We start from the raw sequence: 70,055 nt of genomic DNA on the forward strand, positions 1-70,055 counted from the left end.
TCTGGGACAGAAGGGTTTCGATTTCGACCTTGGTCTTGGGGAAGACCCCTGGAAAGGACCTCCAGACAGGAGAGGTAGGAAGCGGTCCTTGGACCAGGAAGGATTCAGAGACGATCGGGATAGAGGACCTCCTAAGGGCATGCGACCGGAGGACGAATGGAGAAGGGGCCCAGGTGAGAGACCATCTGTTTCACAAGCACGCGGCTCTTTCTTATATTAATTTTTTTGTTCTTTTGGTGTGCTGTTAGGGCGTAGGATTCTGTTGGTTCTGAGTAGTCACATGTGTAGGTTGATTCTTCCAAGTTACGTTCAGATGGTTCAGGGATGTTCATGACTCAAACGTCATATTGACGTACCCCTAAAATGTTTCAGATGAGTCTATTTGGTTTATCAATTAAACCAGACTCGTGATGGCAGTGATATACTGTGATTGCGTACAGTTATGTGTTCAGTAACTGGCTTTCAGAGCGAGTTTCATCTCAATGTCGAAAGTAAACCGGTATTGCGTTTTTGTGGGCGTAAACTCCCTTAAGGTGGTCTCAAACTGATTATTTTTCATGAGGGTCTTCGCATTCTTGGGAGGATTATGCCAACATTACCTTATTTTTTTCGAAGTGGACGGGTATTTAAAAACCGAACCATTCTAAAATAATAATTGGACAACTGAAAAAGAAAGGACAGCAGAGAGGCGAAGGATCATTTTTTTCTCGACTACCGCGTCGCTCGTGATGCACCGTGTATAATTAGCGATTTACGTTTATACTTGCAGGGAGTCATTTTCGGCAAAGTTTATTCTATACTCAAGGGTATAAACCACGATCAGTGCTTTCAAGTTACCCCATATTTTTTTTCTGACACACCTAAACTTGATTGGGTAGACGTTCTATTCAGTTCGTTTGTAATGTTAATGTCGTGAATAAGTGGTTTGTATCGTGCCGGTATTAGTGAACACCTGCTGAGACGAGTCTGTTCTAAGTTAGTAAACCAGCTTTCCAGAGTCAGTGCTTGAAAGTATTCTTAGGTTGCGCATTGCGCAGAGTCCCAGTCAACAGTGTGGTTCGTAAGTCGATGATGTTCAGCGATGTGATTGTTGACATCACCTTTCCTCGTCGCTCACTGGTGTTCAGTCAGTCTTGTTGTGAGGTTTCTGCCAGTCTCTCCGATGTAGCAGGCTTGGCAATCGGACCAATTATCTTTTAAACCGCTCTCTCTCTGTTCCTCGGTTTGCCCTTGTCTTTAACGTTTTTTAGTTGCTGACGTAGTGTAACGATGGATTTTTGGGCGACGCGGGCATGGAAGAGTTGTAGGGTGCGTGAGATGTTCTAAGACATGCCCTTCATGTACGGTATAGTACAGTCAATGTAGACATGCCCTTCATGTACGGTATAGTACAGTCAATGTAGACATGCCCTTCATGTACGGTATAGTACAGTCAATGTAGACATGCCCTTCATGTACGGTATAGTACAGTCAATGTAGACATGCCCTTCATGTACGGTATAGTACAGTCAATGTAGACATGCCCTTCATGTACGGTATAGTACAGTCCATGTAGACATGCCCTTTATGTACGGTATAGTACAGTCAATGTAGACATGCCCTTTATGTACGGTATAGTACAGTCAATGTAGTAAGAGTTGCAGTGTCATTTGTTTTGGTAGTTGCAATAGGCCGGTGAGTGTTTCGTTGGATGAAGTCGTCGTTATCGTTGTTTTTGAGGTATTTGTTCTCGTCGGATGAGTTGTCTGTCGTATTGCATGCTAGTTGCGCTCGTCGTGTTAGAATCCTGATAATCATGGCTTTGTGTTGGGTTGTAAGATGATTCGTGTAGTAATCTTTAATTTTTTGTCTCATTTTCTTAGCCACGCTTACGTGATGCTTGTTACCGACAATGTACCTCGTACTGCGACAGTGCTTTTCTTTCCCAGAGAAAAAGGTAATAAACATTTTCATCTTCTTCTGTAGATCAAGGTCCACCGGATGGTTGGAGAGGACCAGATGAACGCATGGACGATGGACCCTGGGTTGATTTTGGGTCTGAAGGAGACGGTTCCATGAGGGGGAGAGGAAAGCCTCGAGGGGGGAGGAGAGGACGGGGAGGACGAAGATAGCACCTGCTACCAACCATCCCCCTTGAGTACATGAAGTATGCGCACCCAGTTTTGTCAGGAGGTCTTGTCCAAGACGTACTACATGTGGTGTTGTGTCGAAGCTTTTGGAAGCCTACATTATAATACCAAGGCTCGATTACCAGCCGCTGCTCGGGACAGGAGCCCGCGCTCCTCCCCGGGGAGAAACAAAAAAGACCGGACTCGAGAGAGCGGCGGAAATCGAGCCTATATAATCCCCAGCACCGTTTATTTATACTCCGAATATCATGGAGGCAAGCCAACTGACAAAAAGTTGATTCTGCAACTCTTCGACTCTGTGATGAGGCAGACTAAAAAATTTTACGCTGTTCGCCACACGAGAGAGTTCAGTAGTTCTGGTATTGTTTTAACTGAACCGTTGTTTTATGGAGCTAGATTACTCGTTCATCTATTGTTTGCTTGTAATTTGCTGTTTCTTGGACAGTTTTTGATTTAGGAACTGCTTGTTTACATGTTGATTACGCGATTTAACATTTTATACAACTGAAAACGCCCACCGCCAAGAAAAAGGAATAGTCATATGAAGAGGCATATGACAATATCATTGGATACACAGTTCCGCTGATAACATTAATATAACTTCTCACAACTAACTCATGAAGAAATATAAGAAAAATAGACGGGAGAATTACTGTTGTAATCTAGATTACTTAAACGTCTGTTTTATTAATTTCTGTAAAGCTAGGAAATAAACATCCCTGAAAGTATCCGTGTGTTTTGTTTAACCTTTAGCCGTATTCTGAAATATGTCGGAGGAAACATAAAAGATACTGCAAAAGAGAATGAGAAAGTTTAACCTTTAAACCGCTGACCCCCGTTGTTCGTAAAGTGGTTAACGCTATCCACTCGATGAATCGTTATCCGTTATCCGCCGTAATTTTTGTTAACAATCATCAGCTGAATAGTAATTTGTCCGTTGGATAACGTTATCCGCCCTTTGAACAACTAGGCCCAAGGGTCGAATTGAACATAGCGGGCGGGGGACTTGAATAAGCGCTGTTCAGAAATAACAGATTGCCTTGATCAAAGATGCAGAAGCAAAGGGCACCTCGGCATCTCAAGTCTTAGAAGCATATTTACCTTGGTTTGATGATGTATAGACGAAAGGTGGATGGAAGAGGGCTGCGAAACAAAGAAATGAAGGGGACCGCATTTCTCAGAGGTATGTAAGAAAAAGTGGATGGGAACAGTAAGGGGGATTCTTAATGAGATCTTGGGAGTGGAGAAGTTAAGCGTTCAAAGCAGATCCGTTATTCAATAGTCCAATATACAGTTGTGTGCTTGGTTGCAAAGCCTTTGAACGGGAGTGAGGCTACGGGTGACCTTGTTATGATACAAACCTTGCTGCCTTTCAAACGTAAATCACTTACAGGTCTCTATCACAACAAGGTCACCTTCAGCCTCACTCCAAATCAAAGGCTTGGCAACTAAGTACACAACTGTAAAATGGCCTATTCCCCAAAAAAATTGAATTACTGACCATGTTCAACGTCGCTCAGCTTCTTTTTCCTTCCTGGAATTTTCCATTTTAAGATTTTCTCATTCTATGCTTGACGTTGTTGTTTGAATCTATTTCCAATAATAGGATGCCCTTCTTTAGTAAGTACTGGTACTTCAGATTACTGTGAATGATAAAGATCGATGTCTAGATCGGAAGAAGTCAAACAAGAGATCATAAAAGTTACCATTCTATTAAAGCGACTTAACATTAGTTCCGAAATCCTCTAGAAGCGATTCGAGATGAGAGTCAATCTACGCATACGAGAGTATAACTCGCACAGCTATTGGAGTATATTCCGGTATCTGTCACATGAAGATTCTAGAAGTCTCGCCTCTTCTTCCTAAGGGGCTCCATTAAGCATTTTGACGGATTTGTTCTTTTACAGTTCACTGGTACCTATTAAGGTTATATATATTGCTGGGTAGTGAAAGGCGTCATGGGGTTACATTTTCTCGCCAAGTACATAACAGCCAGGGTTTAAACGGCTCCGATCCGATCTCGAACACAAGTGAGATAAAACAGGAATTTAAAGTCTCTTAAGTCCTCTGGTTTTCTTAAAAGACTGCGCGTCGAAACGTTTTCACGATCACCTGTTTGGCTCTGCGGCGGTGGTTAGGTGTCAGGGAAGCAACTTGCACGTTGATAGGAAATGTTATTTTGGCATACTGTGAGCATAAGTGATTGCATGTAAAATAAAAACTAGTATTGAAATAAAAAACGAAAAATTACTACAAATCTATCAATAACCTCAAAGTAAAAATTTAAAAAAAATATTCAAACCACGTGCTGCAAGAAGAACTGCCATGGCGGCTGCAGTTGTGGAGTACTCTCATTCTGTACCGTATATGGTATGCTTTTTGTATCCTACTCTATATTTTGAACTAATTTTAAGGGCAACGGCGAGACACTACTTCTACAAAATATCTATATACAATAAGGTTATGTACCGCCGCCTGGTTAGCTCAATTGGGAGAGCGCCGGACTGCTGTGCGGGAGGTCGAGAGTTCAATACCGGCCGGACCAACACTCAGGGTCTTAAAATTAACTGAGAAGAATATGCTTCCTTTCTTTAACATCAAGAAATGGTTAGATATTCTAGTCTTCTCGGTTAGGGACGAATAAATGGAGGTCCCGTCTCATGCAGTGTTAGGGGCAGGAGACGTTAAATTCCCACGCACGAGATTACTGTGTGATGGATGTCCTCCCCTGGGGTGGGTTGGGTGGGTAACAGGACCCCCGTTGATACCAGTGTTTACTACACTGAAGGGGCTATCCTGTATAAATATAGATGTCTGTCTGTCTGTCTGTACCTCAGGAAACTTCGAGACAGAAGGACATTCATCAATATTCGACGTCGAATTTGAGCCACCCTAAAATAAATAAATAAATAAATAAATAGTCTTTATTTCACTGATAAAATACATATCAAGTGTTACATATAAAGTGTAATGTGCTAAAATATGTATTAATTACTTACAGCTAAGTTATGCTTAAAACTAAGTCTATTAATAAAAGAATTTTTCAAACGCTCAGTATTGCAAAGTGGATATATTGGTGGCTTAACTTGCCTAAGCCTACGGGTGGCAGAGTTAATCCTGGGAAGGTAGTGGTGTAATGGATGATGTTCCCACGCACTTAATTTTTTGAAGATACCTATATCAGACTTATCTAAGCAATTGATAAAAGAAACCGGAGAAGACGTGTATTTACGTTTGTAACAACGATCCAGGAAGCATTGTATGGTAGTAAGTTCTTGTGGAGATGAACCATATACTGATATTCCGTACGTAAGTTTAGGCAGAACCAGGGCGCTGAATAATTTATCCAACTCTGCCTGACAATAACCCTCCCTCCTAAGGGTTCTAAGAATAGAGAGGCATTTATTAGCTGCGGCCAACTTATTCTTGATGTGGATAGAGAACCTACAATTTTCTTGAAATGCAACCCCCAAAATACATAGATGTGAATGTTGGGGGATAATCTGTACTGTGTCTAATACATTTTTGTAGCCCTTCTTTCGGAAAACCATTTCTTTACATTTAGAGATATTGCACTTCATGGAATTATCGATAGACCATTCTGTAAAGTTATTAACTACATGAGCAGCAGTATTACTATCACTATCATCCTTCCAAACTGGAATGATTAGAGTGGAGTCATCTGCATACTTGAACAACAAGGAGTCACAGTCCGGATCTGTTTGCAGATCATTCATGAATATATTAAATAAAGAGGGGCCAATGACGCTTCCTTGTGTAGTGCATTTGTTCACGCACATCCAATCACAAGTAATGCTATTGCAGACAACCTGTTGTCTCCTATCAGTAAGAAAGCTTAAATACCAATTCAAAATATACGGATTAAGCGGTAAGAGTTTCAGTTTACAAAATAAAAGATCATGTTTGACGGTATCGAAGGCCTCACTAAAATCCATTGCAAACACCCTAACTGCATCGTATCCCTTTTGATCCAAAGTCCTAAGAATATGATATATATATCTTATTAACCAAGCACCAGGGCCGTACTGGGAGAATATCGGCCCGAGGTCTTGAAAGTACGGACCGAGCGCAGCGAGGTCTGTACAAAAAAGACCGAGGGCCGATATTCTTCCAGTACGGTCCCGAGCAAGTTTGGTTAATAAGAGGTTTATTATACAACTGAAGTTCAAAGGGACACATGTGCGGTATCATTCGGGACTATTAGGGACCATTCGGGACAGTGCCCGGTCCAATACTGAGAGAATATTGACCGGCAATAGAGCATTTTGATTGGTTGATTTTAATTATTGGCCCTCTGACTGCCCGAGTCGTGTAATAATGCATTGTTAACAGAGCACCAGTACAGCTGCCACCTTCTCTATAAGCAAACTGTGTAGGGCTTAAACTACTCTCGACAACGTTCTTGACGTAAGACTTATAAACAACCTTTTCGAATGCTCTGGCAATAACCAGGGTTATGTTTATTCCTCTAAAGTCACCATTTTCCTTGGGTATTTCGACCTTGGGAATGGGGGTTATATTAGCACTCTTCCACGAACCCGGCCAAACGTGGGTTTCAAGTGACAGGTTCCATATTTTGGTTACCACAAGAGTAAGAATTTCTGCATGGTGCCTCCATATCCAGAAAGGGATCTGATCTGGGCCAGTGGCGGTCTTCTTTAAACCCAAGAGTGAGGCTCCATACCTGCATTTCGCTTACGCGTGGTATTTCAGCGTCAGATGGAATGGGTATGAACTCTGGTTTATGATAGTCGTTGTCAGTGCACGAAAGACTGAAAGAGCAATTGAGATCCTCAGTCTGTTTCGCTTAGTGTGCAACGATAAGGAGTTTTGTAGCTACAGATGGTATTTGTTTTTTCCACCACTCAGAACTTCCGATAGTACCGCATGAAGAATTCAAACGGACTCTATTATCCATGATAGCTTTAGAAATTCACCCATTAATAAGTTTCCATCGGTCTTTTTGAGTACTTGTTACTTTGGCCTTGATCTTCAACAAATATTTGATAAGTGCGCTCATCGCGTAAAGACATTTTTACTGTTCTTAAAGGCATATAAGCGTTCATAAGATCCAGAATTTTGTCTCGAGACTTGTCACCGCGCTCTCGATATTGTTGTCCTCCAGTGCAAACCCCCAATCCACTTGGTCAAGTTTAGAATAAAGATTGGCCTTGCGATGTTCCCTGCAGTCTCTATGCCCGGTGGTAATATCACCCCCTTATGATCGGTCTTCGTCAGAATTTGCATAGGATAGCAAAAATTGAACAGGTAATAATAATAATAATAATCATAATAATAACTTCTATTTATATAGCGCTCATATCCTGAGCTCATGGCGCTTTACAACACTGTGCGGGGGACTTTACAAGACTGCTAAGCAGTTTACAATCGATTAAAGGTAAATCTAACAATGCCCCCTCCCCCCAATTTCCAGTAAACAGGCCAGACCACATCACAGTAATCTCATGAGTGGGTTCTTTAACGTCCTCTGCCCAACCAAATTAACTAATTAATAGATGCAGGAGACGGTCTGGATTATTGGTGAAACAGTTATCCAGGCACGATTCTCCTCTTGTAGGAAAACCGACCAAAGGACGCCAGCCCGAGAGCGATTCAAAACGGGTTATGTCCATCTGATTAAGATCTCCTCTACAGACGAACAAACCGTCCGGAAAACTCTCCAAGAAAGAGTCCGCCAAGTCAATTATACAGCTCATCAGATTCAGTTCGTGATAATTATGCAGCGGTGGGTGATAAACCCCACAAATTAGCATATGTTGTCCCTTGGGCAGGGAAGTAGTAATCGCAATTAGTTCAAACTCCTCCGATCTATATACATCGAGAACGGTGATATTATTTCTGATAAAGATGGCAATTCCTCCATTTTTACGCATATCCCTTCCACTCCAGTTCCTGTCCCGACGGTATAGAGCATAATTAGACATGGCAATAACTGCATCAGGAACATCGAGTCTTAAATGAGTTTCAGAAACCACGCATATGTCAATATCATTTGTATGCATATCCATTTCAAGAGCCATCGAGGATCTGATGCAGATATTAATAAACAGAAATTTAGGAACAGCGTTCCTTTTATCCGATTGTTGACCCTGACTAGCATGTCTTGTAACCAGAATCAACACGCGAACCTGACTATTAGGCTTTCTATTTCCTCTTTGTACATTAACGCGACTGGTAATAACAACAGGAATGTTTTGTTTAGAGGTTCTACGCCCAGCCCTACTTCGAACGAAGGAAGAAACACACACCGGACTTGGCAGAACGTACCACACTTAAGCCAAAGTTATACCGTGGAAGTGATGCGTTTTGCAGCCCCAGAAAAGCTGCAAAAGACGATGAAATTTCTGGAACTTCTTTCGCCCTTTCCACGTGCAAGAGTGTAATATGAATGGTAACGTTTAAAAATTGTTTGCAATTCAAATGAGTTTACGGACTTTGAAAGCGTACCGAAAGTATCGAATAGCTCATCGGTAACCGTCGTTCAATTATATAACAAAAGGTGATGGCCAGATAATGAACTTGGTAAATTCCGAAGAGTGTAAACATCGTCGTACAACTACTTCGTAAAATTCAGATGAAATATAAGCTTGAAAACGAATACAAATGAATAAATGAAAATTGAAATTCCTTCATTGTTCAAGGAACTGATTTAACTGGTATTGAAGGATTAAGGTACAGATTTTTGTTGAATCACGCTAAAAAGAGTTTTACATATGAGCTGATGAAAAACTTAAAACAAAAATGTACGCTACTGAAGCGTTGACTCGAGCTTCCTTGGGTCTTGTAGGTGTAATAAATAGTGTGCGTAGCTGTCGGTTTTGTTGGGGTGCGCCTGAGCAAGTTGCGAAGCCGCGAGGTCACTGAAAAACAAACCAAAATTACGTCTGCTACGCAGGTTACACAAAAGCCACACTTGTATGCGGGGTGCGTGTTTCGCCTGCCAGTATTACGGTAGTTCTTCGCCATTTTCGACTCGTAAGCCAGACTGCCCGAGCCAAAGGTTTAGCCCTTCTTTTGTAAGTTCAGGGGTTGACCCTTTTATCTACGTATCCCACAGCTCAAATTATCGGTGCGCTTTCAAAACATTATTTAAATGTAAGTAGATGTTTATCAACAAAACCTCAAACTAGATTAGTTATTGCCAAGAAAGAAATTTTATTTGGCTCCTTTGGAGAGTACCCTGATCTTGAGAAATGTAAGTGGAGGTAATGCTTTGAATATAGCCATAGAAAATTGATAGTGAATAGAAAATTAAAAATTTCTCATTGGTACATGTATTTAGTTGGTGTTATTAGTGCCACGCTCTGAACAAGTGAAAATAAAAAGTTTGGAGATGCCAAGGAAAAGAATTCGGTGAAATGAATAGCCAGAGCAAAGAAGCATCGCCATTGCATCAGGTGGCAGAAGGCACCTGCATCTTATGACCATGAAAACAGAAAAACAGTTATAGTCATAATAACAGTAATAATAATGACATAATGGAGTATCACTAAAAACCCAGTAGAATCTTTTTTTTTTTTTTTTTTTTACAGGAAAACACTTATTTTCCTCTAGAATACTTGTGCTACTTGTTGCCCGAGAAATTTACCGGTTACCACCAGAAATTCGAAATCCTGTTGTTTTCCCTGTTTCTGACGGGTTGGTAACTTTTAAAGATTCATAGTGTTTAACATGGAAAGGGGAATTAGCTCAAGTGGTAGAGCGCCCGCTTAGCATGCGGGAGGTACCGGGATCGATACCCGGATTCTCCAGAGGGTCAGTCAGCACATCTTTTTTGTTTTACCTAACTAAAGAACAAGTTATGGAACTTGTTTTGAAAGCTTTGCGGGTTTCCCTCTGCACACCGTTTTGTGCTAAGAAGCTTTGTCTCTAACCCACCAACGGTGTACTCCAATGTCACTGGCCTGTACATACACAACTTTTATTACACGACTCGGGCAGTCAGAGGGCCAATAACTAAAATCAACCAATCAAAATGCTCTATTGCCGGTCAATATTCTCTCAGTATTGGACCGGGCACTGTCCTGAATGATACCGCACTTGTGTCCCTTTGAACTTCAGTCGTACAATAAATCTCTTATTAACCAAGCTTGCTCGGGACCGTACTGGAAGAATATCGGCCCTCGGTATTTTTATTTTTTTCTCGCTGCGCTCGGTCCGTACTGTCAAGACCTCGGGCCGATATTCTCCCAGTGCGGCCCTTGCGCTTGGTTAATAAGATATATATATAGAACCCTAATGATCAAACAAAATAAAATCTCTAGTTTTTAAGGTAGCTTTCTGCTCTCTTTCCGATTTTTTTCTGAATACATTCAGTAGTATTTTACAACTCCAGGTCCTTTGGTTCTAATGATCTTAATTTTTCTTGTTTGTGCCAGTTTTTACTATTTATTTTTCATACGCATTGCGCATCCCTGCTACATTTGGTAATATTCCTATACATTTCTTTATATTAGCCGAGACCAGAGGAAACAATTTTTTTAAGATCCTATGGTAGCCTGCCGAACAAAGCTTTTTCCTCCACGTAATAAGGGGCGGGCAAAGGTGTAGTGGGAGAAATACAACTCAAAAGAGAGATGACAGGAAAAACGAAAAAGAAAATTCTTCTTTCGCAATTGCCTTAAGGTGGCTCGTACCGGTTTTCATCTTTTTGATGGTTTGTAACTTTGAAAGAATACTGCAGAAAAGCTGACCAAGGCCAGTTGAACACTTTCACGGGGTTGAATTATATAATCATTGGTTATCCAAAAATAGGTGTCATTTCGTAACTAGCGGTTTCCATGGCAACTCTTCCATAGGCTTATTCAGACGCATTTTTTAGCTTGTGGCTTAAATAATTCGAAAACTAACCCGGTGACCCCCTGATTTCTCTCAGTGATTGCTTTTAGCACTTGAAAAGGAAAATGCACAAAGATTTTTAAAAAATTCTACGGAGCGGAATTTCAGAAAATCTACAAAAAGGGCAATTTTCAAACATCGCAAATTTCCTGTCGTAGAACTTTCTAGTTTTTTTTCTGATGATTCCTTTCGACGTTATTATCATGTTGGAACAATAAAAAGAAGGGGTCACAGGACTTGTTTTCATGCAATAGCTTTCGTGAGTTTAGCAATTTCCACGCGCGTTCTCACCACCACCTTAAGGTGGCTCGTACCAGTTTTCTCGCGCGGGGAAGAGATCACTCTAGGGTCACACGCGAGAGAAACGTGCGAAAGAAGCGCGAGATTGAAAGTCGAAAATTTAAAGCCAAGATGGCGGCGCGAGGATTTTTTTCTACTTATGTGAGTTTACCTAAGAGCTTGTATTTGATGTGTTGAGCGGCCACGGTGAATGCAGGAGATAGAAACTAAGATAACGAAGACGATTTTCGGAGAAGTAAAGGTTGCTTCACTTCACATTTAAAAGAAATGTTCAACCGATATGAAATCTTGCGACGGCGAAAAAAGAACTCAAGTGAACGATAATCTACCTGAAGTGGAAGAAGACTTTGAAACTTCAAGGAAAATAATATGATATAGCCAGAAGACATGTGCAGGATTTTTAAGATGAGTTCGGGAGGCTGTCTTTGACGGCTGTTTAATGATTTTCTTAGCAGTAAACGTCTGTAAACATCAGATCGTAGGTGCTCCCGCGAGCACACGCAATTGCCAGCGGTAGCTAAAACAGATCATGAGCAAGCGTCGATCTTAAAGAATCCAGATTTTTAAATGCGCGAGAACGCGCGTGGAAATTGCTAAACTCACGAAAGCTATTGCATGAAAACAAGTCCGGTGACCCCTTCTTTTTATCGTTCCAGCATGATAATAACGTCGAAAGGAATCATCAGAAAAAAAAAAACTAGAAAATTATACGGAAGGAAATTCGCGATGTGTGAAAATTGCCCTTTATGTAGATTTTCTGAAATTCTGCCCCGTAGAATTTTTTAAAAATCTTTGTGCATTTTCCTTTTCAAGTGCCAAAGGCAATGACTGAAAAAAATCAGGGGGTCACCGGGTTAGTTTTCGAATTATTTAAGCCACAAGCTAAAAAATGCGTCTGAATAAGCCTATGAAAGCGTTGCCATGGAAACTGCTAGTGACGAAATCACACTTATTTTTGGATAACCAATAATTATATAATTCAACCCCGTAAAAGTGTTCAACTGGCCTTGGTCAGTCTTCTGTTGTATTCTTTCAAAGTTACAAACCATCAAAAAGATGAAAACCGGTACGAGCCACCTTAATTAACTCGAGTTCAAAACGTAAGAGTTCGCGTGTTCCGCAGCCCTTCTCTTGTTGACTTTCGCTGGTGAGCTGATTGTTCAAACATGCCCCGATTTTGGCTCCATTATTGACCATCGTTTGTATGAGGGGGATGGATCGCCCGTTTGGCCTCTGAAAGGAATCGTGACTCCATTGCATTTTGAAATTTCGCATCTTTTGCATACGAGGTTATACACCAAGAATGCAAACGGTTTATAAACAGGACGTAAAACGGAACCTATGAGAGAACAAAAGGGGGAGCGGACAAACTGTACGTAAAAGGAAAGGAACTAGAAAAGAAAACGCAAAGGAAACACCATGATTACAAAAACTTCAGCCGGCGCGAGGCCAAAACATTTCGTACTACACTTCTCATAAGGGGATCAAAAGCAGAATTTATTTCCAGCAGCATCATTTATGTGACCCCTTATTGGATTAAAGCCAGCTTTCCATTTCATTTCTACAAGCCGCATGAGATTGGAAATTCAAGTACAAAGTTAAAGTCAAAACAACATTAAAAATAGTAATAAATCATATGAGGAAACGCAAGCCAGTAACTGTCTCTTGACGTTATCGATAAGAACTATTATAGTAGCGACTGAGGCGATGTTTTCTATATCAATCCAAACAAATCACGTCAGGATCTTTGTCGCTTTTGTCTCCAGCCTTCGTTGTTTGCTCCTGGTCGGATTCCTCTGCAGCCTGGGAAGCAGTTTGCTTCGGTCCGGGAGAAGCGCGTGTTTCCGTTGCCGTGGGGGAGCTGGGATTGGACGAAGATATCAGACCCATAGCAGAGGCCTCTCTACGTATAATAGAAGTAATTTGGTTTTCTACGAGTGTAGTTGCTTTCTTACTAAGCATTTTTCCGATACCAGCCCCGATGGTAGAGGTGGGAGGAGTAGAGCTGCGTTGCGCTTCCGTTGCTGTCTTCCCTGTGCTCAGACTGTAAACACTGTTGATCACGGGAGTCAGAGGAGGAGTTGAACTCACAGCACCTGATATTGGCTGAGGCACTGTTGACACCGCTGCACTACCCGCCGGTTTGGTGATTAGTGCAGTTACATACTGCGTTGGTGTAGGAGAGTTCACGCGATGACTTATCAGGGGAGAACTGGGTTTTGGCACTGACGGCACCAATCCGGACTTCACCGTTGTTGTGGGGACAGGAAGCAGCAGGGTGGTGGGGGGAGGAGGACGAACTGTTAGGGTGGCACTGCTACCTGACATGGCGGATGGATAAAACAATGGTGGTACACCGTACCGGAAAGGAGGTCTTCCCTTAACACCTGGAGCAGGAGGTATGACAGTTCCTCCAGCGAGTACCAGCGGCTGCACCTTGGGTTGGATAGGAATTGAGGCTGCTGAGGTGGGGATGGGGGCAGGCTGCATTAAATTTCCAGATACCGTGACATTGGGTGGTGGCCCTTCACGTTTCGTAAGGCGGCTGAGGATTCCTCTCTCGGACATGTTTAGTCGAGCTGTGACGGGTGGCATTCGGACTAGAGCCGACGGTAGCCGATTGACATCCGACTTCATATCGGAGAGCAATTCTTCTAGTTGGTTAAGCACTGCAAAGAGAGTTCAAAATTTGGTCTATAAAAAAGCAGTGCATGGCTATGTTTTTTTATTTCTAAAACCCATCCCTTGAAGATCCTCGCAAATTTGTGAATGACCGACAAACGAACTTAAATACTTCTTTTGAGTTTGCTATAGCTATACGGTTATTTATTTGAAGCAGTTATGCATTGGCGTATTCCGAACTGAAAGCAATTGTTTTCACAGATAACCTTTATATCTTCCTAAACTTTTTGTCCCAATTCCCATTGGCTCCCATCCACTCCTTCTTCAAACCTCTTGGCGTTCATGGCTAGCTCCAAGTCTATTCTTTCCAGAGTTGCAGCTTTCAGAATTCCACGAAACTTTTCCTTCTTATTCGGGTAATTACGTTAATTCTATGGATAAATTGGCCAGCGCAGAAATTACCTTTAAGTTAGAGTTCTAACCTAAAAAGACGCGCCACTTACTCTTAAGTCGACCATAAATCATACAACTTCAAGAAGTATTTACTACAGTACCGTTTGCGTTGTAAAAATGTACTAAGAGTCAGCTCCAACCTACACTATACGCAAACCGTAACAGGACAAAAAGCTCTTCGTAGTAGGTTCACTGACCTTTGTGTAGTACAGCATTAGCCGGCTTGTTTCCTGCTAAAGATTCTTTGGATAAATGTTGATGACTCTCTGCCAGACATTCCAACTCCGCAAACCTGTAAAAGAATCCAAACATTAGTCATTATCTCATTCTTCCTGGAATCAATGCAACCGCATGAAGAGAGGCGATGAGGAAAAGAAAAAGCATTAACAATACCCAGTATAAAAATAGGGCAAAACTCTGCGAGGATGGGAATAACTATTCTTGTAGGATGCACAGAGGACAAACTCATAGCTACCAGAAAAAAAAAAAAAAGTTAACGATCTATTTGCTCCACTCATTCCGGTTCAATTTAAATTCGAATACAGACTTACGCCCCGAACCTCTTCTTTTTTTAATCCCTTGACACAAAAGTCAATCCTAATCTGTGAAGTGGGCGCTCGGCGGGAACGCGAGTAACACACGCGCGCGAGTCAGAATTCCTAACCTTTCCGCGTGTTGCTTCTGGCTGTAACCTGAGAAATCATAAAATCATATAGGTTCTTGCCCTGTCGCTTACCGTGCATTGAGAGCCATGGCTGGATGGTTAGCATCTTGTCTGAGCTTCATGGATTCTGCTCTCCGTAACTGTTCTTCGATCACTAGAGCCTGTTCTAACAACTAAACACCAAACAGAAGTTGATGGTTAGGCGATTCTCTCTGCATCGCGAAATCTCTAGAACAAGTCGTGGTTTTACGGCATGATAGTAGAAATGCAAGTCATGTTTCATAAATGTTCTGCCAAGGTGAAGTTCAGTTTTACACTGGATCCACGAAGCAACATAGCCATTACAATAGCTAACAAGGTACTGCGAGAGAACACGGTGTATGACTTGCGGACTAAAACGACAAAATCATGATCTTTAAAGATGATAAAGACACCAGAAATATACATTTCCACGAGTTACCTTAAAGCGGCGGGCAATAAACCGGTTCTTGTATTCCAAAGTGACTGAAACACAAACAAGGTCAAATGTTAGTCGTAAATACATTTTTCAGCAACATGAATTATAGAAGTCTGCTGGACTTAGTCGGACAATGAAGAAGAGTTTCGTGCCCTGTGTTACAAGAACAAGTAGTTGCAATGGAATCTTCTACATCGTAACAGCGCTTGTGAAACTAAAACCACAAGCATTTCTTTTAAAAAGGCTTTTCTATGTTTTTTTTTTAACTATGTAATTTGCTATGCTAGAGAAATAAGATATAAGCTTTGTAAAAAACTTACCGTTCTTAAAAGGCTCGTTTATCACTGAAAACTTGCGATCATTTGCAATGTCCTGCCATCGACCATATCCATGTCTAGATGCAGCAATTCAGTCAAGGTAAACGTTACCTGAAGCTTGAAGCAAGTAATTATCAAAGGACAAGAAACAAATTAACGGATCTAAACGTTTAAAACGTAATTGTAATTGCATACAAACTTCTTTCGATTATTTAGAAATGGTGAGGATAGTGGCAACATAGAGGCTGACCAGCCTAATCTCGATTATGATTTACAACTCATCAGACCTGGCCTCAATGGATAACATTCGTATTCCCCGACGGTACTGGAACGAGTAGGCCCTGAGCATGAATGCGAGGCTGATGCGGGGAAAAGTTGAAGAGACTTGTAGTGTTTATGTAGTGACTTCTTCGATTTCGCGTAAAAGTGCCGAAACATCATTGTTATGCCTACAACTGTACCAACAGCGAGGCTAAGAAAAGAACCCAATCAAGCATGCTAAAAACAAAAGTAGCATTTAAAGTGCGTCTTCGTTTACTATAATCAGCTCATCTCAACAAATAGAAAAAAAAGGACTCTTTCATGTAATAAATCATCAATTTGAAATTTGTCGACTTAAGAGCGTTCAAATGAGAAGAAAGCGAAATAGAAATGTTTGTTTTCTAAAGGAAAAGGTTAACACGAGAATTAAGTAGGATACGTAACAACGCCAGCCAGTAGCCAGTAATCATGGCATCTCCACCAGATGTCATCACACTTCCTCTTCTCCTCCACCTCCCACAGAGTATGCAGCTCAGTAAATCCTCCATCTGCAATATTGAACATGAAGCGACGCTGATCACCAAGCGCGCCTCCGGCCTTGCCAGACGCAGCAGATTTTTCAGTGGACTTATCCTGCTTCTGTGTCGCTGCTGCTGCTTCTGGTTTCACAGCAGTTTGTTCTGTTTTCACGGCACCATCTGACTTTTCTGAGGCATCTTCTGTTGTTTTGTGGTCTGATTCAACAACACCGTTAGTTTTCACGTCGTCTTTGACCAAGTCTGCTTCACCTGAAGGTTTATCGCCATCATCATCCGTTTCAGTTTTTTCTAATTTCTTCTCGCCCTCTTTAGCTGTCTCTGGTGGATTCTTTGTCCCGTCATCAGACTCCTTTTCTTCGGCTGACGTTTCCGTATCTTGGGTTGATTCTGACAGTTTGCAATCGCCCATTTTGTTGGATGAATCCTTCTCACCATCAGCTTTGGACTCTTCCGATTCTGTTTCAGTCTTATCGACTTGTTCCGTATTATCACCTTTCTTAAGATCAGAATCAACATTTTTATCGTCATTTTGTGCACAGTTAGAATTGTTTTCTCCCATACTTTTATCGGAGTCAACAATGTTATCGTCTTTGTCGTCAGTATCCCCGCTCTTGTCCTTTTCTTCCAAAGACATTTCGTCTTGTTGTTTTTGAATCTCCATAGACTCTGTTTCGGCTGACGTATCTTCCGTTACCTGATCTTTCCCAGCAGCCACTTTCGGGCTGGGTGCGTCCACCTCCATCTTCGATTCCTCCTTGGTGTAAGATTCACCTGTCACGTAAATTGAAAAAAGTTAGCGTACAAGAAAATGGCACACAGGCCAAGTAATCCGTGGCAATGAATTTCATCCACGTTTCACTTCTTTCGGTCGCTAGAAGCAATTAAAAGCATTGCTTATCTTCTTGAATAAGACAACGATCCGTTGCTGGTTACCGAGGAGCATTTCCCACAGAAACCTTATTATTTGTTCAAGCTTCTAAATGGAGAGAGTCATTGAGAGAGGGGGGAGTCAGTACCGGAGACCAGACCTTTCCATCTAGACTTCAGTACTCCAAGCAGTTCACCGCCACTTCTGACTTTTACAGTTTAAAATGGAAAAAAAAAAAACCCTCTTTTGTATGGCTGCAACATATGGGCGAGGATCATTCCGATAAAGATATGTCGAGGGAAATTGCATGCCAAACGGAAATGAGCAGAATGGGAAGGTGCAATTGTGTTATAATCTCAAAACTAGAACTTTCAAGATGTAAGCAAAACTAATCATAACGCTTCTTAATCTGGATAAATTCCAAGCTAACCCTCATCCACTTTGTTTTGTTTATCTCCTTCATTCTTGCTGTCGCTATCTCCGCCTTCGGTGGGGCTGGATGTATCGCCACTTTCTTGTCTCACGCCATCTTTCTTTTCGTCATCAGTTGTTTTAACTTAAAAGGTAACGGTTAAATGTTTCGAATTAAACAAAGAAAACTACTATACCTAATTTTGCAGACAGTCTTCAAGTATCACAAATCACAAATTGAAAGCTTTCTCTGTTCCGTCGGGATTAAAATAAAGCCGTAAACTAAGAGCGAGTCTTCACAATGAAAAAGGTACTGGAGTGACTTCAGAAAACGTAGTGCAAATTATGGATTTCTGATTGCAAGGAGGTAAGGAATCGTTCCTCTTAAATCGGATGCAACTATTGCTCTGCCTTCAGTAACTGTCGTATGTTATTTCACATGCACGCAAGAAATGAAAAATAACCAATGTAAATTCTTTCAAAAAAAAAAAAAATGAAACCGCAAAAAGAAGAGGAAAGTTGCATTTCAATGAAGTAGAAAAGTCTGGTAATCTGTAAGAAGAGGTGGCTTGAAGTGGCTTTTAAGTCAAAGTTTGTTTTCATACCTGGCTCATCTTTATCAACCTCCATGGCTGCAGGCTTGCTTTCTTCGGCCTCGTCTTCTTTCTTTTCCGTCTTCGCCTCTTTCGTCTCTGTTTTAACCACTTCCGGTTCAGTCTTCTTGCTGTCGACTTCCCCTACTGGTGTAGAGACCCTCGATGAAGTCTTACTTGACGACTTATCAGTTGTGTTTTCTTCCTCCGGGTAGGCTTCCCAACCGTTAATATGAGCAAACTCTTCCACCTGCGGTCACATAAGGGTAGCACGCAAATAATTACAACTCACATATTTTGGCGAAAGAGGGTTATTATAACATAACCAAAGTAAAGCGCGCGCTCTGATTGGTCAATTTAGTGTCCCCCATTTGCCCATGGGTGTACGCTGCTGACGTGAGCAAATGCAAAGACTCTTTTTCCGCGCGCGCTTGTTTGTTCTGGTCACGTAAGATGTATTAAGGTGGCTCGTACCGATTTTCGTCTTTTTGACGGTTTGTAACTTTGAAAGAATACAACAGAAAGACTGACCAAGGCCAGTTGAACACTTTTACGGGGTTGAATTATATAATCATAGGTTATCAAAAAATAGCTGCCATTTCGTCACTAGCAGTTTCCATGGCAACACTTTCATAGGCTTATTCAGACGCATTTTTAGCTTGTGGCTTAAATAATTCGAAAACTAACCTGGTGACCCCATGATTTTTTTCAGTGATTGCTTTTGGCACTTGAAAAGGAAAATGCACAAAGATTTTTAAAAAGTTCTACGGAGCGGAATTTCAGAAAATCTAGAAAAAAAGGCAATTTTCAGACATCGCAAATTTCCTTCCGTAGAATTTTCTACATTTTTTTTCTGATGATTCCTTTCGACGTTATTATCATATTGGAACAATAAAAGGAAGGGGTCACCGGACTTGTTTTTATGCAAAAGCTTTCGTGAGTTTAGCAATTTCCACGCGCGTTCTCGTGCATTTAAAAATCTGGATTCTATAAGATCGACGTTTGCTCATGATCTGTTATAGCTACCGCTGACAATTGCGTGTGCTCGCGCGCGCGCCTACGATCTGATGTTTACAGACGTTAACTGCTAATTAAGAAAATCATTAAACAGCTGTCAAAGATAGCCTCCCGGGCCCATCTTAAAAATCCTACACACGACTTCTGGCTATATCATATTATTTTCCTTTAAGTTTCAAAGTCTTCTTCCACTTCAGGTAGATTATCCTTCGCTTGAGTTCTTCTTTTTTCGCCGTCGCAAGATTTCATATCAGTTGAATATTTCTTTTAAATGTGAAGTGAAGCAACCTTTACTTCTCCAAAAATCGTCTTCTTTATCTTAGTTTCTATCTCCTGCATTCACAGTAGCCGCTCAACACATCAAATACAAGCTCTTAGGTAAACTTCTCAGAAAAGTAGAAAAAATTCCCCGCGCCGCCATCTTTGTTTTGAATTTTCATCTTTTGATCTCGCGCTTCTTTCGCACGTTTTTCTCGCGCGCGTCACGCAAGAGTGACCTGTTCCCCGCGTGAGGAAACTGGTACGAGCCACCTTAAATAAAAAGGAACTCTTTAGCTACAATGTATCAATGTTCTGTTATAAAACAAATGGTAAACACCACAAAAGAAGCGTAAGAGTCGTTCTAGGCGATAGCCGAGGGCGACTCTAGCTTCTTGAGTGCTTAGCAAACCTGCCAAGTGCATCCATAACTCAATAGTGTACGCTGTGGTGTTTACCATTTGTTAAATATCGAACTTCTAATAAAACTTCCCTTTTTTTTCCATAAAAGTGAACAATTCTCACTGACCACACTTGGTAAGACACAGAGAGACCTTTATATCTAGGTTAGGTTACTGCGTTACGAACAGTAATTATGCCCGAGCATGGCAGTTGTTGTCACTGACACTGACACTGATGTAGTAAATACCTTCTTCCTTATCAAGCTCATGATACCAATTCTGGTCAGCACTTGTGTCCTTTGTAGTCCTTCACGGGGTACTCCATCGTTAAACGTCTCTCTGTTGTCTGTGCCCGGCTCACACAAGTGGCGCAGAAACATTGAAACGTACGCCCTGCAGATCGAGAAATCATAACAAATATTAGGCATCTATTACACACACTCATGTCAAAAACTCTTTCGGAAAGATTAGTGGCCATAAACAGACATCCCATGTCGCGAGGATGACTGTTTTATTAAAGGATGGGTAATACTCACTGAAAAGCTTTATCCGATTTTCCGCGGAGATCCCTCGCAAACCTTAAAAAGAACGAGAGAGATGAACCTCAACCCCATCGCCCCTAAGAGAGATAAACAGCTAATTTCTCCCAACAGCATCAACCCTAAATCAAACATTGACGTCATGAGAATGAAGGAAATGATCGCGTACTCAAGAAGCTCTTGATTGTTTGAAATCCTTGTAAGCATCAGAGGAAATGTGTGGAGCACAGTATTGAGAACTTGCATATTAATGTTTGGGTGTTAAGGGTTATTCATTAATTGGCGTAGGTTTGAGAATCTAAAAATGACATTGATGAATCAGAGAATCAAATTCACGGATGGATCCTGTGGGTCTCCTGAACCTTCATCTATAAAGTATGAGACTCACTCTAAATAAAGTTCAGTGGCAAAAGTGTAAAGAAGGCTTAACTAACAACGACTGTCAATAATAATCGGGTTCTAGTGTTAGAGAACAAGATAAGATGTAAACAAGGTTTAATACAACAAGATTAAGTTAGTCTCACCACTGGGACCTTGGAGAACCTTTGGGAGAAGGCAAACCATATCTCATGATAGCATTCAGGAATGCCTTTCGCTGACGTAAATTGAAGCCATACACCTAAAACCAAATATGATAATGGTAATGATAATGATGATGCATTTACATAGCGCATTCTCCATAGTAATATGTTCTAATACGTTTTGCAACACTTTGCGGGGGGGGGGGGGGGGGGGGTTGCCAGACTGCACTGAGCAGTTTACAATTTTTTTAAGGAAAATTTTGCAGATGCCCAGAATTTCGGAAGCTAGCAAATCTCTGGCTATAAAACACATTTTACAAAATAAATTGGAACATCAAAAACATTTTAATTGAGTAAAAGATGTGTTTGTTCATCGTTGTACTGTTAACTCAACCGTTCAATCGTTTAACATTCATGATTCTAACGAAGAGTTGACGTTCGCTCAGCAATACATAAAAATCAATTTCAACTCCATTCTTAAAATGCATTAGGAATATTTGCTGAGAAAGCTGATTCAAATACAATTGAGCGGATAGACTGAATTCCAAACCCCAACTCATTCAAAGTCTCCTGTACCTCTAGGTTTCCTTGAACCTTGGCCAAGAGAGGTGGAGTGACATCTTTGTCTGAGGCACCGCGGGCGGCTCTTCGCTGGCGACCTAAAGTGGACAATACCGAGGAAAACTTCAGCCGGCAAAGAAAACAAACAAACAAACAAACAAACAAACAAAAACAAAAGAAAAAAGATATGTATATTTGAGAATAATCGTTACCTTCAGATTTTTGGCTGAATTCCTCATCTGATTCTTCCTCTTCGACGTCGCTGTATTCCCCATCGTCGTAGTCTGAAAGATTGTTGGTCCAAGCTAAAAAAAGAAAATTCAAATGGATAACAAGCCAGGAAAAAAGGGCAGATAAAATCTACCTCAAAATTATCACGATAACTGAGCGTTTCATGGTGCACATTTCATTTCAGCATAAAAATGAGCTCGAGCCAGAAAAGATACACCACAAGTATACCTGACTCCTCTTGATCTTCCATGCCTCCATCGACATAACTGACCTTGGAAAGAAAGAGTCCAAGAGATTACCATTTGCACCCTCACGCTTGCTAATTTTTTATTGTGTAATTTTTAACTTATTGACTTCCGCCTTTATTTTTTCATACCTCCTCGTTAGTGTTTTTTGTTAAGCTTGTTGACGTTTTTCTTCATCAGTTACACCTTTTTTGCACGTTTCTCATACTGTACGTATTTAAAGCCAGTTCCTTTTGCGCATACTCACTTTATAAAGTCAGTTTCCTGAAAGTCGCACTTGGCGCAGTTCACTGCCTAAAAGTCTTCTTCAACTTAAAAGTTATTCGCTATTGCAGTTAGATATCAGGCGTTATCAACGTAGTATTTTTCCGTTCCGCTTCGTTTGTATTAATTCTTGTTTGTAATTTGTTTATCTCAACTTAACTTTTACTTATACTTTTAGTTTCAACCTACTGCTGCTTTGTGTTAGCTGTGTACATAAAAGTTCTAAGTTGAAATGACAACGCTTTCGCTGTTACAGTGCACATTTTCCACGTTATTCTCTATATATTTCCTTCAGTACTGACAAAAATATTTTTTTTTCTTAACCGTCAAAAGCTCCGTTATATGGCCACCGTATATTTTTTATATTCATTATATTTTATATTAATTATATTAAGGTCTTGCGACCTTAATATTTGATTCGGGATTGAAACAGCATGCAAGGAGAAATTAGCCTCTGGTCGATCTTAAAATAAACTACAAGATGAGACGCACTAGGTAACAACCATGCGTGGACTACATTTTATATAACCCTACCTGTTTTCTTATCCTCTTTCCCTTCCCAAGATGCCTTGCCTCATCTTCTTGGAACTGTTCATAGTGGTGGCGCAGGAGTTTTTCCCAGTAATCAGGGTCGGCAGCCTCTGCATCTTGCTGTTAACAAACATTGTCAACATACACGATTACAAAGCTTAGTGTTTCCTTTCCAATCGTACTTTAAAGTAGCAAAACAAACAAACAAACACACAAAGACAACAACAACAACCACAACAACAACAACAAAAAAAGCGGTTCTAGATTTCACGGATATTTCTTTTAGTTTAACAGAAGGCCAATCTATCCCGCCCATTATAAGATAAATTTAACTGAAACTACATAGAAAAAACCTAAAACATTTTCCATTCGAGGTAGTCTTACTAAACAACACGACAACAACTAAATGCTGTAGCCATGTATTTGACGAATGGCATGAAAAGAACATTTTCAACAAGTTGTTCTTAAAAAAGTGTCAAGAAATAACGTCGTACCTTAAGAACTTCGACATCTTCGTCCTTTTGCTTCACGACATAACTTGCCACCTAAAGAAAAACAAATTTAGAACTTATTTCAAGGTTCACAAAGTAGGAACATTTGGGAATATTAAATAACCCTTAAGACTTAATCTACCAAAATCTTATGATGTGAGGCCATGAATAAAACTGGTTAACAGTTCTTAAATGTTAGTAATAGAATAATGATGCTCTTATTTCTCGTTGTTGAATTACTTTTGATGTATTTATATCAGAGCATTTTACAGTTGAGTGTCGAAAGTAATCCGAGATTGCTTTGGTTCTGCTATACTTTCCTCTGTGATTGATCAAAAAAAAAAAACTTGCGCCACTCTCTCAACCAATCAGAAGCAAAACTAAAACCAACCACGACTTGGTCGCCGGCGTTTTCCCGCGCTTTAGGCGGTTTGGTTGTTTTAACTATGATTTTCATTGGCTCTTAAAGGTATATTCCTTTCATCTGATTGGCCGTTGTTCTTTGGTTTTGGTTTTGCGACACTCAATCGAAAAGCCCAGCAAGAGTCAAGGTAAGAATCTTTATCATTACTGATTATTGAAAAATGAGCAGGGGGCTGCTGACTAGAAACTATGTGAACATATACTACCACACAGTCTAACAGTAAGGCTGCAGGCCATGCCGGTTCACTGCTTTTGTTTATATTTGCACGTTTCAACGAAGTATCTATTTAACTCGAAAAGACACTACAAAATAATAGAACCATGCAAATTACCTGTATAATATTTATTCTACAGTAGTGTGGAAGTGATATACTACCCTGATAGTCTAATGCTAAGGCTACAGGCCCTGGCAACTTCTTTTTTTTATGTCGCATGTCAGAGCTGTGAGTTTGTAATCATGGAGGTATGGATACAAACACTTGGAGCTAGAGAAGTCCTCACAAGAAAACACCAAGTAATTACTGTTATCTTGCTCTTTCTCAATTGACATGCGTAACAATTAACTTTTAAGTTACAGGCATGTTATTTGCGTATGATGCACGATCCTTCGCAGTAGATAGCGCTATTTATGCAATAGCGAAAATCAGACCTGAAAAAAATCAGGCCTGTACGGGATTCGAACCACTGACCTCTGCGATACTAGTGCAGCGCTCTACCAATTGAGCTAACAAGCCAACTGGGAGCAGGCCGTTAAGTTGATTCGTAACAAACCCGTGATGATAAATCAGATATAATGAATATATGAAGTTCATATATTCATATATTCACTTTTTCAGGTCTGATTTTCGCTATTGCATAAAGAGCGCTATCTACTGCGAAGGATCGTGCATCATACGTATTTAATACCGCAGTTCAAAATATATGAACTTCATATATTCATTATATCAGGCATGTTATTTATCATAAAAAAAAGATGGCCGAAAAACAAATGATGGATTAGTTAAATAGTATTGCTAGAATTGAATTAGCTGTAAGGTAGTTTGGCAAATCGAAAAAGACAGATTGCTCAGACTGATCATGGTAAGCTCAAATAAAGCTAATCAATGAATCGTGGAGCATTATTATACCCAACCTCTAGTCTTTCTATCCTTAGATTGCCAGATATAACGCTCTCTCCGGCTACATTAACCCTAATCAACTTTCTCTTCCTTCCTATACACGCATTCAAGTTCACATTAAAAAATAATGGACTGTTAAAATAAACAATCAGATAAATGAAAGTAACATATTTTCTGAACACCTCGACTCCCCCCATTACCTTAAATGAAGCAAGGTATTCATTAGCCATGTCTTTGTCTTCATCAGGCGGTGCCTCCGATCCATGACTGCTGGTTCGATCCAGCAGTGAAAGAACGGCTTTCTCGTCATAGTCTATACGTCCTGCGTCACCTGAGTCTAAACAAAAGCGTTTTAAATTTGTTTACCAAATAGCCATTAAAAGGTAACTAGCTATTTCAAAGTAAATTCATTCACTCCCAGAGTTAAAAACTGTATCTTCTCCTTATAATTTCAAAATTTGTTAAGGACATAATGTTATAAATGACAATCCTTCAAAAAACAACAACAATTTTCCCAACCAGGAGATATGAAATCTTTCTCACAGTAAATTCGCAAACTAGTAACATCTCGGGAGAGATAGGTAATTCTAGTGCTCGACATCGTTAAAAGTTTCAAGGAAGCTTACAAAATTCAGTCAAGAGAGCTGAAGGTTTCCAAATAGGACGGAAGGAAATTACTCTCAACCTTAATTTCCAACAATTTTGCTTGCAATTAATTTTACCCCACTCCCTCAAAGGTATTTTAGCTATAAATTTGGAGTGTCAAATACACAAGTCTCACCTCCATCCTTAGCATTATCATCTTTAAAGAGCTCTTGTGTACCAAACTTAAGAATGTCGTTAAGTTCGGTCTTGGACATCACTGCAGCTTTGTTTGATCCTAAGCCAGGTCTCACTACCAGATGCGTCAACATCATTTTCTTCTTGGCAACCTGGCAAGTAATTTATACATCCAAGGTTTAGTTGTTAAGGCCAAGAGAAATGGTGCACCTTTCCACACTTCAGTGGGAAAAAGGTGGACACAATGTTTCATTTTGGTTTACTTGTTATCCCATGCAGCACTTGTACTTCTCTATGAAAAGTTGAGAAATCAACTTAAGCGAAACGTTTTTATCTGTTTGACTAAGGCTTCAAAAAAATATGGAACAATCTTAGTCCAATAAACTCTCAGCTACAACTTAGTCCCGAACCCGAAATGTTTAACATATTTCTCCAGTTTATCCCCCACAAAAATGTTACCTGAGTAATACGTTCCTCGACACTGGCTCTCGTGACAAAACGATAAATCATAACCTAGGGGAAGAGGGAGAAAACAGTTGATAAAACGTAAGCAAAGAAGAAGAAAAAAATATATATTTATTTTTGAGTGTAAACTGACGTTTCGAGCGTTGGCCTTTCGACGTCGCTCTGACGAAGGGCTAACGCTCTTTACGGTGGCCAATTTAAATTATCAACCCAGTTGATAAAACCAAACTACCCTGTTATCCCCTCCGACGCAGCACTACAATTCTTTAGAAACTCACCCCATTTATATATTTCAAGTGCTTTTCTTATAAGAAAGGCAAGAGACATTTACTCAACTTATTGTTTATCAACGGTACCTAAATTTTTCGACGACCATTGAGTAGTTTCGATTCTAATCAACAAAGAAAACTAAATGAATTGTCAGACCATGAGCTTGAAAACTGTTCACAAAGTCAAAGAACGTTTGCAGTGATGCGAATTCTACACAGTGATCAAAAGTATTGCTTTGCTGAAATGTCGCAAACGAGCTCTTACCACATATTTGAAAAACACTTCACTAGGACCATTTCATTTTAAATTTTTTGCATTACTTTCAGAAGGCTTTCTCTCAAGTAACAGACCGGTAAACTTTTATACACATTATCGAGTGTAAAATGTACCTTATTGTTCTGACCAATTCTATGAGCTCTGCTGAATGCCTGATAAAAAGAGGAACCAAAAAAAACACAGTGAGGTAACCAACAGTAAAAAGAGGAACCAAAACAACACGGCGAGGTAACCAACAATAAAATGAGAAACCACATGCCTGTCTTAGCTTTTCTTCACGCAAAGAGTTTAACTAAAGAGGGCCTCGGCCATAAATCTCGTCTGAGTACAAACCTGAATATCATTATGAGGATTCCAGTCGGAGTCATAAATGAACACAGTGTCAGCTGTTGCCAGATTGATACCAAGGCCTCCAGCCCGAGTAGAGAGCAGGAAACAGAATGTCTGAGCACCAGGAGCTAAACGAAATAAAACATAAACAAAGAAATATAATATCGTGAGAAGCTTCTGGCTTCAGCACTTCTCTGGAGCCAAGCTGCACAACAGGCATCATAGTTTGTGCTTTTCTTGCGAGCAGAGGGTATTAATAGTTGTTGGCATCTGCAGAGAAGTTAGTAAAACAACTTTTCAAAGTCACTTGCAGTAGTTCTGCAATTACATGTAAGTACTGTTTTTGTATTGTAAATTGTGCACTTTTAGTTTCCAACCGCGCTCTCTCTCTTGCTCTCTCTCTCGCTCTCTCTCTCTCTCTCTCTCGCGCGCTCTCTCTCTCTCTCACGCACTCTCTCTCTCTCTCGCGCTTTCTCTCTTGCGCGCGCTCTCTCTCTCGCGCTCTCTCTCGCTCTCTCTCTCTCTGTAAAGAGAAAGATAAATCACGTTACACAAAGTAAGAAGTAGGCTGAAAGATTTTCAAGCTCACCGTTAAACCTGTCAATACACTCCTGTCTTGCTGATCCGTTCACTGTTCCATCAATTCTCTCATATTTATAGCCATGTCCCTCGAGGAAATCTTCCAAGAGATCAAGCATTCTTGTCATCTGTGTACAAAAAATTATTTCAAAATTTGTCTTGAAAATTTTTAATCAAGTAGTCAAGTCAAAGCCAAAGTAGTCACAAAAGCCAATCAGAATAGAGGCAAATCTCACAAGAAGCCAGCAAGGACTCAGGTAAATGCATGTGAACTGACTGAAATGCAGAAAACACCACTATCCAGGTCAGCCTGGAAAATCTAGATCATTCAGAGTGAAGAGATCCAATACCAATGCAATCCAGGGCAGAATACTTTAGAAACTAACTTGAAATCACTCCCTCGAGTGAAATTAAACAGTAAAAATACCTTTGCATGGTGTATATAGTTAACTCTGAGCTGCATGGGTAAAGGGGCACTACATACTACCGAATGGACATTATCTCTGATTTGAACCAGAAAATCCTAATATTTGAAAACTTGTCAAAGATGACAATCTCTTATTCCCACCTGTGAAAAGATAAGAACCCTGTGTCCTTCTTGTTGTAATTTCTTCAACATCTTTTCCAACAGCACCAGTTTGCCAGAGGCACGTGTCAGTGCTGCAGCATCAAAGTTACCACTAGCTCCACGAGGGGCTTCCTAATTAACAAGAAAATCAACAATCAGCAATTGACATCTTCACTTGCAACATTACGTGAGCTCAGCCAAAACAGTTTTTATGGGTTATGGCTCCTATTGACAGCTCTGACAAGTGTAACACCTAACAGGTAACTTAGCAGCTGTTTTCCACTTTTATTTACATCCATGAAAGTTTCAGTTGTCTCTCTACACATGGTGAAGGAACATACCAATGCAGCAGAAGAAAACAAATATGGATGGTTGCAGCATTTCTTTAGCTCCATCATCACATTCAACAGAGACACCTGGTGAGAGCCTTTAGTATTGAGAGCTTCAAAGTTTCTTGTTAAAATATACTTGTAGTATTTCCTATTAAAAAAAAAAAACAGAACATATACATGTATTTCAAATTGTTACCTGTCTAAATTACAAAGAAAAATGGAAAAAAGAAAAAAAAAGGGAATCAAAAACCTTCATTGGACGAAAAAAAAAAAAGAAAAAAAAAAAGAGGAAGAACTTGCACTTTCATACAAATAAATTCTTGATCTGAAGTTGTAAGTTAATGCTATGATCACCACAATATAAAATCATATCACACTTAACTTACTTTTGCACAGGGCTCAGTTCTACCCTGACGATGAGCTCACTCTTGGAGGGAATTCCCTTCAAGACATCTGCCTTCAGACGTCTCAACATGTGAGGGCCTAGAATATCATGGAGCTTCTTGATCTGGTCTTCTTTAGCTACATCTTCAAACTCTGTCAGGAAAGTGTTCTGGTTCCTAAAGAAGAGAGATTACAAGCAAAATACTTAAAACAACAAAAAAGATAGAAAAAAATTAAAAAGATTCAACCATTAAGATTAATTTTAGCATGTCAAGAATACAAGAAACTGTAATTCACTTCAATAATTGATTAAAATATAACACTTTCAATAGCATGAGTGGTATAACTAGGGATACAACTATTTGAGGCAGAGTTTAAAGTGGTGTATACCTGAATTCCTTTGGATCCAAGAAGTTAAGAAGGTTCCATAGTTCTTCTAAGTTGTTCTGCAGAGGTGTGCCTGTTAGAAGCAGCTTGTAATCAATAGAGTACTCACTCAGAATCTTGAAAAACTGGAAAAAAAAAATAGATAAACATCAGTCATTTATTGCAAGCTTAAGAGGTAATGGCTGGTTTTAGGAATAAAAGCTTTTGGATGGCACAAGAGTGGTGAAGGTCAAACTTACAGTCAGTGATACCTAAACAAAAGGTACATGGAAATAACAAATAGCAATGCCTTGAGTGTTTGAACAATTCTTGGTTATGGTGATGAGAGGAAAGAGCATCGGCATTGAGTGGTAGCCAGATCCATATTTAGCTAGAACAGGGCTGTGCAACTGAATGAGTAGTGCTTCGTGTTGTAAAACTGGGATTTGTAAGGAGTCTTGTCATGAACAAATCATTATGGGAGATACAGCTGTAGTACAGGTTGACAATTATATGATATAAGCCTCACCAAGATTCTTTTAGTACCTTGCTGCCCATTAAATTGCATGGTAAATTATAGTTATCTGACTAAAAACATAAGAGTTCCGCATGTTATTAGTGGTCTTACCTTAGACTGCTTATTCTTCAGTCGGTGAGCCTCATCCACCACTAACACAGCCCAGTCAATGGACTGCAGTGTAGTCATATCAATGGAAACCAGTTCATAAGACGTCAATACCACTTGAAACTTCACTGGATGATCTTTCTGTAGACAAAACATAACATATCGTCTCAGATTTTCCTATTTCAAGGAACTGAAGAGTAAACCTCAAGGGAGAAACAGTAATTCTCTTTAAATAAATCAGAGGTTTTAAGTGGAGAAGACAGTTGTGATTACTATGGGGCCCAACACAAACCTTTAATTTATGTGGTTTCAGTCCTGTCTTAACAGCATCTTCATCAAATGAAAAATCATGATTCCTGTCAAAAATTCAACACCTCAATCAACAATATTCAGGCAACTAAGGACCTTGCACAGTTTACAAATGAAAAACTACTTAAAATCCAATTTTATTTTTACACACTTGTTGCATGACATCTGTAGGGCAAGATGTTACTGGTACCACAATGGTACCCAAATTGTGGAACATCTCTCTTCAAGGGAAACAAATGTTAGTCCTAACTTCTCAAACCTTCCCATCTTTTATCTCTACCAAACAGATTCTACCATTTATGGACTTGTTTTTCTACTTCGACAATTCTTTGTAAAAAAAGATGATATTTATAATTTCATTGATAAACTTGCATCAACCTGATTGTTGCTCTGCAGACTTTATCACCAGCATAGGTTACACAATACATATCAGGAGCCCAAAATTCAAACTCTCTTTCCCAGTTGATAATGGTAGACAAGGGAGCACTGATCAAAAATGGACCTGGCGAGTGACCCTAAGAAGAGATCAAAGAGAAATGTATAGTAGTAACAGATTAATCAATTTTATTGTTTAGGAATATAAGTCTTCCAGTGAAGTGCAAGGCTGTGGCTAGTTCAGTAAAAACATGACAGGATTCCAACCTTAAATCTGTATATAATATGGGTTGGAAGATTTAATGGCTATAAGGTCAGCCTGCTGACCAAGAGGGCCAAGAGGTATAAGTTAAAGCCCGCAGACTTGAAGTTAGACCTGCCTGAAGTAGTTTGAAACAAGTAAACCACCAATTACAAGCATTAAGTACAACAAGTATGATTATTCAAAGGTAAATGAACTTACCTCTTTCCAGATCGTGTACAAGAATGCAATAGTCTGAATAGTTTTACCAAGACCCATCTCATCTGCCAGGATAGTGTTAGTGCCCTGTGCCCAGGAAAACCGTAACCAGTTCAATCCCTCCAGTTGGTAGTCATGCAGTTTGCCAGCATTTGCTGCAATGAATTCTGGCTGTTTTTCGTACTTGTCACGGGGCTGTTCAGTTAAGTAACAAAAATGGTTGTTGAAAAAGTACTTAACAATCATCATGCAGTCACTTTCAAGTGTGCTAACAATGTCTTGTACTGTTAGTTTGAAACTATTACATTTGGAATATTAAAGCATGGCAAAATTTAAGGCCATGCACTTTCTTTTCTTTAAACATCATTCAAGGCTGCAAATAACTAATGGGCAGTTGCCAGTCACGTTGTCCGCTCAAACATGCTTTTGCTCTGACACTACCTGTTTTTTGGCCTGTCAAATTTTAACAGTCGGAACTCTTGCGATAGTGAACCCAGATTGCACAGTAATCCTTTTACAACTAAAAAACAACTGAATCCAAGTCGGTCTGGAAATAAAAATTACAAGTTAATAATTTTACTACTCTTTACTGCAGAAGCAGCCTTGCATTGAGTACATGGAACGGTTACGCAAGATACAACCGCAATTGTCCATTTTACTTTACATCTGGCAAAATCACTTATAATTAGATATTACACTTTGGCAACAGGACTTGATGACATTGTGGAAATTTGCGACTACCGGGAATTTCTCGACCACTAATTTGTCTACTTTTATATTGTTTTTTTTGTTTTCTTTCGGAAACATGACTGTTGTCCCTTGTGATTATCAAACAGTTAAAAATTAAAATTTCTTTGAATGAGTTGGTAAAGGACCGGCCAAGATGTCCGGCAATCCAAGGATTTGTCCGTTCAGTATCCAATTTTGACCGGACATTGTCCATTGACTGGCCATTATTTGCAGCCCTGTCATTCAACATTTAGAGAAATTTAGACCAAAAACATGTGAACTAACTTTGTGCTTGTGTTAAGGGGCTGAAACTGGACACTAAACACAGTTTATTTAATTGATTACATTGACAAGCTGGAATTTAAGTGTCATTTGGGTTTCTTAACCTTTAAACTTTATCTACTTTTTATAACAATTGAGTTTAATCATTGCAAACTGAAGTTTTTTTTTTTTTTTTTTGCTTACAGAAGAGGGCAAGTGGTCATATAAAAGTTAATTCTTTTGTTTCTATCCAAAACCACATTTCTGAAATTTAGCATCAGTTGTCAATATTTCAGTTCCAATATTTCATATCATATTTTATGTTTATATCAGGTATAATGTTCCTTCTTAAAGGCCCATTTTCAACCGAGATGCCTTGCGCACCCAGATCATTTTTCATATATGAAAAATACGCTATTTTCCTCGAAGTTGCGGAATCGCTTTGATATCTTCTTCCATCTTACTAATTAGGGCTTTCAAAGTTCCATCTTGAATCATGTGCGAACAACAAACTATCGTGGTATCCATATCAGTAAATAGTTTTTAATTCTTACATGTATGACAGTGAAAAACGTCATTTGAAAAGTTGATGCCGCCGAAGAAGCGGTCTAGAGGAAGGCCGGCTCTGCCTGGCTCCACAAAGGTTATTCAACTTCGAGAGTCTGTGTATGATTTATGGAGGGCAAGGAAAACAACAAAGGGTTTTGGTAACACTACAGACAGTGCTTTTGCAGAAATGTTATTGCATTGTTCCTACGATGGAACTAGAGACTCCGGGGAGATTTTTTCGAGGTGAGAATAATTATTTGACTGATTTTTACTTGAGATCCTGAGATATGTATGTAAGCGATCTCATTTGTACAAGTCATTATTCTATAATTGAAATGCATAAAGTAAATCAGTTTTGGGCAATATTGGTTATTTGTTTATATTTTATTTAGTGTTGAAGCCGAACAATTTCCTTCAACATGAAGTAAGCTTTGTACAAGTTTTATACACAGACTCGATTTATGATTTTTCAGTCTCAAATATTTAGCTGCAAATTTGTTTACTGTGTTCTTCACCAAATCTTTGTTTTTCTTTTTAATAGTGTTTGTGAATGACTATCAGAGTTCGCCATTTAACAATAGTGCGATTCCAAAACAAAAACAAACGACTGCAAAGGATCTCGGATGAAAATGGGCCTTTAAAACAAATGCTTCTTACATCATTGTCAGGTTTATCAGCATTATCAACTTTGGAGGAATCTGAATCTGAATTAGGTTCCTCATCCTACACAGGTAATACAAGCCACGTTAGCAGAAAAAATCACATCACAGTTGCCCCAATGGTACATGAATGAGCAAAGTACAGACTGTGATCATTAATTTAGCTGCTAAGTAATGAACGGAACTTTGGTAGTGAAAAATGTCAGCTGGCAAATGGCTAACCAATAAGGTACTTTAAACTGAAGAAATTAAGCTTTCCTTAAAAATTGTCCAATGGAAAAACAAACAACTACAGGGTAGGATATTTATTTCATATTTGTATCAGTCAACATTAACACTATGGCTTTCTTATGATGCTTGTTTTATAATTTACTGGATATTTATAGGGTAATGTTGCAAATAATTTTTGTGCACCAGGAATTCACTCTTCATAAAAACCTCAGTTAATTAAATAATTAGGATCAATACAGATTTTTAGTTAACTTGTCATAAAATTACCTTTAATCTTTCGCACAATGAGTGCAGTAACATAGTTAATATTTCATACTTTCAAAGCCACTTAATCATTAACAATTTTATTGATTGAAGTTAATAGTTGCCGCTCTGCATGCCTGAATAAAAATACTGTTATCTGGTTATGGCATGGAGACTGATTCCTGCACAATCGTTGAACTTAAATCATCTTCCTTGTCAAAATTATCAAAAACCAAAGTCCAAAAGTGTAACAAATTTGAAGTTCAAAACAATTTATGAACTCACATCACCAACTGGAGCTGGTTTCTTTACTTTCTTTTGCTTTTGGGGCTTCTTCTTGCCAGTGCCAAACTTTTTGTCATAAATATCTCTGTAAAAAAAATCATTGAAAAATGTAAAAATGAAGGGATGTTTTTCAATGGAAAGCACTGCTCACTTGAACAATCAAGTGTTAACCCTTTACAGTCAAATGTCAGTGTTCATACTCTTCATACTGCTCTCTATACATTTTCTGAGCTGAAATGGAGAATCTGCCGATAGATTTAACATCCTAAGTTAAAGAGCTTTTATTTATCTCTTTAATACCCAAGAGTGCTATATGGCATAAGATGCCATTACATGCTCAATACACCTGCAATCACAACTGCAACTTTTTGTCTTTGTACTGTTTTGGTCCAGGTGAGATCTCACAACAGTCAATGCTCTGAGGAGCTACAATTTAAGCTATAGTTAAGCAGTATAACCTATATGTATGAGAAAGATGAACAATTTCAAGGTTTTTTTCTTTCTTTTTGGAGACTTGTAAGTCTTGTCAGGTTCCCACCCAACACCTATCTGACAGTATCTCACCTGAGTTCCTTGTACTTGGTAATGTGGTCCTTGAAATCACTTAACAACAATCAAAATCAATCAAAACATTTATAAAATGCTCAGCGATACTACACAACAAAACGTTTAATAAGTTATTTATTATCCAACACGCCAAACTGTTATTTCAGTGCGGGCGAATTTTGCAGATATTTATTTAAGGGGAGTGCGTAACAGAAGTATGTGAAGCGGAACAGAATTGGCGCATTGTTGTGTCGCTGTTTCTATTTAATTAAATGAAGAAATTTTCTGGTCGTCAAGCTCTTTTTCTTCGTTCGATTCATCTAATGAACTTGGAGCTATATTTGCCAGCCATTCCGACTCTTCGTCGTCGGAAATATGATTCAAATTGTCGGCCACTTTTTTTTTTCCGTAACTACAATCCAATTCTTCGCTTGCGTGATGCGAGAAAACCTGTTTAACCAGTACTACAATAGATGAGTACAAATACTGCATATTTGTACTCGTCTATGGCGTTATTTGTACTCGTCTAGGTGTAGTTGGATAATAAAGTACTGTATTTACACACATATAATATGCACTTTATTTCTATAAAAATAACCATCAAAATTGCTGTGCGTATTATGCACGGATTCCATTGTCTGTCACGCACGTCCTAATTTGCATACATTAAAAACATAATAAAGAAAGTAACACATTTAAAGCTTGAATTAAATAGCCTATTTTTCAATGAAAAGTTATAGTGCATATTAAGTTTTTACTCTAAAATCAAGAGGAAAGACAAAAATCGCTAAATATTTTTGCAAGTGTACAAACAGGCATGTGGATCAGATTTCAAAGCGAATATGCAAATTTTGCCATGTGTGAAGAGATCTCTCGTTACACGGAATTTTTCAATGAGAAGCAAGATGAACGTGAGCAACAAATATTTCAGGACAAAAGCTTTATTTAAAGCAGTTCTTGATTTGCCATTATAAGCAAAAAACGTGCGAATTTCTTATGTGTACAACGAGTGTGCAGTGGAATTCATCGTAGCTATATTGTTGTTTACTTGACTTTATGGCCAAAAAAATGCGTAGCATTGGGTCGAAAATTCTAAAAATATGACAATTTGATATAAAGTCTTCAATACTTTCTGGACATATTGTTGCTCACTCATAATATTTACCGGGCCATGGAATCATCAAATTAGCTAGGCCTCACTTGAAGTCCTAAAGTTTGGTTTCAATAATGTCATAAATAACTAAGTAGCAAAAGATATTAGTGTTAATGATATAGTAAATTTCTTATTCTTGTTGTTTCAATAAATAATTGTACAAAGATTTAACTTGTCATTTTTGCTGTGAAAAACTTTTCTTTGATAAATTTAGTTAAAAACAAGGGTGCATATTATATATGGGTAAATACGGTATATAATCAAATAGGGCATACTGAATAACAGATAACCAGAAAGAACATATAAACATTTTTTTAAATACAAGGTTGCTGTGTTAGACCTATCAACAGTAATTGATTTAGCTTATATCCAAACTATTATAGTCTACTTCCAAGGCAGTTATAACTACATGAGCCAAAACTCCCTTAGTTAGTTAGTTAGATTAGTTAGAAACTTTATTAACATGTCAAAGAACCTTCTAGTTTGGGAGATATCCCATACTAATGTGGGAACACAAATAAAATGGATAAAAATTATTTACAAAGAATATTACCTACTTAAGAATAAAATTAAGTCATATCACGTATGAAAAAATATGAAATGAATTAAGAAGTACATAGAGCACAGCCCCTGAAGCCATCATCTAATAGGGAGCTGAGGTCACGCTTACATATGCGGTTTTTGAAACTAGCTAATGTTGTGGCTGATCTGTCAGCCCTTAAAGAAAAAATATTCGTGTTAATATTGAAATAACAAAATTGACTCTGACAATTTAACCCTTATATCACTATATTCTCCATAATGTTCTCTATTCATTTCCTAAGTTGCTGACAAGAAGAATTTGTTTAAATATGAACAGCTTCTTTAGTTGGTGATACTTAACAATTATTCCATGAGTATATGTTGGATATGAGATGGTAAGTAACCAATGAGGGGCTTAGTGCCAAATTGGCTATAACCAGTCTCATATCTAACAATCACAAATGGGAAAATTATTTTACCAATTTTCATAAAATCCTGAAAGTTTGGGTCATCCTCGGCATAAAAACCTGACGAGGTTTTCTTTGTTTCATGAGGTATTGTTTTGTTGTACACTATTGTTTATATAATGTTTTGTTGTCTTTGTTTAACATCACTCGTGAGCTTCACAGGTTTTTACACCAAGGATGAGCCGAGAGTTTGGATATTTTAGGCAAAAATTTTCAGCTTCCAACATTAATTAATTGCAATGCATCTCCACATATGGTGACTTAGAATATGAGCAGATTACTGGAGTTGAGTGAACCAATCAGAACACTACAATTACAATATCTGAAGTTGAAAATTTAACAATTTCCTTTCTTCATGTCCTTAATGTGTGACTCACGGCTGACATTGTTGGGAGGAATTAGATGCTAGTCACTCTTTGGGGTTAAAACCAATTGAAAAGACATAACACAAACCTGATTTGTGAGTTAATAGGATCATCTGGGTCTTCCCATGTGCTCAAGTTGTATGGAACATCTCGCCATTTTACAAAGTATGTTTCTTTGGATTGCTTGTTAGCTCTAGATTATTAAGTGAAATCATATATTTATAACTCAGGAATGTTCAGTTCATCACTTCCATTAGGCTGACAGAAACTTCTCCAGTAAGATACTAACTTGACAAGATATTTTCAAGATAGATGATCATTGTAGAACTACTTTGATTTTGAATTTTTTTGTGCATCTTAATTCTTTAAATTCAAACCTTATGGCAAATACTGAAAAAATTATTTGCATATATAAGTAAAATGGAAATAATTAAAGAAATACAACCAGAACAGCCTTATGGAATGGACCATTACAAAGGCGTTGGGGTGAGGGTGGGGCAAACACAAAATTGTTTCCAATAAATTATTTGGATAAAAATTTTTGCACAGAAAAGCAAAAGAAAAACAACAAAAATAGAAACTCTTTGATCTCCTTAAATCCCCATACTCCTATTACTCTTCTGCTTAGTACATCCTTCATATGTCTTATATGAGTAAAAAAACTGAGTTTTCTTGCCAATACTTAACAAATATTCCACGAGCGCGTGTTGGATATGAGATGATAGATAGCCAAGGAGGCGCATAGCGCCGAGTTGGCTATAATCTCCTCATATCCAACAAGAGCGAGTGGAATAACTGTTTTATTAAAAATTCCCCCAAGAAATTATTATTTTGTAAGAAAAAACTGGATTTTTAGCCCCCTTTTGATTTTAAGCTGACGTGTACACTTGCCATATTTGTAGATTATGGTATATTGGCTCATATACCATAATGGCTAAGCCAATAAAAAGTCTTGAATTGCATTATCCAATGATCCAGTTTTTAATAAAATGTATTAGACAATAATCAAACCAATATTTTAAGGCTGATAGTTACTTCATCATTTTGATATTAAACGTCCAGCAATGTAACAAAAATAAAGCTGTCAACATGCACATCTTCCCTTTTGATCTTTACTAACCTGTGTCGAAGGATGCGATGAATTTGTAGCCAGTCTGGTCGCACTCCATATCGATAAAACCTTGCTTCAAGGTTGCTTTCATCTTCTGCTTTACTGTTTTGTATCACATGTGCTGGGGTTTCCTTGTCCTCATCACCATCATCAACAGGTGGAGGTTCTTCCATGTCATTCTTGCGAAAATAGGCACGGTACATACTGGGGTGGTAGATCTCCAACTGAAGTTTATAAGAATCAAAACGCGTGCTCAAGACAGTTTGATCAAAGTGAATTCCATTATCACTGAGGAATATCATTCATGACGTTTGACATATTTATGATTGGTATCAAGTAAATAACACACACAACTCAAACAAAAGAACTTTTAAAGCAATTTTATTCAATTTGAAGACCCAAGCATACACTTTTTCTATTTTTTAGGTTTCATAAGCTCCACATTCTTTGCTTTAAAGGCAGAAAAACCTCATCACCAAACCATGTTACTTTAAAAGTACTTACAAGGTTAGCTGTAAAGAAACTTCTTTGATTGAATATTATATTTCTGATAAAGGGAGACCTAAGTACACATTTGTGATGGGGGACAGGGAAAGAACAGGGTTCCTTTGAAAATACCTGGAATACATAGTATCATCAGCAGAGTTCTAGAACACCTTCAAGAAAAGATTAATAAGCTGACAGGTATCAAAAACCAAACCTGAAGTTCTGTGATCCATGAGCAATGCCAGTAAGACATCTCACTCCATTTAACAAAGAATTCCCTAGTTTCATAGGTCTGAAAATTAATAATGAATATCCATCAAGATAAACCCTAGAAGTGTTGTAGTTTAAGTTTACCACTCAAAGATAGAGTGTGATATTGAAAGTGAAAGAGGTCTTGCAAAAGCCAAATTCACTGACATACAAACTAAGTGGATGTTATCATCAGAATCATGCGAGGGGTTGTTTCTCAGCGTAATCTCAGAAGTTTAATTTGTGAAGTGATTGATCCATTTTTCAGCAATGGTGGTGGCTGTAGGCCTCAAGTGGTATACTTCAGTTGCAATTGATCAATTTTGATTTATTGGTAAAATTGAACACAGTTTTAGAACAATAAAATTTTCAATGAAACTGCTGCAGTGAAAGGTAATTGAGGGTTACATATTAACTCTAAATATTAAAATCTCATTGGAGTCATACCTCAGGTTCAGTCAACTCTTGGGGATTATCTGAAGTGAGCAATGTATCTGCAAAGTCAATACACACAGTCATGAAGGGTCAGACAGACTTCACAGGAGTATGATCATTCTTAAGAATGAAAGGCATAAATGGCATAATTATAGAATTGTACCTTCAATTGGTAGGTTGACGTAACGCCAGTGGAGAATTCGTTCAACTTTGCCTTTAAGTGGCTCACTCTGAAAGTAAACCAAGATTTCCGAAAAAAGGTTAAGATTGCTATTTATAAGCCAATCAGAAATAGGCAACAGTAGAGAAATTTGTCATCTGCTTTCAGCTGTGTACACACTTGAATAAGAATAATCCCTTTAATTTACCATTCCAACCGGATTTTTCCGTCTGCACTTTTTCTGTTGTTTGATTTATGAAAAAAGAAAGGGAATGCAAAATATGGGTTCATTTAGCCACAATTCACACAACCATTACCAGGGTATTAAATGCCAGGTACATTTGAATTAAACCTTTTTTTTTTGAACGGTTAAAGAGAATGTTTAAATTACCAACCAATCTCTTGATTTGTTTTTCTGCCATAAGAATATCAGCAAATTAAATGAAACCACATAATAAACCCATGATCAATAAACACAAAATGCAAAAATATATTAAAATGAAACAAAAAAGGGAAAAGAGGATGGTTGAGAGATTGCCAAGTTTAACACAAATAACAAGTGACAAACTGGAAAGCAATTGGCTAACACTACACGGTGATATTGATTTGGTGAAGACACATTACCTTGCACCTGGGACACCTCCAGTCTCCACCAGGAATTTTCTTCATTGGTGGAATCAGACAATGCAAGTGATATGCTGATGGGCAGCTGTCACAACAAAGCAACTGTCCACCATCTTTACACACTCTGCAATAATCGCTGTGCATGTCTTCACTGGAATCACTTGTATTTTCATCTTCCTATATATCAGTACAAATTAAAGGGAAAAATCTACAAATCATTAACATCACCTGGAAATTTAAAGTTTTCTTTCATGTAACTTGTATAATACTTGAAAAAAAAAAAAAAGGAACAGAACCCTTACCATGCTAGCTCATTTTTAATGAGTAGTTGACAATAAGGAATCATTTGATCTCATTTTTGTCACACGTTTGAGAAAAATAAACCTTCAGCCTGTTGCCCATGATTCATTATAAAGAAAACCACACTTGATCAAAAATCTAATGTAGACCTGTGTTCCACAAAACTCTCTAATTTGGCACATTAGGAAGAACAACAAACAGTCCAGTCAGGACTGAACAAAAAGATCATAAAAACTGACAACTTACACAAACAGGACAACTCCAGCGTCCCTGTGGTGGTTCATCTAGGGGTGGATCAAGACAACGCAAGTGAAATGACAGTGTACAGGTGTCACACAACAACAAGTCTCCACCCTCTTCACATTCTTCACAGTAATCTTGATGCTCATCCTGAAAAAAAATTAATTATTTCAGTGCAATCATACACCTGAATAAGGTGATATTTCATATCCATTTATTACATTATTATTCTACCAGTTACCAGTTGTCTTTCTTGACAATTCTACGAAGGTCTCTTCTTCACATTGATCAGGAATAGAATGGATGGAAAGCAAAATTGGAAAGATGAAGAAGAGAAAAAATGGGATTGAAAAGAAGGGTGACCAAGTAAAGTAGAAAAAATATACCAGCTACAAAAGTGCCTAATTGCTTTTTTTTGTGGCCGCTAACCCTCAGTAAACCCTGTATTTATGTATTTTTATAAATTCCCCCTTACAAGAAGGGGTTAAGATTAGTTTTGATGGAACCTTTTTTGGTTACCTTCATGCACCTCAAGAAAAAAAAAGTTGAGTTCACTTGATCAAGTGGACAAAAGGTTGGCTACAACTTACCACACTCATAACATTGTCATCATCATTTCCTGTAAAAGAGACACTGACTGGTTAAAATGGTCCCGGGGCAAACAAATACAACACTAATAATATCTGTCAGAGAATGAATTACAGAACTACTTTACCTGCACTTTTCTTTCTCTCTTTTCTTTTCTTGCTAATTATCACCTTTTCCCTTTTCATCTTTGGTGTACTCTTTGCTTTTTTCTTGCTGTTCTTTCCACTAGCCTGGCTTGCATCACTGTCCTCATCACCTCCATCATCAAGCTTTTTCCTGTTTGACTTACTTTTGCCATTATTTTTACTATTACTCTTTTTTGATCTACTACCAGAGCTGGCTTCACTGCCACGATCACTGTCATCATCCAGGACTTTTGTTTTCTTGTCTCCTGTGAAATGGAACAAAAAGAGCAACTTTTATCATTGGTACCTAGTTTCTGTACCATTTAATGACTACTGGTTTCTTTTAACAGATTCATTAATGAAACAAGGCTTAAATGATCTACTCTTACATAAATATTAAAGCAATAAGGAAAAACAGCTTTAACACACCAGACTAACCTTTACTACCCTTTGATTTTGTTTTGAACAGCATTTTAATCTTGGTTCTAGATTTTGAAGGATCACTCCTTTCATTGAGGACTACATCAACATCATCTTCATTATCTTCCTCCTCCGCAGCAGAAATAGGACCAGAGTCATCATCATCTGATACATCAACAACTTCCTTCTATGCAAAAAAAAAAAAACCACCCAAATGAAGACATCAACCTTCTCTGTGGTCTAAATTCGTTTGACTGACATAAACAAACTTTCTGTCAAGCATTGACAGTGACTATCTTTATTTAAGTTTAATCTTTTCACACACTATACAAGGCCAGGCTTAGCAGGTAAGTTCCTGAATCATACTGAAGTCACACATGGGATGTTTGAGAGCTTTTTCTGATCCTTTCACTGGATTTCTTTGTTCACTCAACAGAAACAGTTCACATTAATTTCCCAAAAAAAAAAAAACTCAAGTCTAGTTACAACATACATTACCCCTTTCACTCCCAAGATCTCATAATAATTCTCTCATCCATATACCATGCAATTAACGTGATGTTAACAAGTTAATGCCCAAGTCGCAAATGAAGGTCTGGTGCCCTAGGAGCCTGGGGGCTGCAACCACAGTTACACCCAAGGCACAAGGACACCTGACTGGCCTGTTCCCAACCTACAACCCAGCCACAAGCCCCCCCCCCCTCCCTCCCGTGCCAAGCCCTGACAAGCACCCGTCACACTAGAGCCAGAAGGCTTAGAGGAAGGAAAATGAAGAAATAAATAAATAAATAAGTGAAGAAATATATAACCAAATAAAACCCTTAAAAAAAAATTAGAGATGGGAGGATGGGAATGCTGAGAAGCTATCCTCAAGGACGACAATGCCACGCTATAGTACAGCCAACACAATGCAAGCACATGGGAGAACAACACATGCACTGATAAGGATAACTGCTGGACATGATCCACCCTAGGCCACCAACAGCCACAAAGTTGCTGCAACATCACTGAACACATACAAATGCCAGGCAAATACTACCAGAAGGCTAATATGCTAACAATATGCCAGGAGAACATTATTGACCAGATTAGCTCCTACTTGTTACTAAAAGTATGTTAAATTCCATTTAATAATATCTAGTTCAGAGAATTTGGTAATACATCAATTGAAGATACCCTTATTGATATTTCCTTTATTCTCATTACATATCTGCCTGATATTGTTTGGACATTGTAATGAGAAATTCTGTCTTGGTCACTCATGGGATTTTAAGAATTAAGAAGGCAGTTGATTACTGATATCTTCCTGCTTGTGTTTTAACTACTGGCCATTTCAATTCCTAGACTGACTCAAGAGGAATATCTCTTTACAGTATCAATACATTTTCAAGTAAAAGAGTGATGCAAAGAAAGCACAATGTCAACTAGGGTAACTAAAATCTCAGTAATACAAATCATAAGAAAGGTATGGTAGACAGTGCAGAGAACGGGTTAAAGGTGAAAAGTGATTTTGCAACCTGCAATCCTTGTAAGATATGTAATAATACACTTATGATTTACAAAAGCACTACACAAATGGGACTAATGTTAGGACACACAGGCTTCTCATGCAACTTTTCTTGAACACGTGCTGTAACATCATAACAGTTTTGTATTTAGTACAATCAAACTGCATATCTACAGTAAACACCTTTGAGTTTAGCCTTACACTTAAATTAAACCTCACAACATGAAAACATTGCAAGCTCTAAGCAAATGAAGCTGTAAATTCAAGTACTATATACTTACAGCTCGTTTAGCTGGCTTTGTTGACTTGCGTGTAGTTTTCTGCTTTTTAGCTTTGCTTCCACCTTTAGGACTTGCAGTACTTGAGGAATTAAGGTTCATTCCTTTCTTCCTTTTGTAGTCACTCCATATAGCACCAAGAAGGGAGTTCACCTTGGTATGTGCTGTGCCAGGATTAGCTTCTACAATCAGGGGTCGTATCAGTTTGTTGAACTTCAAATAAGTCATTCCTTGTTCATCCTCTTCGGACAGATTCACTTCAACATTGTTAAGAGAAAACTGTTTTGCTACTGTTTCTGCTTTGGATGGTTCATTCTGAAAGATAAGCCATATTATGAGCTGATCAGGATCTAGTTCAACCTCTCTTATGCAGCTTTCCTGGGGAAGAACTTACTGACCCTCCAAGAGGTGGCTAATGATTCCACTCAAGTCTTAACACTGATGACAAAGATGACCAAAAAAAGAGGCCAGTAGTAAATATCATTGTTCACTGCTCAGAGGAGATCAGATCATGGGAGAGGTCAGCATCATTTCTCAGATAACTTTATGTTAAGTGCAGTGACTCAAACATCTGGTGTCAGACCCAAAGCCCAGCTGTTGTTCATTTATTCCTGATACAGATTTTTCAAACCAGTTCAATTTTTCCTCCTCTGTGTCTGTTATTCATTACATATTAATCAAACTAGTTTGAATCATTCAAAGCAAGAAAACCAGAACATGCATAATGGTAATCTGCACTTTGGTAGCTCACTAACATCCTTGTTATTGTGATCATCAGCATTTGTGTCTCCAGACAGAGGCTCTTTTTCTGGTGCTGCACTTGTCTTTATCACTGACTGCTCTTCATCTGAGACTTTCACATCATCCTGTAAAGCATTTTTGACCTTTTCGTTAGGATCAATCCCAAGAAAAACTCATAGGAATGTGAAGTGAATACTGCTGCTTACTTTACATATATCTGAACTGTGGTTATGAAATGTATATGTGCCCGAACCTCGCAGTAAAGCACTATTTAAGCAATAGTGAAAATCAGACCTGAAAAAATTCAGGCCTGTATGGGATTTGAACCACTGACCTCTGTGATACTAGTGCAGCGCTCTAGTATCGCAGAGGTCTAGTGTCGCATTCGCTCTACTAGAGTGCTGCACTAGTATCACAGAGGTCAGTGGTTCGAATCCTGTACAGGCCTGAATTTTTTTCAGGTCTGATTTTCCCTATTGCTTAAATAGTGCTTTACTGTGAGGATTGTGCACATATACGCTGCTTATTTTGTCTAGCAAAATTGAAAATCTAACCACCTTGTTGAGTCATTAGAGGAATGAATGTAATTGAGATAAAACGGGGTGTTTTACAGGATACAGGATGTAACATTTATCACAGACACTGACATACCTCGTTTTCATCCTCTCTCTTACGCTTCTTTGCATTTTGAGTCCCTTTTGCTGATCCAGGGTCTTCAGTTCTTCTCTTCTTTGCTTGTGGTTTCTCAACATCCCCATCTATTAATACATGAAATACACACATGCTCGGGTGATATCAAAAAAGGGCAAAATAATTACATTTGTGCCCATAATGTACAATAAAAGAGCTTAGTCTGGTTTCCATATCAATACTATGTTTGTTGCTATTATGATATTGAAATAAATCCTAACTTAACCAAAGTATTAAAACCAAAACCAAGAGATGTCTCTTTTCCTTTCAAGGTGGTCTCTGTAAAGAAAGTAATTGCTACATGTACATCCCTTCTAGGGCTAGCTAAATTGAAAATGATTAAGAATACAATTTTCTCTTAATAATGGCTCCATTTAACCAGTTGCTGTCCTAGAAATGGGCCAGGGTTCCTCGTGAGTTCACACGTTTGCTATGGTGAAATAGCATGGTATAATTTCTGTTGCAATTGAAGACATGCACCTTTTGTTGCCTGTGCTTAAGGCCATGCATCATATGCCACAAAAATTGAACACAACTTTTGCAATGTCCCTTGTGGTGTGTACATCTGTACAGATTACTTGCAAGCATGAATTAAGCAAAAATTTGGACCGAACAATTCACTTCAAAGTTGTGTTCTGCAATGATCACACGTTTTAATCAAAAGGTAAAATCAACCATAAAGGTTTAGGGGTATGAAGAGAATCCCTAGGAAAAAATCTTGCTAGCAATGTCATGTTGAAGGATATTCATATATCCAGAAATTAATCCTTTAAAATGTAAACCTCAAACTTCTCTCTAGAGAGAAATACTCCTCAATTTTTAATAGAATCCCTCGATAGTACCATAACATCCTAATATACTTCACTATTTAAACCCAATGCTCGTGTATAAAAAATTTGGCTGACAGCGATTGACGATGATCAATAACATTAGTCCAGCGGAGAACACTTGGAGTATCAGCAAAAAAAAAATCACCTTTTTCTAATTACATAATATTAACTTGAGTCTTTTTCCACAAAAATGGGGTTACGTACGATTTACGGTTTTTAAAGCCCAGGGAATTGCTGTTCTTTCCCAAATCCCGCACGGTTTTCAAGTCCCGGCGAGCTCCAGATCTCGAATATACCGCGAACTTTTAAATTTATGACATGAAGTTAAAGAAAAAAGTACTTCGTAGAGAAGATAAGGCTATAACTCTTAAATTTTGTGAAGAAAGATATTGTACGGAGTCGCTCATATAAAATTGCTCTGAGGACATTGAAAGGGGACTAATCTTGTCATCGCAAAACATGTGTCATGTACTCTCATCACTGAACTAGAGATGAACGCGCCAATTCTCAAAACAAGACATAGTCACACTGGAAACTTAGGCTCTCTCTTACATAAATATCGCACTTCGTCCAAAATTAAAACAAGAATAGATTTTCCTGTTCACCTTGATACTTTGAAATTTAATTGAAGTCAGAAACGGAACAAAAATGACAATTTCTCCGATAGGTATTCACGCGCACATGCAAATCACGAAAATTACGGTACCCACCGTTGGAGCCTTCTGCTGATGATTGTAACTCTTTCTTTCTGCTGTTTACCGAGGACATTTTAAGTCGTCACATTTGGGAAGAGAATTTAGTATATTAACACAAAGAAATAGGATATTATGTCCAAGTGCGAAAACACAGGAATTAGTCGTTTCCCGAAAGATGGCGACTGCGCGATATGCAGAGCTGCTTTGTCTCTTCCTTCAGAGTCAGTCTCTTAAGGAGAAAGTAAAATATTGATCACCGAGGAGTCACGAAAAGACCGAAATACTCCACGTCTTGTCAGAAAAATTAAAAAATATTTATGAATGATGTGCTGAAATGACAGCTATTTTGACAGAATACTTGATCTGTTAAGAAAAATGGATACTTAAGGGAAGGAATCAATATGTGTGATGTAATATATACTGTTTTCTCTTTACAATCCATCACGTGACTTTTAAGTTTCCATTTCACGGAGATCTTGCAGTACACCGGGATAGAAAATCATTCCTCTTCACATAGTAACCGGTAAAGAACAAAAAAGTCACCAAAAAAATTTGAGAACTCAAGTGTTGTTTCAGAAAAGTACATAACACTTCTTCCTTGATTAAAGAAAGAAAGTAAAGAAGCCTGCAACTTTATCTGAACGATGATCAAGTTGTGAATTCTCCTCACCATGACCTTCTCTAGTTGGCCAAATGTTAGATAGCCCATAATAATCTTGCCCTCTGTGATTGGCTGATTGATCTATTGATTGACAGAATCCTACTTTACAGCTAAACCACTCCCTTTAGCTTTCCCCCTTTGCAGAACTGAATAAAGGTGCACACTAAGGTACCATGACAAAAAAAAAGGAGGCTTTTGATTTTCATAGCTTTGTTTGTTGTCATGAGATTATCACTCAATTCCTTTATCAATACATTTGGATCAACCACTTTCTGTTGGTAGGTAACCAACTTTTAAGAAAATAGAGTTGTTGCAAAAATTGCCCCACTTCCCCCTCCATCATTATACATATTGATTGATAGCCATGTATGTGAATAATCTGCATGGCAATCTGGAAAACCTACCATATCTAATCATTAGTAAGACTCAAAAATATCTGTCCAAAATCTTTATTTGACTGCAAGTAATATATAAGAATCCTGATTTTTAAAAAAAATTCCAGCAAAAATGCTGAAAATTTCAATCTCTTTTCATAAGTTTTTCTCAAGTTTTATCTTCTCTTTCAGTTTTCATGTCACGGCGATAACAAATGGTTGCCCATGATATAGACTGAATACCAACCACATCAACAGCAGGAAGACCAAGATGTCACTTTCCAATCGTTATTTTTTTTCCGCAGAAAGTGCAACAGTACAACATGTTCTAGCCACTAGGTGGGTATCAAACAACAAAATTAACTTCTTCCAAATCTTTAGGGCAGTTAGTAATATTGGTAATAAATTTCTTTTTGTGAATTAAACAGTTTAGAGTCCATACTGCCAATATTGTTTAACTCACAGGTTACTTGAAAAGGACATGGTCTTTCCTCAGCCCATGAATAGAAAAATTAATTGTAAAAATTAGCTATTTCCGTAAATTTTAATTTGTCAAAGGAAAGTCCTATGTTCCATTCATTAATATCATAGCGAGACCATAAAATTAGTCTTTCTGTTTGGTGTTGCACCATTCCAGTACATCTGCACTATCTGAAAATTTTTTACAAACCCATCAGTTTACTGCATCTTTTCCAAGAACTCTTGTCAGTAAGAAATGCTAATTCCATTATTGAGATCACATAAACTCTACAAGAAGTTTAATGCTCTTTATTTGCAGAGAGTCAAAGGATCATAGAGGCATGGTATGTAAAGCCTGTTTATGAGCCAGTTGACCCATCAGGCCACTGCTTAAATCTGGTTTCCATAGCATGAAGTGACTAAGAGTATTTCTACTCCCCCCTGGATGGAATGCTAGTCCACTGCAGGGTTACCCCTGACATTAAATTTGGCGGTTCCCATTTATTCTCCTGGGTGAAGAGAGGCAATGAGGGAGTAAAGTGTCTTGCCTAAGAACACAACACAGTGTCCCCAACCAGGGCTTGAACCTGGACCACGCAATCTAGAGTTGGGCACACTAACCATGAGGCCACTGCACCTCAATAGAAGCATGGAAATGACAAATCTCTGGAGAAAATAACCCCTTAAGTTCTGCCACATGATGTTACATCACAATGAATCAGCAAGAAAAATGAGATATATAGTTGTAAGATTCTTATTAAAAGTAATTACAGCTTGAAATTTACAAAAGGGGCCTGTGGCAAAGTGATAGTATATGACTGAGAATGTTATTTGCCTAAAATGAAGGACAACCTGGGTGTCCGCATCCCTCTGTTTTAGGTGCCATGGGCATGATAAAATGAGAACAGAAATTCATCAAAAGCTGTCATCAGAGGATGCATTTTTAGATTCTGAAAGTGTCTGTGCTGAATTTTACTGCTATTTGGACAAAAAGGATTAGTGCCTAAATGGCATCATGATTGGCAATCTTTGCCTCCTTAATTCAGAAATCAAATGAGATTCCTTGATTCTGTGTCACTCAAGAATCAGGTCATTTAAAACATAAAAATGTGGTAGAACATGAGTGACACTTTTCTGTCCCTAATATGCCACATTTTCACCTTACTACAACATAAAATTAAGTGCTTACAATTTAAACATGGCTTACACTTATCAAGTAAAGAACTTACTTGAAAAAAGGTATCCATAAACAGAATTATTTAATCACACAGGTAATGAAAAGGAAAACACTGCAAGGAACTGAACAGACAGACAGACAGACATCTATATTTATACAGGATAGCCCCTTCAGTGTAGTAAACACTGGTATCAACGGGGGTCCTGTTACCCACCCATCCCACCCCAGGGGAGGACATCCATCACACAGTAATCTCGTGCGTGGGAAATTAACGTCTCCTGCCCCTAACCCTGCAGGAGACAGGACCTCCATTTATTCGTCCCTATCCGAGAAGACTAGAATATCTAACCATTACTTGATGTTATAGAAAGGTAGCATATTCTTCTCAATTATTTTAAGACCCTGAGTGTTGGTCCGGCCGGGGCTCGAACCCTCGACCTCCCGCACAACAGTCCAGCGCTCTAACCAATTGAGCTAACCAATTGAACATAGTAAAGCACACAATGACTCTGGTAACTAAACATTTATTCAAATCAATAAATGGAAAACAGGTGAGCCACAATTGCAATGATCCATTTGTTTCCTAGGAGGATGATCCTGTAGACAGCAGAGCTAGAACACCACCAGCCATAGATGTAGAGAGCAGGTAGTTTCTTAAAGACTGTTAACGAAAATTGTCTTAAAAGTGAACTGCAAAGTGAAATATAGCTGGCATATACTCACCCAGATAGAAAAAAAAACCCCTACATTTTTCAAAGAGGGTTTGACAAACTAATCCTTGTTTGGGTTGTCAAAGATAACTCAGGTTAGTGAAGTTTCTTAATTTCCACCAACATTTAGACAACTTTGAACTACTTTTAGTCTGAAATAATGCAGGACAAGAACTTAGGAAAAGGTTCATTACCTTCCCAGGGTAATATGGGATGGAAGTCACTGAAATTTTTGTCAACAGACAGCCAACAGTCAGCTGACAAGTGGCTTTATTACCTCTGCTGAGTTTTTCAGTATAAAATGGTTTTATCAACTTAGTTGGTAATAACAGATGATGATTATCATCTGTTATACCATATATCAAATAATTATATTATCATCAGTTTCTACCAAATGTAGTTATGTTAATGACACTTACTCATAGCACTGTACTTTGTAATTAAGAATAGAAGAAAAAAGAGAAAAAAAAAAAAAGAAAAAAAAGTGACTTCAACAAAAACAGCAGGATTTGAACTTGGTGCAAAGATTATAATTCCCAAACTACAGAAAGAGTTTAAAAAAGATACGCAGCAGGATTAAATGTTCGGAGAACATAAAATGAAGCTATTAGAACCAAAAACAGGTACAAGGCATTGTTGTAAAATATGGAGAAGGTAACAGCTTCAGTTTCAGCAACATTGTTCTTTTTCCAGAGGATTCTGAAAAAAAAATCCAATTTATGATGGCATGAGGTGTAGACTAGTTTGAAAACTACACTTTGAGCATAACTGCCTTCTGAATCAACAAATAATGGTCAAACATTGTGTCTTACTACCTAAACAAATGACAGAATATGACAATGTGTAGAAAACAAAAAGCCTATGTCATAACACAGTTAATAAATGATACCATCTTCATTGTTCTGGTTTCTCAAAATTCAATTCTTGTGAAATAAAAATAATTTTCTAAGACAATATGAAACATAATTTTAGTTTCTTTACACAAATCTGTTATGTTGTGGTTAAAATCATTTCTTGGTTTGATTTTCAAGTCCTACAACCTTATGATACTGTTAAGTGTGACTAAATACATCCACATAAAAGTCTGTGCTAAATAAATGTAAAAATGTAATGTAAATGTAATTAGTATGGGACAAAAGAAAATTAGAATGAAAGTGACTTGAAATATTTTCAACAACAAAAAAAGAGAAAATACTACAGTAACATAGTCCACTTACAGTAAAACAGCACCTTTGAATTGCATATGCTAAAAAAGGCTGTATAGCCAATCACAAATGCCACAACGTTAAGTCTGCATTATACTGAATAAAATACAAGTATACTAAAATCGATTAAATATAAACCTTTCATCCTTCTCATCGCGGTTCAGCTTCTTATTAGAATCCAGCTCCATGTTAACTTCTTTAGAAACTGAGGCATCTCTTCGTTGGGCAATCCTTTAAAAACATTGCAGGCATCTTAGTTTAAAAAGTAATAATACAATAAAACAAAATATAATAAACACATAGATCTGACAGTCAAAACTGGGTAAGATTTCCAAATAACCTTATCCCATTCTAAAACAATGCCCTAGTCCCTAAGGTAACTGATTGTTTCATCCCAGTCTTTTTTCATCCAATACTGCGAACATATTGAAGTATGGGGCTGTGCAGAAATCTTGGCCAAAACTTTTGTAGTTATTTGTACTTCCTTACTCAGATCATTGACGCTTCTATCAATTACTGGATTTGCCTGTAGCTATATTGAAACTGAAATGTTACACTCTTTGTTCATCAGAGATCTTTGTTATCAACCTTTCTTTAATGATCCTGTCATGTGCATCATTGAACTAAATATTATCCTTGCTTTTGAGCAGCACTCACTTCTTAATTACAATTACTAGGTTATGGACACATAAGTTTTACGAAACATTTGTCTAATCCAAAGCAGTTTGAAATTTCACTGTCGTAGAGAAACACTATAGTTCAGCCAAATATTCTCATCTAAATACTACAACGGAACTATTCTGGCAACATTTACCACTGACTGACCAATAAAAATTGGAAACGTAGATACACAAACCGCATCGAATTACTTACTTATGTTTCAACTGAAACTTAACGTTCTTGTAGGCAAAAGCCACCAGCCACGTACTGATCAGAGTCATCACGACGAACATGATGCCAGATGAATAAGGATCCATTTGGTGAATCCTCCAAAACAGCCCTAATAAAATATTAAATCACGCTAAAAATACATTCTCGTATTATTAAAAGACATTCCGACAAACAAAGAGCGCATGCAATAATTTTAAACAGCGAGTAAATGCTGAAAAAGGTCAGGCTTACAAAGAGGAATGGCTGAGACGAAGAATGCGTTGGCATAGAATAATGCCGAGGACTTAGTGGAAACGGTTCTGCTGAAATTTTGTAACAAAATTTCGTCTTCTTTTGTGAGTTTCTTGCCGCCCGCCATGTTGAATGAGTTGGCACGGAAAAAGGAATTGGTTGAGGAAGACTGAGAAGTAAGTAAGGAAGTACTAGTTTGTAGTCTCCCTCGGATATTTTAAAACGCCTGACGGAAATCTGCAGTTCAAGTTCGAGTTCGCGCCGTTTTGTGTAAACGATCCAGGTTACATTTCAGTAATGCAACCATGTCCGCTCAGAAAGAAGCGTGGCAAACGGAACGACCAACTATAAGATCAAGAAGCAAATTTATGTTTAACAACGAGCTCCTCAGTGATGTTAGTTTCGTTGTTCCTGTGCAACTCGACGAAAATAGCAACAAGAAAGGCAGGAAGGCTATTCCAGCACACAAGTTTGTCCTTGCGATAAGCAGCCCTGTGTTTTTTGCCATGTTCTATGGCGATCTAGCCGAGAAGTCAGATTCTATCATGCTTCCTGACTGTGAGTACGAGAGTCTGTTAGAATTGTTTCGCTTTGTGTATTGTGATGAAGCGAGGCTGACTCCGCACAATGTCATGCAAGTGCTGTATTTGGCTAAGAAATATATCTTACCCTCACTTGTTGAGAGATGTAATGAATATCTACTCGAAGTTTTGAATGTTTCCAATGTGTTTTGCGTCTTGTCTCACGCCCTGAACTACGGAGAGAAGAAGCTTGTGAGTCACTGCTGGAAAGTTATCGACAAGGAGGCCGAAGAAGCCTTGAAAACAGAAGGATTCGAAACGATAGATAGATCCTTGTTAGAAGAACTTGTCAAGAGAGATTCTCTAAACATCAGAGAGGTAGACTTATTCAGAGCAGTCAATACCTGGGCATTAGAGGAATGTAAACGTCTTGATATGACAGCCAATAGTGCATCCAAAAGGTCGATTCTTGGGGACAAGGTTGTGAACGCAATTCGTTTTCCAGTCATGAAACGGAATGAATTCAGCAATTTTGTTCTTGACTGCAACATATTAACTTCACATGAGGCCACAAGTATGGAGGATTATTTCAAAACCCTGATTTTAAGCTCACCAAACCATTTCTCAGAAGCTCCAAGAACTGGCCTTCGCCAAAGATGCTGTAGATTTAACTCTGTAGTTCTTGAAACTGGATTAACCTACAGCTCTCACCACAGTGACTATCTTTATTTTTCAGTAAATAGGGACATTGTCTTGTATGGGATTTGTTTGTTTGGAAGTGAAAATTGGAAATACCAGGCTACAGTAACAGTCAGAAAAGCATCTAATGGTTTATTTAAGGCCACTAAAATAGGAAGATATTCTTCTTTACCCATGGAATTAGAGGAAGAAGAAGGTAGTTTTTACGCCTTTGATATTCTGTTTGACAAGCCAGTGTCTCTAGAGAAGAGCACTTGGTATTATGTGAAAGCTTCCATGTCTGGTCCCATCATTTGGCAGGGAAAGGGAGGAGTGAAGTCCATCCAGTGTCCTGGGGTACAATTCAGCTTTAAGGACCACCCAAAGAATAATAAAAGAACCAACATTGCAGAAGGACAGTTTCCTCAGTTCCTCTTTAGTTTGGAGTAAATTCCACTTGCATGTGGTATGGCTCGTTGCAATATTCCAATGGGCAACTCCAGAAAGGAAAAGAGTTGGGTATGTGTAAATGAATCCATACCTCATACTGTAAGGTTTGTTGTCAATACTCTGACTTAAAACCTGTTGAATTAAATGGTATTTAACAACAACAACTTTTATTTTTATTGCACAAGTACAAATTATTCTATACTTTGTGTTTGAGAATTTCAAATGATTTCAAGCTATGGAAACAAAGACAGAGTTGCTTGTCATTTTAACAACCATTTAAAAAATGACCTCTATTCTGTTATCTGGACCTCATGTAGTTTTACATCTTGTTTTTGAGGATGCCTTTATTCTAGGTTAGAACAAAGAAAAATGTTCGAGATGATAAAATTCTCTTGTCAATTCAAAATTGATCAAATATTAATTACTGTGAAACTCATGGAGACTGGGGAAGGGGAAATATTAATGGAGTGTTGTTGTGTTTCAAAGGAAAAGCTAATTACGTGTCAGAAAACTAAAACATGGACTGTAAGTTAAGTCTGCCTTCAAGCCTAGTGGCCAATCCAGCATCCTCTGGATGGGATGCTAGCCATTTGTCAGCTTTCCTGTTGTTTTTATGCATGTTATGTTTTGCCACTCTTATTTTAAATTTGAAATATTTCACAGGAATAGTTAATTTGACCTATGATTGGTCCAGATGTTTCTTTTCCTTTTGTTATTCAAACTTCCTTTTTGTTAGGAATTAGCCTATATATACTAGTGTATTTTTTTTTTTTTTTTTCTCTCTGTTGTTGTAACTGTTTATTTGGATGTGAGCGGAATAAAAAGAAGCAGAAGTTTGTTTTAATCATTTAAAAACTTTATTTCCTGTACCCATTTACACTCTGGAGTGGAGAGAGAGGCTCTGTGAGAGTAAAGTCTTGCCGAATGAATAAATGAATGAAATGTCTTTATTTTGCTCGTTAAAATACATAACAAACGTTACAGAGTGTAAAGGTAATAGATCATTTACAATAATTATATAAAATCAAATAAAACATAGAATATATAATGTTACTTAGCCAAGTTGTATTTAAACCTCATTATAATTTCAGAGCTGAGCAAAGATTTTCCAGCAATCTGATTGGTTGAGCAGTTCCTTATATGACATTATATAAACCGCTCCACACGGTTTATTTAAAATGTTAAAGTAAAATGTTATAAATGTTACTAAAATGTTATGATTTAAGAAATTTCTCTGTTGTTCAGCTCTGAAATTATACTAAAACAATTATTTGCCTCAGGTTCGGTGAATATTGTCCAATAATCCCCTCAACTTTGTCTCAGGGATTATTCGACGATATTCACCTCGTCTTCGGTGAATAATTGTTAATTATTCTATTAAAATAGCAACACTCAGACCTCTAGAGTCCAGCATGTAAACTGTTACTGTGTCTCCACCGAATGGCAGACTAACAGCAATAATTTTTTGGTTTTGAGGTTTGCTTACAAATGTTAAACTTCATTTTGGTCAACACACAGATGGTTTTCTGAGTTTTACAATAATTACAATGTTGTTCCACTGCAATGTTATACATGGTAATTTTTGAGAAACTGTAAATGAGTGACTGGTATTATCGATGTCACCAGCATCAACAGGTGATGTTATTCCTCACAGAAATAATTTTAAAGCAATTGTTTTCATAACTGATAAAGTTTAATTGTCAAGAAACAAAAGGTATGAGAGTTGAGTTATTGTTTTAGTTAAGTTTGTAGTAAGAGAATTTTTCACCAGGTTTTGTTCCTTTTTCATGACTGGTGCTACTTGTTTCTTAAAAAAGGTACCAGAAATCACCAATGTAAGGAGTCACAATAATTAGGAGATTTTTAGCCAAAATATCTGGTTGGTCTTCTAGTTTAAATTTTTATTGAGGCTATTAGGCTTGACCACCAGTTGCTATGCAGGACATGACTTTATTCTCCTCCAGGATGGAAGAGTGGACTAATAAAAACATCAGAATCAAGCTGTCATCACACTTTTGCAAACTGCGCCCTTATTTTTTTTCTTCCTTACACAGATAAAATCTGAATGTTATGTACAAAGATTAAAAATGGAAAGTTTCAAAATGAAGTAGACACAAGATCTTAGTTTTGTTTTAGTTACTTGGTTGTTTGTTTTGTTTTTTATTTTGAGAATTTAAGGTTAAGTGTTTACACATGTAAGTTACCTATCAAGATAGATAGAAACTGTCCCCGTTGAGTAATGGTACCATTCTTAAAGCACCAGGCATCATTGACTTTGAATGTTGCCCAGGAGGTGCCATTTTACCAGTATTACACAAAGTGCAAAAATAAATGTATCTTGTATAAAATGCATACAAATGTATCTTTAACAGAATAGCAAAGTAGTTATTGGGTAGGGATCCTTCCTTGTTTCTGGTGAATGGAAAATTTCCTGTCCTACTTGCAAGACCAACGACAGAAATGGTAGAACCAGCTTTACCATGAATACCTGTACACTTAATTTCAAAGTGGCCGTGTATGCCAGCTACAAAACAAGCAAATCTCATGTCATCTAATGGATTTGGAAACTGAGTAAACAAAAGCATCTTGCAAATCTGAATTGCCCGAGCAATGCACGTTATTGACGTAACATTAAATTGTAATACATAGAGAAAGCGCATAACAAACGAAAGAATAAGACAGTCGCGCACACATCACTAACCCACGATCAGACACTAAACAAAGGAAGTGCGCATTACCTAGCTACATGACCGGAACAGAGCAGAAGGAGACGTTTGGGAACGCGGACGACAATTGGAAGGAGAATAGAACTTTTTCTGGGATCCTCCATGGATCAACTTAAAAGTGGATGTCTTAGTATTTTAACTCTAACTGTACTGACTAAAAGACTAAGTGAAAACCAGGAATGACAACTTCAAATTCCAGCTGCTAGCCGCATTTTAAAAACGTTTGTGGTTTAGCTCCCTGCAATCAAGAGTTAATAAGCTAATCACAAAACAAAGAGAGAGAGCATCATTGTGGAAGCCAGACACGAAGAGGAAGAGACCGCATCACTAACGCAACAGTCAAACTCCTATGAGAAAAGTGCATATTACGAACACGAATATCAAAACGACGAGAGCGCGTCACTGACGTCACACAGAGAGCTCATCACAATAACGCAACAATTAGAACGAAGAAGTGCGCAGTAGGTGATGATAACTGCAACGTCTGTGATGAAACAACCAAGCTCAAAACAGTAGTGTATCACGAATAAATTTAAGAATGATCCTCACAATTGATTAAGTGAAGCGGATATTGCAGAAAATATGTCCCAAATGGAGCAATAATTATTTTCTTCTTATGGCGTCTGGGTGAAACACGTCATGATCAAACAAGAAAATGGCTTCCATAAAATATTTTTTTAATCATCTTTTTAAATTCCAGTTTTAAATAGCTGATGAAAGTACAAGCTTAATGACAAGAATTTCTGAATTTGGCTAAACTTCAGAATACCCGGCCACCTCATTTACATGTTATTAAATAAGAAGAGCGTCTATTGTGTTATGCCTCGTTCTTCAAAGCCTCCCGACACATGTAAATGAGGTGGACGGGTATTCTGAAGTTACTCCAATAATTTAACTACAATTTTTAAGTCTCCTTGTTTGAGATCACATTAAACATCATTGACTGCACTTATCTCTTGATATTACTGATAGTTTCCAGAAGTGCAGCAAAAAAAAAAAAATACTAATTATTACTTCAAACAACTTCTGCATTCCAATTTCTTTGACCCTTGAAGAGAGGCTCATTACTCTAAACTGTTGTTAACTATTTGTATACATACATTTTTTTCACAATATCTGGATTACATTCAGGATTGCAATTGAGTTTAATGAGTACACAATCCATGATAAAAATATCAAAATTAATTGTCGACTTTTTTTGTATTGTCTGTGTTAAACTAATAATCAGTTTGTGGTTTCACATTGAAAATACACATGGTCAAAAATACCTGATTCCAGTTCAAAAAGGCATGGGGTTGCATAAATAGCATAATTTTATAAATTAATCTACGATGCTTGCTTTCTCTGTGACCGAAAATACCCCCTAAAAGTATAGTACAAACAATTGCATTTTTCACATAAGCAGGGCATGCAAAGATGAAACGGATGAATTAAAAAAAATCCTTGTCTGCTGCAACCAACTAACTTGTAAAGTTCTTTGCAAGCACATTTAAACACTGTATTGCATTGCTTATGAAACTTGATCTGTTTGGTCGACACTTCTTTCACCGGCCTTCCACTCAATATATATCTCTGCTTCTTAATTCATCAAAGTTAAATTACAACCTTCTGGAGAGCTAGCTTGGAAGCAAACCATTATGCAAGTCTATAGCTCCACAATGACATGACTCAATTGATTACAAATTGTTTAAAGCTATTTACACTTACATTATAGAATACAATATCATTGTTTGTACAAATACTTATCTAATAGAAAGCTACTGTGTGAAGCAAAGTTCTTTTCCATTTCTTCTCTAGTTTAGGGATAGCCTCATCAATTTCATTTTCTAAATCATCTAAGCCTTCGATCTAAATGAAAAAAATAAAATAAAAACAACTCTTATTAGCAGTAGAGTAGAAAAACCTGAAACATAAAAATGCATACTCTCAAGAGAGTGGCAAACGGCTATAGCTGACCCCTGATTAAGCCCAAAATTGGTATGTGATTCAGGAATTTTACACAAAGGCAAGGTAAGGAGAGACTTAAAGTTTTCACCATTAAAGTTGTAATGTGTGAAATACGTTTTACAGCACACATGAAGTACGGATTTTTCTCAAACTCCTGAGTGAAACAAGCTCCTGCCTTTGCTACTTTCTCTTTTAAGATAGTTATCTTCCAAACTTAGTGGCATAAGTCAAGGGTATCAATATATTAAAATATGCATTAACATTAAATAAAAACATCACAAAAAATCCTATAAAAATGTAACATAAGTTCTAGTTATTGGAGGCATTGAAATATAACCACTCCTACAACAGAATAATGTTACATAAACTACAGCTTTCTTCACCAAAAACAGTCTGCAAAGAGGCAAATATTTAGAGGGAGCACGATTTGTTTCACAGAACCTTCCTAATGGCAGTGGGTATTATAGTATCTTTTGTGTTTCGCCCCTACATCTACAGGAACTGTACAGTTGCACCATTTCCACATTTTCAATACTTACAGCTTGGCACATTTCACATATTAGGAATGCTCCCAGTGTAGCTTCTTCGTGGTTATCCTGAATATCAAGGTTTATTACATGGACTGGCGAGTAGCTTTGAGCACCACGTGATTCAAGATCTAAAAGAAATAGGTTTAAGTCAAAATACCACATACAGTCAGAGCTTGGACATTGTACATACCCAACTTTGGGTTGACATGTTTAAAGCTTCTTCATCTTATTATTAACTTACCAAGTGACATTGAGCGAACTGTTATAATTGTTAACATTAACGATATCAGTAAATTATGCAGTGTTAGCCTTTCATCAGTCTAAGCTTGTTTAGACAAATACTTTCACTTGCATGAGGCATACCATCCAACTTGTTGCAAAATTTTTACCAAAAGCACAAAAAACAAAACCCAAAATTTAACAAAACACACAGTTCAAATTTTCCCTCTGTGCATGCAACTCTAAGACAGTACAGATGCCACTTCCTATAATTTCCTCACCACAGCTCATACACATGTAGTTAAGTACAGAGATTCACTGGCCACTCACAATCAGTCTATCATGCAGTGGGTAAAAGAATACTTACACTCAATAACTTGATCGTACACCCTCTCTTCCACTGTAACCACAAGGTCAAATTCTTCTTCAGTTTCTTGGAATCTTTCAGGATGGGCTTTTATTCTCCTGTTTCTATCCAGCATGTGAAGAATTCCATTTTGCTTGTAGCTAATTGGCTGAGTTAAGGAATGTTTCCCATTTTTGTAAATTATGATAGTTTACATACAACAAATGTTACCCATTTAGTAATTGCCTTAAGAAAATTGGATATGAAACTGAGAGCAACAAAACCCATTTCTTCTGATCACCTGAAGAATTAGTTGGGGCACTAGATATTACATAACCATAAAGGTACGGTATACAGCTGATAAATTTTATAATGTAAGTCAAGGTTGGTCCATATAAGAACAGAACATGACCACATAGTAATATAGGTCATCATGAAGAAGTTTGGGAAAGGAGCATTGACTTCTGTGGACAATGGTGACATTTTGGCTTTAATGTATATTTCATCCTACAGGGGCAGATCCTCTACTTTTCTTAGGAGGGGGTGTGCCACTAAGGAGTGATGCGGAATACTTGTTATTCTAGAAAACCACAGGTTTTCTTAATCACTAGGGGGTGAACACCCCTCCCCTAGATCCACCCCAGCCATGGGGTCTCAAGTTATCCTCTTCACCAGAACCCTCCAGTTCCTTCACCTAAACTAGGCCATTACCTTGATTTTAAGTTTAAAGAATGTGCAAATCAGCCAAACAGATGGAGAATCGCAACTGAAATATAATCAGTCATCAGATGAACATTTTAAAATGTGTAATCAGTAACTCTGGACGAGGCTCGCTCGAATAACATTCATCATAAAAAAAAACTATAGCTAAGGTTCCTTTGTTTTAATCGGTTTACAGGCCACAGATATAAGCACAGACAACATGGACCTCTTTTTGCAGAATAAAGTTTGCATTCTTTGGCAATGTTTGCAGCTCAGACTAAGATTGTTCAGCTGTGCAAATAAAACAAATGAACATGTTTTCTAAACGGTGATGGCTAACTTGGCACAATGTACTGCAATAGCTACCCTACAAGTTCCAACAAACCATGGGTGGTGGTAACAGGAGAAAAAGCTTCGCGGGAATTTAGCTGAAAATTTGGCTCTATATTGTGAGAATGTTGTAGTTTACAAGAACACCAGTGTCATTCTGGTCCATCTAGCAAGCATGAACACATCATTTTTTTTTTGGGGGGGGGGGGGGGGTCAACTGTAATTTTCCAAAGTTGAAATGGAGTAAACTTGGATGTTTGGTGTCAGTTCATTCTTGTAGGCTGTGTGGGTTTATTCACAATACTCCTTGTTCATCGACTCCTCACCACTTCCTTACAGGAAATGTTTTGGCCATTCTCAGACCCACCAAGCAGTGTATTTCAACCAGTACATTCTTGACTTGTTACTTACTCAGGAAAGATTTTCTTCACCCAAAAACTTTGAAATGATCGGGGCAGATGTATCCTTGCTGTACCCCCAACTAGAATATCACATCTAGCAAGTTAATTCACATAAAAACTTGCCATCCAGTTCTCCTTTCTATCCACATTTTTCAACCCAGAGCAATGAAAAGTCTACACTGTCTTTGAACCTCTACTGTTCCCTTGACTGTAAATCTCAACTTGCCATATTCCTTTATACCAACAATGTGTGCTCATATAAGCAATCTTGCCACAACTCTGCTGAGGAACATCCTCATTGGAACACTCCTAAGAAACTCAAATTACAATCCACCTATAAATGTTATTCATGAAAATTTACACCTCAGCTGCATTTTCTCTATAGTACAGTGAGAAAGACACCTAACCTACTTCACAGCAAAGATGAGCTACATACTCAGTGAATGACTATCAAATAAACTCAAACTAAGTGACATCCTGATAATTTATCACTGTCAAATGTTGCCAGACTGTCTAGTTCTATTGTAATCATAGGCAGTCAACACTCCCAGAAATTGGTGATTATAGATTTAGATACCGGAATGCCATTCGATTGAATGAGATCAAAAGTATGCAACAACTGTTGAAAAATTGTGCTTAACTGCACCAATTACAATTTGATCGACGTTCCAAAACAACCCTTGAAAGAGCACCTCTCTTAATAAAGCCCTTCTTTTGGACAACATCTACAGTTGGTCAGCTTAGATTCAAGGTATTCTTAATGATTACAATGTTCTTTGAACAGAGAAAATTTCATTTATGCCAACTGTAGTGTAGAGTTGTTTCCGTACTTCGTGAGTTGACTGGTCTTAGAAACACAAACTTGCTCAACCAATTAGATTCAAAACTATAACCAATTGCAACTTGGTCATATATTTTCCTGCACCACTGACAACTTTTATTTACTTCTGAGTCCTCATTGATTCCTTTAGATTTAGTTTTTGACTCTCATTTGAAAAGCTTTCTGACTTTTTGCTAGACTAATAACTTCAACAATCTTGGTCAAGACATTATCACAAAAAAAAATTAACTCCTAAACTTAATCCTGCTATGCTTCATTTCACAGGGAGAAAGTTAATTTTATCATTTACATCTATATCCCACTAAATTCACTTGAGGTCTGTGTATGGCAATATTTAGGCTTGTCATATTTACCAAAGACAAACTGAATATGCTATGGTTCTTTGACCATACCACAAAAAGTAAAAAAAAAAAAAATTTGTTTGGACTACTACTTACAGGTTGTCATTTGTAACACCAACAGTAATATTTACGATTTTTTCTTTACTTTCTGCAAATCAAGAATGGGTACCGAAGTGAACAAGTACTTCATTATTATAACCATGTTGCATTGCTGGGAAACCATCAGTCCAAAAACACCAATAATTCCTCTTTCTTAAATGCAATCTTCCAAAAATGATTTAGACACCAAGTCCTACTCAAAGATAAAATCCATCAGAAAAGAGCATGGTTATAGAGAAAAAAGCCCAAAACAGAATCTCATCATAGAAGGCTTAACCAAACTTGAGATGTTCAGACTCAATCAGTATTGACACACTGGAAACTACTATCACAATGCATGGTTGCCTTCATGAATAAGTCCTTTTCTAATCAGGCCTCTCAATCTAACATAGCGGCTGTCTCTTTGATGCTTTGCATGCAAACTTGAGACACAATAATGCAGTGCCATAGAAATAACCAGAAAATTAATATTAATCATATTCATGATAGCTTGGAAGTGTAGGCCTTTAAAGAAGTTATTTCTCAATTTGGAATATAATTCTCCACGAGTGCTACAGGTATGCACTTTATCTTTGCTATGCCTTGTACGCAAGATACCAACCTAGCATCTCATAATTTATATCCAACTTAGTGAGGCCTGTTCTCAATTAGCACGGTTCAGTAAAGGATTGCATAGTAATCTGTTGGAATAATCCAGTTACTTTGAACACCTTAAAACTAGATTTACCATACCAGATTGATAGTATCAGCTTTCTATAAAATTCTCACCACACTAATCACAAGTTCAACTCTAAGCAAGGCAGACCTACATGAATTAGATCACAACTGTTTGTAACTTGGAGGTTTCCCTCCCGTCTTTTCATAGGCAACCTTAGGATGTAACAATTTGGAACAATCACTGAATTCTGGTGGAAATGTAAGTTACACATTGCTATGTTGCAAGACATTCGTTGAGGGGTAAAAAACGTTCTGACATAATGTTCAAATTGTAGCCCTGTTTTGATGCTTATTTTAGAAAGGAAAGTAAACTTGTATCAAGCAGGTTTATCTACCCTGGTAAAATAAACACTAAAGCACCTGAATATATAACTCAAACAGCAAAGAGTTTCTGCCAAGTCCTTTCTGCTCATGCCAACAATACCATTGCACCGAGGTTCCTTTATTCATTTTGAGTTCTCATCATTTTTATGGTCCAGAAAGCTATTAGGTAGCAACCTGACTACTAGATTAACCTTCTGTTGCCGCTGTTCTAAATATTACCTAAGCCAATCTGCACTTGTAGTCTATTCAAGAGAATTTACAAGCCTCATGAGACTAAAAATAGCATTTGTCACTTTAGTGAGCCAGCAAAAATTGTTCACTTCTCATGCTGGAGATCTGAATGATGTATGCATATTAGGATAATTCCCAAGGAAAGGCTTCTCTTGGAAAAGTCAATCACCATAATTTAAGGGTGTTCATCAATACTTTCAAGCTTCTTTCAGTCAGTGGAACTTTCTCTTGCAACTTGAGGCAAAAGGATGCCTAGAGGTATGATACATGACAGTTGGGGGTATTGTATTCTATCGGCTGTCTTCTTCAAATCTTCTGCATTTATAATGCTGCACTCATTCGTGTCGGTTCATTGCCAATTTCAGGTATCACTGGCCTTAAGTAAACCATCTCATCAGCAAGGGTCAGCACTGAGCTCAGTAGGTTCATCTCACATGTTGACCATCACAACTGTAGGGAGGGTAGTTTACATCTTTATGGTCAATTTTGTAATTCTCTTGACAACCTCTCTCAGAATATGATTGCCAGGATCTGCCTCAAAGATGGTCAGGATTTAAGTCATGTTTAAGTTTTGGTCACGAGCCAAAATTAAATATCAGATGTGGTGCATGATCACAGTAGTAACTCTTTCACACACAAAGCCATTTTGGGTGGAAAAGTCTATGCAGCTTTCTAAGCACTTGGCAATAAACATTTCAAATACATCCAAGAATACTTCTCTCTTCCTGAGAAAATAACTAGAAGAGGCACTTGCATTCCACCATTCAGTGGCAAGAGGCAGTCAGAGGAATCAAACTGATGCAGATTTATCTTAATTGAGACTTGTTGATGCAAATGCCAGAATTAACAACTTAAGATTCCATTTTTGGAAAAACTTTAATTCTCCGAAAATTTCTTACTCTCTATCCTAGAAGATCACTATCCTATCAGGTGATCAGTTGTCTGTTTAAGAATGGTCTTGCTCAGGACCATGCAGGTTATTTTCAAAATCTAATGCAAGGGCAACATTCCTGCACCAACAAAGGGGATGTTTGAGTTGGCTTGTCAAGCTTATAGTTCTAAATGTTAGTGGATTTGTACTTGCTTTCTAAGCCAGGACAAAAAAAAAATTATATAAAAGGATAAAGGGAGTAGCAGATTCATGATTCGATAGGTTATTTCACTAGTAACACAGTGATTCATACTGATACATTTATTAATGCAAGTGCTTTGTCAAAGCATAATTTCACACAAAAATGTGTCTCAGGAAACAGGATTTTACCTTTGCCACAATCTGGTCCATTTCTTCTTTCATCTCTGTCAACCTTTGTTGTTGTCCGCCTCAATTACGCAAAGCACTGTGCCTCTCTTACTAACATTAAAATTTAACTATTTTTCACGTAAAGAATGGTGACTTCATCTCACACTTGTCACACAGGCTTTTCGTTACAAATACTGAGACATTCTGGTCAACCTTCTCATAAGCTGCAAAGAAATGATATTGAAATTCCCGATGCCAACCAACGCTTCTACGTCATTTGATATTTGGCAACCCAACTTACTTACGTTCGAACATGCTAGTGCCGCCTGTTAACCTAAAAGGCAAGATCTAAACAAAGCTATCTTTGTCGTCGGTAAGGTGAAGATTTCCCTGTACTTTCCATTTCCTGTATACTAAAAATAGGAAATGACACAACCAAAGGGGGGAATTAGCGACATTACGTGATGGAATGCAAGTAGAATCTGAGCAAATTTCCATTACCAGATTACCGCCTTTGTTTGCTACTCTTGAATAGCAACAACGCTTAAACTTCGAAAATCGACTGGATACAGTTGAGGGTCTTTTTTCAGTAAATCTCGGTACATTTCATCGTAGGTTGTATCAAATGAATAAATGTTTGGTCGATCCGGTGCTGGACCAGGCAACTTCACTTGAACTCCTGAACCAAACGACTTCACATTGAAACCGCGCTTGCTGAAAACAAAAGAAACGAAAAACACATTCCTAACGCATTTCCTCCTTAAGAAAGGCACCGAACAATGTCACCCTTTAGCTTAACAAACAACTACATAGCAGCATCTCTTTAGAAACTTTTCTGGACGTGAAACGCTTTACCTTAAGAAGTTATGAGCTTCCATACTGCGGTTTTGGTTACTGGAGCAAACAACGGCGATTCTTAACTTTAGAACCATATTTGACAGGTTCAGAGGCATTAAGTTTTAAATAAAAGGCAAAACAGGAAAACTTAGGATAACTAAGAACAAATTGATGGTATTATCCAAGCGAAAAAACCTTTCGAAGACTACGATGGAAACAGATTTTTCCTACAAGAACTATATCACAACTCTTCAAAATGGACTCCTCTGAAAAAATACGACGCAATAGGTTTTACGTCACAATAGATGATTGGTCGATTAAAACATCCGGGCAACCGCCCTTAAACATACGGGAGGCCTCTTACTTAGTCCTCACCAGCCATAGAAGAAAACATGGCGGACGGAGTGGAAGAGGCGACAGATGTGGTAATGTTTCTGGATAATTTTTCCAGCTACGATATTTTTGCATTTGTATAATATTTTCTTTAATTTGGTACAATATGCAGCTTCTTGATGAAAAAGAAGAATCAAGCCCATTAACTTATGAGGTATGTTTTCCAGACACTGGGTCTAAGTCGTAGAGAGGACAAACTCATGATCAGTGACAAACTTTGCTTTACTTCTTTCTTTTTTGATCGATACAGAGCACTTCTTTTGAATATTATAAGTTTTAGATACATCTGATTTATGATTTAATTGCAAGTTAGCTCATTGAACTAATTAACAAGAGAATTATCATAAACAAATCCTTCAAAGTTCACTCTGCTATACATCAGGCCATGTTTAAAGTTTAAATCTTCGGTATTTCAAGATGCGATTTTGACAGTTTTAAATAAAAGCATTGAAAATATCAGGAAACAAAAGGGAACGAATTGTCTTTTGAACGAAGACCCATGCTCCCATTCACTAGTGTTAGATTTCAAAATATCAGGCCTGTGCCCGTAGTGCACTTATCAATTGAAACCCCGACTCCCCCCACCCCGGGCCAAGGTGTGGATTTGATTTGACATCATTACAAATCTTAAGAAACCCCCACCCTACTGGGGGCATATTGACTGGTAAAACCCCCAGCTTGGTGGGGAAATGAATGTTGTTCCCTGACTGACTATATCCATTAAGTTCAAATTTTCTACTTCTTTAGCGTACAAATTTAGCTAAAGTAAAAGCCAAATATGATAAACTGCTGTATATCCAACTCTATCTTCACCTTTTATTTTATATCGTGTAAGAACCCTGTGTAGCAAGACAAAATGTGGGAAATTGATGTTATATTAAAATAGACAGCATAAAATAGTTACTAGGAGCTATACTTTAGATTTTGGACCCTAAAGAATGAGGAAATGTAGCACTTAAGAAACCACGTGGTTTTGATAAACTCTAGAAGTGGAAGAGCATGTATCTGCATTATGTGAGAAGCTTTGATTAAAAAACAATAACATTTTCCAGCCAATGAACCATGAAAGCTCAAGGCAAAATCCCAAAGGATTAATCTAAATGTTGAAATAAAAGGAAAAATAATCATGAAACTTACCTTTCAAATCCGGAATGCCTAAACAAAACTGCAAAGCGCAGCTCATCAAAATCCAGCAAGCCACTCCAGTGACCCCCGACCTCGATGAATGTGTAAAGCAAATCTGGAGAAAATAATTGATCCCCCACCCTCATGGGTGAACTGTGCCTTGAAATACCATAAAAAACCCCCACATTCTCCCACCTTGGCCCAGGGTGGAGGGGGGGGTCGGGATTTCAATTGAGAAGTGCATAAAGATACCAGGACTTTTGATAATCTGGCCCCTAGTCCAGAAATCGAACCAAGGCCACAGCAGAGGGAGACGAGGGTTTTAACCACCTTAGGGCCATTCCTGCTTCCCTGACAGGGACGAAGGACAAAACACAGTAGATAGTTTATCTTTTTTTAGTATACCAAAAAATTTTTCATGAGGTTTGGCACATGACAATCTCATCATAATATTTTGCTGTTTCTCTTTAATAAGGAGACAGAGTTTAATGGTGACAACCCAGAAAAAAGTGAAAAAAGGAAACTTTTAGAGTCATGGCTTAACAAAATCATGAGAATAAAGATCTCTGATGGAAGGACATTAATTGGTTCCTTCCTATGCACCGATCAAGACAGGAATATCATTTTAGGATCATGTCAGGAGTTTGTTGGTTCCTCAGGTACTGAAACTTACCGTTAATGTATAGGTTAACTGACTCACTATACATGGTGCTCATCTCTGGTTTCCTGTACATAAAATGATTGGTGTTATACCCACATTTCCTGAATGGGCTGTCAGTCACTCACAGATAACCTTCCCTTCCACGTAGCATTTTGTCAAGTTTTTCTTTGTGATCATTTGTCTTCCTGAAAGGAATAGTGTAAAAGTAAATTGTCCTCCCTTGGGTAGACATGACTTTCGTATGGGAAAGCATCAGCCAGAGAGTAAGTTTAGACATTAGCTTATTCAGAAAGTCATTCCATTCATTTTACACAGTCTTAATTCCTGCCACACTGTACCAACTGTTGGTATGACAAACCAAAAGCTACTAATTAAAAGGATAGTTTAGTTTTATAAACTGAGTTGATAATGTAAAGCCACTTTGTCTCCTTATATCATCATCTTAGCTACTTTGTTTGAAAATTTTTATGCAGATGAGAAAGAAGAGCCACGGATTCTTGGTTTAGCCATGGTACCAGGAAAACACATTGTTTGTATTGAAGTTGATGTGGAGTGATGTTGATGCACATGTAGTTATGAAGCAATCAGAAACACAGTGTTACAGAAAATATGATATCTGTGGAGTGCACACACTTTTCAATGCAATTGTGGAATCACACTCTTGTGGAAAGCTATAATTTACACCATCCAAGGTGGTAGGAAGTGAATATTTCTAGTTGACTGAACCAAGGAAACCATTCTGAAGCTGGAAGCTATTCAAGTGGAATGACTAGTGAGACATTTTGTTGACAGTACAATCAATCAAACGAATAGTTTTCTGGTGTCTTGTGACCTTAGGATTTTCGCAAACTTCTGCAATTTGCAACAAACAATGTTCCAATAAGATGCTTCACCCTCTAATTTGCTTTTTCTGAAATAACCAAACTTGTTGTATGATCATCTGTTGGTTCTCTCACTTCCAAGATCTACATATCAATTCTCTCCACTATCTGCTATACATGTCTTTAAGAATGGGTACTGAGAATGGCTTAATATTCCTTTTCTGTCTGCTTGATACTTCAGTGATATTGTTTGAATAACATAGCATGCCACATATACCTCCAAAAAAACACTAAATCACAAAAAAAAATTGTTTCATGTTCTATAAAAACCTGTTTCTCTGAACAACAGTCATCTATGACATTACAACCTTCTGATAATTTCTGAACAATTTTTTTATTCCTCACTATTTTTGTACCCTGCCATCCCATGTCAAGCCATAAACTCTCATCTGATGATAATTATAAGTGACAGATTTAAAATTATTTTACAGTGGAAGCTTACATATTTTCTGTTCAGGTGACAAAAAAAACAGGAAGGTTGTGTAATACTGCTGTAAAGTTGCATTAATCATAATAAACTTAATTAAATCTTCAGTGCTTTATTGCTTTGCAATAGGAACGAGAGGCTAGTTTCCTTCTTTAGGAACATAATTTGTGCCAATGTTTAGTCCCAACCAGTGGGACAGGTGATCACTTCATTAGCTCACATAGTGAGGAGGTTTACTCATAACTCATAAAAAGGAGAGTTCAATCCCTAAACAAGTGACTATAATTGCTTTATTTGTTACCTGAAACAAGACTTTTCCCTACAACCTTTTAGACAATGAATCACACATATACTTATTTATAAAAACAGTCTAAATGACAATTGACTTGGTGCTAATTTCAAGTCAGAAGAATGTTTGAAAAATGTTAACAAAAACTTCTCTGCAACCATGTTTCTTGTCACTAGACACAAGGAATTTCTGAAAACTATTCACAATTAACAATGAAGTAGAGACAGGTAATTGTCATAGTAACATAACTAATGATTTGTAAAGTCAGCTTCTACTTGTTGGTAACCACACAGATCTTATAGTTCAGTTGTTAAAGGCCTTGCTGGCCTATAATCTAGTTCAGCTGTCATCTTCTGAACACGGACTGCATTGCAGTCTTGACATAGAAG

The 70,055-nt window shown here is 37.9% G+C and overlaps 7 protein-coding genes and 1 non-coding gene across 12 annotated transcripts in view; 4 read left to right on the forward strand and 4 right to left on the reverse strand.

The window, feature by feature from the left end:
- Window positions 1–2,249, forward strand: part of LOC111329363 (uncharacterized) — a 20,312-nt gene extending 18,063 nt beyond the window's left edge. The window contains exons 15-16 of the mRNA XM_022934044.2: window positions 1–173; window positions 1,966–2,249. The exon at window positions 1–173 is cut by the window's left edge and continues 193 nt beyond it. Of these exons, the coding sequence (XP_022789779.2) occupies window positions 1–173; window positions 1,966–2,111 (319 nt within the window). The 3' untranslated portion in view covers window positions 2,112–2,249. The remainder of the gene's footprint in view (window positions 174–1,965) is intronic.
- A 7,600-nt stretch (window positions 2,250–9,849) lies between these two features.
- On the forward strand, window positions 9,850–9,922 carry Trnaa-agc (transfer RNA alanine (anticodon AGC)). Its single transcript has one exon. It is a non-coding gene; the product is annotated as a tRNA-Ala (tRNA).
- A 2,863-nt stretch (window positions 9,923–12,785) lies between these two features.
- LOC111329373 (ATP-dependent chromatin remodeler CHD4) lies at window positions 12,786–46,892 on the reverse strand. 4 transcript variants are annotated; one of them, XM_022934067.2, is made up of 47 exons: window positions 46,718–46,892; window positions 45,139–45,245; window positions 44,502–44,612; window positions 43,750–44,061; window positions 41,980–42,145; window positions 41,544–41,807; window positions 41,419–41,447; window positions 40,835–40,978; window positions 40,289–40,465; window positions 39,668–39,734; window positions 39,517–39,563; window positions 39,035–39,112; window positions 38,344–38,558; window positions 37,312–37,416; window positions 34,735–34,773; window positions 34,171–34,255; window positions 33,410–33,475; window positions 31,217–31,408; window positions 30,757–30,893; window positions 30,362–30,425; window positions 30,073–30,210; window positions 29,469–29,590; window positions 29,081–29,254; window positions 28,704–28,842; window positions 28,363–28,494; window positions 27,805–27,922; window positions 27,219–27,343; window positions 26,999–27,037; window positions 26,334–26,387; window positions 25,876–26,026; window positions 25,295–25,431; window positions 23,557–23,607; window positions 23,066–23,182; window positions 22,251–22,293; window positions 22,004–22,096; window positions 21,807–21,889; window positions 21,234–21,328; window positions 20,707–20,748; window positions 20,419–20,563; window positions 18,507–18,744; window positions 17,921–18,046; window positions 16,523–17,393; window positions 15,826–15,899; window positions 15,509–15,552; window positions 15,121–15,221; window positions 14,582–14,676; window positions 12,786–13,978 (listed from the first exon to the last, which is right to left on the reverse strand). In XM_022934067.2, exons 1-47 carry the CDS (start codon window positions 46,773–46,775, stop codon window positions 13,029–13,031), a joined length of 6,960 nt encoding a protein of 2,319 aa, XP_022789802.2. In that variant the 5' UTR covers window positions 46,776–46,892; the 3' UTR covers window positions 12,786–13,028. The 4 variants fall into 4 exon arrangements, with proteins under 4 accessions (XP_022789802.2, XP_022789801.2, XP_088586393.1 ...); XM_022934066.2 differs by having other exon boundaries at window positions 41,980–42,148; XM_088730267.1 differs by lacking the exon at window positions 46,718–46,892 and adding an exon at window positions 46,153–46,170 and having other exon boundaries at window positions 41,980–42,148.
- Window positions 46,893–49,881: 2,989 nt separating this feature from the next.
- Window positions 49,882–52,575, reverse strand: LOC111329409 (translocon-associated protein subunit gamma). The gene is made up of 5 exons (XM_022934116.2): window positions 52,411–52,575; window positions 52,162–52,288; window positions 51,427–51,519; window positions 50,651–50,782; window positions 49,882–50,026 (listed from the first exon to the last, which is right to left on the reverse strand). Exons 1-5 carry the CDS (start codon window positions 52,535–52,537, stop codon window positions 49,957–49,959), a joined length of 549 nt encoding a protein of 182 aa, XP_022789851.1. The 5' UTR covers window positions 52,538–52,575; the 3' UTR covers window positions 49,882–49,956.
- A 69-nt stretch (window positions 52,576–52,644) lies between these two features.
- LOC111329395 (BTB/POZ domain-containing protein 6) lies at window positions 52,645–54,223 on the forward strand. The gene has a single exon (XM_022934095.2). It carries the CDS (start codon window positions 52,716–52,718, stop codon window positions 54,057–54,059), a length of 1,344 nt encoding a protein of 447 aa, XP_022789830.2. The 5' UTR covers window positions 52,645–52,715; the 3' UTR covers window positions 54,060–54,223.
- Window positions 54,224–58,257: 4,034 nt separating this feature from the next.
- On the reverse strand, window positions 58,258–66,147 carry LOC111329415 (RNA polymerase II subunit A C-terminal domain phosphatase SSU72-like). Its single transcript, XM_022934122.2, has 5 exons — window positions 65,909–66,147; window positions 65,624–65,767; window positions 59,849–59,988; window positions 59,272–59,390; window positions 58,258–58,633 (listed from the first exon to the last, which is right to left on the reverse strand). Exons 1-5 carry the CDS (start codon window positions 66,004–66,006, stop codon window positions 58,532–58,534), a joined length of 603 nt encoding a protein of 200 aa, XP_022789857.2. The 5' UTR covers window positions 66,007–66,147; the 3' UTR covers window positions 58,258–58,531.
- Window positions 66,148–66,192: 45 nt separating this feature from the next.
- On the forward strand, window positions 66,193–68,772 carry LOC111329416 (N-alpha-acetyltransferase 38, NatC auxiliary subunit). 2 transcript variants are annotated; one of them, XM_022934123.2, is made up of 4 exons: window positions 66,213–66,315; window positions 66,396–66,437; window positions 67,884–68,067; window positions 68,543–68,772. In XM_022934123.2, exons 1-4 carry the CDS (start codon window positions 66,283–66,285, stop codon window positions 68,623–68,625), a joined length of 342 nt encoding a protein of 113 aa, XP_022789858.1. In that variant the 5' UTR covers window positions 66,213–66,282; the 3' UTR covers window positions 68,626–68,772. The 2 variants fall into 2 exon arrangements, with proteins under 2 accessions (XP_088585805.1, XP_022789858.1); XM_088729679.1 differs by lacking the exon at window positions 66,396–66,437 and having other exon boundaries at window positions 66,193–66,315.
- A 1,051-nt stretch (window positions 68,773–69,823) lies between these two features.
- LOC111329414 (lipoma-preferred partner) overlaps window positions 69,824–70,055 on the reverse strand; it is a 6,856-nt gene continuing 6,624 nt past the window's right edge. Inside the window, exon 8 of the mRNA XM_022934121.2 lies at window positions 69,824–70,055. This exon is cut by the window's right edge and continues 63 nt beyond it. Coding sequence (XP_022789856.1) covers window positions 69,963–70,055 — 93 coding nt within the window. The 3' untranslated portion in view covers window positions 69,824–69,962.

Source organism: Stylophora pistillata, chromosome 8 (assembly GCF_964205215.1).
Source record: "Stylophora pistillata chromosome 8, jaStyPist1.2, whole genome shotgun sequence".
Lineage (NCBI taxonomy): Eukaryota > Metazoa > Cnidaria > Anthozoa > Scleractinia > Pocilloporidae > Stylophora > Stylophora pistillata.

What these genes read in the sequence shown, in the direction of transcription:
- LOC111329373 (XM_022934066.2), bottom strand. Translation starts at nt 46,775, where the DNA reads ATGTCCTCGGTAAACAGCAGAAAGAAAGAGTTACAATCATCAGCAGAA. An exon ending in TGAAGAATAAGCAGTCTAAG is followed by an intron (nt 29,591 to 30,072) that starts GTAAGACCACTA and finishes TTTTTTTTCCAG; the next exon opens with TTTTTCAAGATTCTGAGTGA. An exon ending in GAAAGAGGATAAGAAAACAG is followed by an intron (nt 22,294 to 23,065) that starts GTAGGGTTATAT and finishes TTTCTTTCCAAG; the next exon opens with GTCAGTTATGTCGATGGAGG.
- LOC111329409 (XM_022934116.2), bottom strand. Translation starts at nt 52,537, where the DNA reads ATGGCGGGCGGCAAGAAACTCACAAAAGAAGACGAAATTTTGTTACAA. An exon ending in CGTCTCAGCCATTCCTCTTT is followed by an intron (nt 52,289 to 52,410) that starts GTAAGCCTGACC and finishes ATATTTTATTAG; the next exon opens with GGCTGTTTTGGAGGATTCAC. An exon ending in CGCGATGAGAAGGATGAAAG is followed by an intron (nt 50,783 to 51,426) that starts GTTTATATTTAA and finishes TTTTTTTTTCAG; the next exon opens with AATCCTCTGGAAAAAGAACA.
- LOC111329395 (XM_022934095.2), top strand. Translation starts at nt 52,716, where the DNA reads ATGTCCGCTCAGAAAGAAGCGTGGCAAACGGAACGACCAACTATAAGA.
- LOC111329415 (XM_022934122.2), bottom strand. Translation starts at nt 66,006, where the DNA reads ATGCCTCTGAACCTGTCAAATATGGTTCTAAAGTTAAGAATCGCCGTT. An exon ending in GAAGCTCATAACTTCTTAAG is followed by an intron (nt 65,768 to 65,908) that starts GTAAAGCGTTTC and finishes TTTTGTTTTCAG; the next exon opens with CAAGCGCGGTTTCAATGTGA. An exon ending in TATGTGAAATGTGCCAAGCT is followed by an intron (nt 58,634 to 59,271) that starts GTAAGTATTGAA and finishes TTTTTCATTTAG; the next exon opens with ATCGAAGGCTTAGATGATTT.
- LOC111329416 (XM_022934123.2), top strand. Translation starts at nt 66,283, where the DNA reads ATGGCGGACGGAGTGGAAGAGGCGACAGATGTG. An exon ending in TGGAAGAGGCGACAGATGTG is followed by an intron (nt 66,316 to 66,395) that starts GTAATGTTTCTG and finishes TACAATATGCAG; the next exon opens with CTTCTTGATGAAAAAGAAGA. An exon ending in GGAGTTTGTTGGTTCCTCAG is followed by an intron (nt 68,068 to 68,542) that starts GTACTGAAACTT and finishes ATTTTTATGCAG; the next exon opens with ATGAGAAAGAAGAGCCACGG.